The 72,089-nt window shown below is 32.9% G+C and overlaps 4 protein-coding genes and 1 long non-coding RNA gene across 8 annotated transcripts; 3 read left to right on the top strand and 2 right to left on the bottom strand.

Moving 5' to 3' along the window:
• The first annotated feature begins 13,715 nt into the window (after positions 1-13,715).
• On the top strand, positions 13,716-15,063 carry LOC148562730 (uncharacterized). The gene is made up of 2 exons (XR_015886134.1): positions 13,716-14,512; positions 14,604-15,063. It is a non-coding gene; the product is annotated as an uncharacterized LOC148562730 (long non-coding RNA).
• Positions 15,064-33,244: 18,181 nt separating this feature from the next.
• Positions 33,245-38,143, top strand: LOC107604903 (magnesium transporter, putative (DUF803)). 4 transcript variants are annotated; one of them, XM_088489660.1, is made up of 15 exons: positions 33,266-33,683; positions 33,795-33,890; positions 34,268-34,552; positions 34,892-34,979; positions 35,075-35,136; positions 35,294-35,379; positions 35,485-35,558; positions 35,960-36,062; positions 36,146-36,271; positions 36,361-36,460; positions 36,555-36,674; positions 36,877-36,967; positions 37,037-37,103; positions 37,503-37,599; positions 37,686-38,143. In XM_088489660.1, exons 3-15 carry the CDS (start codon positions 34,460-34,462, stop codon positions 37,896-37,898), a joined length of 1,320 nt encoding a protein of 439 aa, XP_088345786.1. In that variant the 5' UTR covers positions 33,266-33,683; positions 33,795-33,890; positions 34,268-34,459; the 3' UTR covers positions 37,899-38,143. The 4 variants fall into 4 exon arrangements, with proteins under 4 accessions (XP_088345785.1, XP_088345783.1, XP_088345786.1 ...); XM_088489659.1 differs by lacking the exon at positions 33,795-33,890 and having other exon boundaries at positions 33,245-33,683; XM_088489658.1 differs by having other exon boundaries at positions 33,271-33,683; positions 36,877-37,103.
• A 475-nt stretch (positions 38,144-38,618) lies between these two features.
• On the top strand, positions 38,619-40,139 carry LOC107604904 (uncharacterized). Its single transcript, XM_016306618.3, has one exon. It carries the CDS (start codon positions 38,891-38,893, stop codon positions 39,803-39,805), a length of 915 nt encoding a protein of 304 aa, XP_016162104.2. The 5' UTR covers positions 38,619-38,890; the 3' UTR covers positions 39,806-40,139.
• Positions 40,140-46,998: 6,859 nt separating this feature from the next.
• Positions 46,999-48,021, bottom strand: LOC107624652 (uncharacterized). Its single transcript, XM_016327109.3, has one exon. The coding sequence runs from the start codon at positions 47,906-47,908 to the stop codon at positions 47,243-47,245; it is 666 nt and encodes a 221-aa protein (XP_016182595.1). The 5' UTR covers positions 47,909-48,021; the 3' UTR covers positions 46,999-47,242.
• An 18,078-nt stretch (positions 48,022-66,099) lies between these two features.
• On the bottom strand, positions 66,100-67,017 carry LOC148562729 (uncharacterized). Its single transcript, XM_088490972.1, has 2 exons — positions 66,572-67,017; positions 66,100-66,514 (listed from the first exon to the last, which is right to left on the bottom strand). The coding sequence occupies exons 1-2, from the start codon at positions 67,015-67,017 to the stop codon at positions 66,100-66,102; spliced, it is 861 nt and encodes a 286-aa protein (XP_088347098.1).
• Between the last annotated feature and the right edge of the window lie 5,072 nt (positions 67,018-72,089).

The raw sequence follows: 72,089 nt of genomic DNA, 5'->3' as shown, positions 1-72,089 counted from the left end.
AAGCACAAGCCACCTTGATGAGAGCTCCCCATAAGTCCAACTTAAGAACAATAAATAAAAGTGCTAGGTGGGAGATACCCCACCATGGTAACATCATTTCACTTTTCCCTTTTGTAAATATTGGTAAATAAGCTTAATTTCATGTTTATTTTGGTTTGTTGAGTTTATTTGGTAGTCTGGTATGTTAAATAAGGTTTTATGGTATTTTGGTAGCTGTTTGGATGTTTGGTGTAACGGCCTAGCCTTTAGCCTCGAACAAACGGCGCTTTTTCGGGATCAAACGGAATTTTAATGGAATTTTTAGGAATTTCAGTGCATTTAAGCACCTCCACTGCACAGGTGTTGTGTCATCAAGCTGTTGAGTCAGCAGCTTGACTACACCAGGCACCTCTCCTGATCTAAGCAGGCACGTCGCGAAAAGTTACATTTTTGAGCCACTTCGAGTCTGAATTTCAAAATTCTGATTTCCATGGTTAGTCTCTATGTGACGAGCCGGTCTTGAATTTCGAGAGAAAAATTATATTAATATAATATTCATATATTATTATTTTATTCGAAATATTATATTATTATTTCCTCTGTTGTGGTTAATGTTGATCTATGTTTAGTAATATAATAACTGAGCTAGAAATCTACCGGTAATGGATAATACCGACATTTTTAGATGAACTTAGCAATGTTAATGCTTCATCATATATCTTTTATTCTCATGATTATCATGTTACTAGTATCATTTATACTATTAACGCTCATGCTTATCCTTTAGTAGTGTAATCTGATGTATCTAGTTTTAGTAATTATCTTCAGAATGATATTTTATTATTAAACTCTGATGAGTCAACACCCTGTGACACGTGGCTCTCCTAGAGTTAGCCACCACATGTTTCCTTTCTTGCTCTCCAAGCAAATCTTTCTTAAGGAAAAAGTAAGAAACACTTGTATTCTAATACATCTAGCTTTAGTAATTATCTTTTCTTGAGATATTTTTACACCAAACTTTAGGATAATGCTTATCCTAACCCCATGGGTCCCTAAACTCATCATTATCATCACCTTTTCTTCCAAGGCATGCCAAAATTCGAAAATTTCATGAAAGGAAAATGGAAGAACTTCCATGAAAGCTTCAAGCTTCTTTCTCTGTTCTTTCTCAAACTAAAACCCCTATCAAAAATCTAATCCGACAAAAGTGTTCATCTCTTCCTCCTCTTTATTTCTATGACAATTTTCAAGGAGTAAATCAAGGTATGATGGCTGCTCCTCCTCCTTGAAGTTTCAGCCATGGTGGAGAAATCAAGCTAATGATCTTTTCTTCATGTTTTCTCTTAGGATCTCTTGTTCACTCACCATAAGCTCTAAGAAAACGTGATTTCTAGCTACTTTAAGGTGAGAATAACTTTCTTTTCATCATCATGAAGCTTCAGCCTTCATGCTTCATATGGTTCTAAAGTTGTTTTTTTTTTTTATGTTAAATCAGGCGTAAAAGTGCTTTTTGAAGCTTGTTGTTGGTTCAATTCTTGGCAGCTGCAAAGGGGTAAGGTTTGGTAAATTAATCAATGATTGGCTGTGTTCTTGAAGTGTGAAATCCAATCTTGTTGCTTAAGCTTTGATTTTGAGTGTTTGTGTGATGGTTTGATCGTGAGATCTTGTTGTTTAATGCTTGAAAATCAAGTTTATGATGGTTTTGAAGTTTCTGTTGTTGCTGCTGGAAAATGTGGCTTTTCAACCATAAAATTCATGATATTTGATGTGTATTTGATGGCTGAAATGTTGCTCTTTGGTTTGGTAAAAATCAGGTAAAAATTGGTTATCGAAAAGATTGAAAAACTAGCTGAAAATCAAGTGGAAATCTGATGAACTTTTGGAAAAAACTGTTTTTGGTTTTTGGAAGGATGTGAAAACGTTAATTTGGTAATTTTGGGGTCAAAATTCAATTATTAAAAAGTTGGGGGTTAAAAGTTAATTAATAGAAAATTGAGGGGCTAAAGTGCAAATATTAAAACTTAAGGGGTCAAAATGTAATTTTTGAAAGTTGAATAAAATATTATTATCTTAATATTAATATATTATTTATTACTAATAATATTTTATTAATAATAATAAAATATTGAAAAAAAGGCAGTTTTGAGTCCAAAATTCCTCATTTCTCTTTACTAAACACCTAAGGAAAGTTCAAGAAAAAGTATTGAGGTATGTATGGTATTGAAAAAGGATTTAGAAACTTTCATACATGTTAGAAAGAAAAGGAGTTAAAAGTTGTATGGCAGTGTGCTTGACTTTACAGAGTAAATAGAGAACTGTGGAATGAGATCACTGTGATGTTGTGATGCTTGAATTATGATTGTGGAAAGATGATAAGGATGATTGATGAGTGATGGAAAGAATGGTTATATGTGACTTATGAGCCTTCGGGCGATGCTTGTGAATATTGTGCGGGGACGCTCGTATTGTGATGTTGCTTCCCAAATAGGCTGCGGTAGAGAAGTACCAGCCCTGCAAACTGAATGCTTGGTAGAGGCCTGATTCACATACCTGCGGTATATTAAGATTTGAGCAAATACAAGTCCTGCAAGTCGAGAGTACTTGGTAAAGGGTATGCGGTACTTAATCTGGGATTAAGTTCTGGAAAGGCCTTATCTGACTTGGAGGGTCGGATTGCGTCGGGTGCGGGTTGAAACCGACAAATGAGCTCATTACCTGTAGTAGGACTAGACATGTATCATACTTATTTGTGCATATTGTACTTGGTTTGCCTATGTGAATAATTCTATTTAATTGCTAATTGCTATACTTAACGTAACTGCTCTTGATTGTGTTTGAACCTCATTACTTGTGTTTGTAACTGATTGTTTAGATTGTGGTGATTGGATGTTGATTGAATTGTTTGGGCCTAAGGCCATGGCTGGTATGTTTGAGTTCTAGTTCTGTATAAAGTATCTGACTGGTTCAGCATAGACTTAATGAACCTATGTTTGGAACAGGATGATCATTTATATTGCGTAGGTAACTTCTTTTATGTTTATGGTCTAGTAAAGTATGAAAAATCAAACTCTTACAATATAGACTTAATTGAACATATGCTTGGGACAAGTTGGTCATTCATACCATTAGGAAACTTTTAAGATTCTTATATCTGGAAAAGGAGTTTGGATTTCTGGTTAATTAACTGATTTCTATTAAAAAAGTTTTGAATATTTGATTGTTAAACCATTGATTTTCAAGGGATTTAGAAACTTGCAAACGGACATTATAAATGGACCTAACTAAAAACTCCGACCTTACTAAGAACTCCCCAGTTCTTACCCCTTACACCTCTTCAGATGGACACGAGAGTCCTGCCCTACGAGATTAATCATCTGTACATCCACGATGACCCAGTGCACAGCTGCGAGTATTACATCCGTTGTGCGGCACCTTGTGTATGTAATTATATAGTACGTGACCCTGAGATCGAGGATATCTCTTCTAGCAGTAATGAGCCAGATGAGGAACCAGCGAGCAGGCATCATCACCTGCCCAATGGTTTTCTGTGAGGGGCTTTTGGATTAGAGACGAGGAGACCTTTGAGGCGTCCACTCTAACTCCAGTACCTTAGAGTGTCTCCCTCACTTTTACTAGCATGCTCAGAGGGAATAGGCATGTCATAGAGTTAGGCTAGCCTGGGTGCCAGCTTAGGGGCTTTTGGACAGGCCAGGCCCCGGAACGTCTTATGTACATATATGTATATATTATATGAGCCACTAACTGAGAGATGCTGTATCTTATTCCTGTACTTGTTTAACTAAGCTACTCTTGTATCGTGATGTGTATTATAATGTGGTGTTTATTATATTGCCTTCTACTATTTTATGATTGCGTAAGCTTATGTTTTCTTATATATTATATGTATGCGACTCTAAACTACTCTTGTTTTAAAAAAAAATTACCCGTAAACTCGCAAGGTGTTAACAACAAACATGCTTGTATATATATATATATATATATATATATATATATATATATTAAATATTACTTAAGTTGGGGAAACAAGTTGGTAATGTTCAACTTCTAGTATGATCATGACCTAGAAGTTGGGCCATTACATTTTGAATGCTTGGTTTGGTGCAAGAAATTGGAAAATTGTGAAAAACAGAGCACCCAGCCACGCGAACGCATCACCCACGCATACGCGTGACCCCCCAAGTTTCCAACCTCCCACGCGTACGCCTCACCCACGCGTACACGTGACCCCCAAATTTCCAGGTGCACTACAAAAATCAGAGAGTTGTACGTGTAGTGTGCTGAAATTGTGCCTCTAGCACAATTCTCACCCACGCGTACGTGTCATCTTCTTCTCTCTCCCATCACGCGTGCGCGTCAACGATGCGTACGCATCGCACCCCATTTATGCCATGCATGCGTACGCGTGACCCCCTGCCCTGTTTCACCCCCTTCTTTTCTTCTCTTCTTTCCATTTCTTTTCTTCTTCCCTCTTCTCTTCTTTTCTCTCCCTTCTTCAACCATCATCCAACACTACCAATCACTATCTATCATCAACTCTTTTAATTAGTTAATTAGTTAGTTATTTAGTTAGTTTAAATTCTGTTTAATTTTCTGTTTTTTATGATAAATGTTGGATTATTAATTTTGTTTACTGTTTATTGCTGCTTATTATTAATTTGATGCTATTTTAGCATAATTGTTTTTGAAATTCATTGTTAGATCTCGTTATTGAGGCTACTTATTGTTACTTGGTTTTGAGTTCTTCATACTTAATGCTTTTGAATACTAAATGTATGACATTACCCTCGAGCATATGAAATCTTTTAAATTGCATGCTTTGGCCAGCTTGTGATATGAATTCATTATCTATGATGAGATAATTTGTGTATTATCAATGATTTTTTTTAGGTGATACTTGTTTATGATTTCCCTTTATTTACGTCACCTATTTCATGCATTGAAATTTTGGAATTGTGAAATTGGATCGTAAGCTTACCTAATTGCATATTTTTGAGCTTTTGAAGTTTTGTGGACCATGGTTTCTATGTGATTGATTTTCACTTCTATCTTCTTTTTCCTAAGTTGCATAGCACCTATGTCTTCCATTTTTATGTCACTTAGGTGTTGCAAACAAACTTCAATATGTGTCATTGTTTGATGTGTGAGCTTTATATTTCAATTGGTTCACTAAGTTTACTTACACATCAATCAATGTCCATTCATTATCCAATTCACAATTGTTTGATTAATTTCTTGAATGCTTTTATGCTTCTTTATTGCTTGTTCGTTATCTTAACTTACAAGTTTCTTTGAAGTATTTCAAGCACACTAGAATGAGTGAAGTGTATACTTCTTTTGTGTATTCGTGACATAACTTTCTATGCTAGTGTGTGTGTTCTAAACCGCGCGCAATCTTAAAACTCACACACCTATTTTTCATCAATGTCACACTAATTCACTCACTCCATTCTAGTGGTTCTTACCTCATTCCAACAATTTACGCTTCATTGCTTTTGCATTTTCTCATCTTACGGTGTTATTTTCTATTTTTCATGGATGAGTCATCATAAGCAAAAATGAAAGCGGAAGAAAGAACATGCAATAGCCAGTTGATCCACTAGCTGAAGGTGGCAATCCAGAAAGTCGCCGTACCCCCTTGCTCATCTCTGAATGGACCGAGGACGATGCAAATTTTTAAGTGTGGGGAGGTCGTCCGACCAATCAGCCATTTTTGTGTATGAATGCACTTATATGATTGAGGTCATCATTTCAAATAGCTCACTTACTCAAATAGCCTACCCTCTTATCTTCCATTGTTAGCCAACTTTGAGCCTATGCTAAACCCATTTGTTCTTAATTTTAGCACATTACTAGCCTTAAATTGAAAAATAATAAATGTTCTTAATTTAGATCTTTGATTAGCTTAGACTAGCTTAGTGAGAGTGTTTATCATTTAATTGTGGGAGAGTTGGAAACATTGGGTGAGATAAAAGTGTATTTTGTAATTTTGTTGAAAAAATCTTGGAAATTGGGTACATACTCATGCATTAAATATTTAAACCATATGTATTGGTACCTTTGTATATAATTCATCAAAAAGAAAAAGAGGAAAACAAAAGAAAAATAAAAGAAAAAAATAATGATAAAAAAATAGAAAAAAAAAGCAATAAAAAGGGGACAAAATGCCCCCAAAGTAAAGTAATAATAGCAATGCATATGAGATGTGAAGTGAAAAGAGAATGCATGAGTATGTGAAAAAGTGAAGAATGGGTAGTTAGATCGCATTAGATTTGAATAGGTTGTCATAGGTTAGGTGGAAAGCTTAAGTTAATCAAAGATTCAAATTTCAAGCTCACTTGACCATATACAATCCTACCTTGACCCTAGCCCCATTACAACCTATGGATAAGTCCTCATGATATTTGTATGTATGCATTGAATAATTGTTGATTGTTAGATGAAAAATAAATCTTGGAAATCATGATTAGGGAAGAATTGAGTGAATCAATCCTATACACTTGAGTGACTAGAGCGTACATGTTTTCACCGGTTATCATCGCCTTTCTTGCAAGTTGTTAAAATATTTTCAATAACTAAATTCAATTGTGGATTTGATTTGATTGTGATTGCTTTAGCCCTTATATTCATATATGTATTTTTTGGGAATTGATTTATTTTGACTAAGTAGTTGCATTCATTTAGATAGATTGCATGTAGGTAGGGTGCATTTAGATAGTTTGCATTGAATAAATGTTGATACCCTTTGTTTCTTTCTTGAGTTTAGTATGAGGACATGCTTGATTTAAGTGTGGGGAGGTTTGATAAACTCCAATTTTGTAGTTTATCTTGTACTTAATTTAGGAGATTTTATCAACTTATCTCATATTTATTCAATGAAATAGCATGGTTTTGTAATTCTCCCTAATTTGTGCTTAATGAATGAAAACATGATTTTTAGGCTTTAAAATAGCTAAATCTAATTCACTTTAATTCCATTCAATTCCTTGATATGTTTGTTGAGTGATTTCAGGTTCATAAGGCAAGGATTGGATGAAAGAAGTGAAGAGGAAAGCATGCAAAGTGGAGAATTCATGAAAAAATGAGCATTTGGAGGATTTATGGCCACGCGCACGCGTCACCCACGCGTACGTGTGAGGGGGAAATTTGCCAGCGACGCGCACGCGTCGACCACGCGCATGCGTGACGCTGATCACGTGACCTCATTAAAGACAACATGCTGGGGGCAATTTCTGAGCTTTCCAGGCCCAAATCCAACTTATTTCTGAGGCTATTTGATGCAGAATTCAAGATTGGACAAAGGGGGAGCAATTATATTAGCTTAGGACCATGCTTTAGGTAGTTTCTAAAGAGAGAAGCTCCCTCTTCTCTCTAGAATTAGGGTAGAATTAGGTTAATTCCTCTTAGATCTAGGGTTTAATTCTTGTTTTCATCTAGTTTTTCTTACAATTTCTTGTTCCATTGTCTTGATTTTCCTATTTCTTCTTGTTAATTTCTCATTTTGGTTACTTTATGTTCATGCACTCTTGTTAATTTTCATTCTCTTTAATACAATTTTGAGGTATTTCATGTTTAATATGCTTTCCTTAGTTGTTGTTGTTAATTTCTTGCATTGGGTAGTTGTAGATTTTATTATTCTTTGCAATTTATCATGCTTTCCTTTTGTGCCTTCCAAGTGTTCGACAAAATGCTTGATTGGATTTTAGAGTAGCTTTTTTAGCATTCTTGGCTTGAAAAGAGGAATTAGGTGCTCTTGAGTCATTAATACCCAACTTATGTTGGTGATCTAGAGTTGTTAGTTAATATTGTTTTCATTGACTCTAATCTCTTGCTAATTCAATTAGTAAGTTGATTAGGACTTTTGGATTGAGATTAACTAGTCTTATTTGACTTTCTCCCTATGTTGAAGATAACATTGTACCTTCTTCTGATGTTAGAGATGACGAAATAGGATTAGCTCTTGTTAATCATTGTATGATAATTAATGACTAGGATAGAAAGCCTATAGTCTCAATCCTTGCCATGAATGTCTCTCTTTAGTATTTGCTTCTTTAGTTGTTTCCTTTATTTTCTTGCCATTTACTTTCTTGCCTTATCATCAACCCAACCCCCATGAAATTCATAACCAATAATTGAGCACTCGATTGTGATTCCTAGGGAGAACGACCCGAGGCTAATACTCTCGGTTATCTTTATTGGGTTGGACTTGTGACAACTAAAAATTAAATTTTGATTGAGTGTTACTTGTCGGTTTGGAACTATACTTGCAATGAAGTTATTTCCTCTAAAAGAGAAGAAATTCTAAGCCGACGGGTTTGCTCTATCAATTGCCAATCGGAGCGGGTCCCTCATTTCCTCTCTGTCCGCGACCCCATCCACGAGTTGCCATTTCAGGTCCTATCCACACAAAACAAGAGATATTAAGGTGATCAATCTCAATATCTCAAGTTAAGTACTTCAATTTTCCAAAAGTATACTCACAAACTCTATGCTAAACATATCAGTCAGATATCCTAAATAGCACAGGCACAATTCAGAGTATGCATTGAAGCATAAGCAGTCCATCCCTCAGGCTCACGAGGACGAACTGCTCTGATACCATAATGTAACACCCTAATATTCAAATCCTTATGCTCGAGTCATAAGTCAATGATATTACGGTGGTATGACTCTCAGGTGGATTATAATACATAGATAAATATAGATATTGAAGGGAAGTATAAACCGAGAAGCCTGAAAGGAGTGAAAATAAAATCGCAAAGTCGTATCACTCATGTATCGAGACAAGAAGATAAAGCGTGAAGTCAAAAATGTTATACAGATAAAGCCGTAGGAAAGATTAAGATAAAACAAAATATAGATATATATGATATAAATAAATAGTCTCTAGTCGCAACCCACGAAGTTTAGGCTGGCTAGGTTATAGAATAAAAATAGTTTGACAACATTAAGTCCTATCTCTCCCAAAATTAGGGGTGGCAAAACGGGGCGAGCCCGTCGGGCCGATCCGCTAAACCCGCTAAAAAAGGCGGGTCGGGCTAGGATTTGGAGCCCGCCAAACTCGCACCGCCAAATTGGCGGGTTTTGGCGGGGCGGGGCGGACCGGTCCGCCGGGCCAAAGATTTTTATTTTTCTTTTTTTTTATTAAATAAAAGAGTGATTACCATTATAAAATTAATAATTATAGAATTTTTAAACACTTTTTTATTTTTTATTTTTATTCTTTTTTGAGTTATTAACATTATTTATTTTATTTTACAATTTCGTATATATGCTCAAATTATGTGACTTATTTTTTAAAATAAAGATGATTCTATTGACAAATATTATTTCGAACAATTTTATTGAAGTTAAAAATTAAAAAAAAATAGTAAAAAAATTATATTATAATTTGACTATTTTTTATTTGTATTTGATTTTTTAATTATTATTTTTTGTTTAATTTTAATGAATTTTATTTTTCAAAAAAAAAAAAAAGAGTCAAGCGGGCTAGCCCGCCAACCCGCCAATCCGCCATAAAGCGGGGCGGGCTAGCATTTTGAACTCATTTTAGTTAGCGGGGTGGGCCGGTCCGCCCCGTTTATCTGGCGGGTCTAGGCGGGGCGGGGCGGGCCAGCCCGCTTTGCCACCCCTATCCAAAATATACATAAGGCCTCTATAGGCAAGTTCCAAAAAGATTAATACAAAATATAAGTTTTTCAAAATAAAAGGGGAGAGATTCTAAGCAAAATGTAAAGCAGAGAACACAAAGGTCTTCGCCATCTCTCAGATGAACCACAGCTCACTGCTGAGCACCTGGACCTGCATCTGAAAAACAAGAGATATATATGGAATGAGAACTCCTGACCCATGGGTTCCCAGTACGGTAAAAGTGCCAAATAAATACAATGCGCTATAATAAAAACTCACTAAGCATCCTAAGCTTCCTTTCATCAATTACTCACCCTAGTTTCTCACTAATCCACAAATTAGGTAACTATTCTAAGGGATACCAAGTCTAGCCAATTCCCCATCTTTCCAAACCTCTTAACACTCAATTCAGAACAAACTATAACTAGTAACTCGAACTCGATACCTCAATACTAATAGTCTCATTCTCTACCTGGAGCAAGTGAAATCACTTCACTGCGTCTACCCAGGGAGTTCAAATTATCTCATTTAATAGCCATTATCATTATTCAATTATATCATCAACTCATCTCATCAAGAACAGCCCTCAGTGTCAACTGACACCAGCATGAGGGACCTCTTAGTTGTACAAACACAAGGAATGCAGACAAGTAAAACACAAGTAGATTCAAGTAAGGCAAATAGCGCATAAGCACATAGTATGGCATATTCAATTAGGCAAACCAAGTACAAACAAGCAAACCCAAACAAATCAAACATATGCAAATGATGAATGCCTGCAGGGTCAGTGCCCTATACACCTCGCAGAGTTAATACTCTGTATATCTTGCAGGGTGAGTGCCATGTACACCTCGCAGACAGAGGGAAAGTCTCGCAGGGTTGAGTACCCTACATACCTCGTAGAGTTAAGTGCTCTGTACACCTAGCAGAGTTAAGTGCTCTGTACACCTCGCAGGCTTTAAACCTGTATCCGTTTTTAAACTCATTATTCGTCTCGTAGGGTGAGTGCCATGTACACCTCGCAGTCTTTAAACCTGTATCTCTTTATTTATAACCACAATAATTAGGGGAAGTTCTCAACCCCGACTCATCTATTCATTTCAGGATATAGTGTCCGTCACACTTCTCAAACCTCATCTCATCAGAACCTCCACTTATGCCATTCTCATCAAAATTTCAACCCACACTTAGTGCGTTCATCATAAGTTCAAGCCACACTTAGTTTTCTTTCACTTCAATTCATTAACTCACTCTTTAGGTCTTGTTCTTAGCTCCTCTATGATTAATTTTACCGGCTCTATAATCTTATCAACGTTTATAAAGGTTTGAGAGGCTAAAAGAATGGTTAAAATACATAAAAATACACTTTTCAAAAATCTAAGAATCTCGCGTACGCATGCAGGTAGCTCTTGTATGCGAGATTTGGTCGCGTTCGCGAGTGGTGAAGATAGAAATGTTTGCTCTCGTTGCATACCACCATCCGCGTATGCGAGGCTTCGATTTTGGCACTCTCGCATACGTATGCCTCCTTCTGCGTGCATGAGGCCACGGGACAGAGCCCAGTGCTCGCATCGCGTGGCACCCTCGCGTACGCGAGTCTTGCAGAAAGGGTTAAAAGCAGCTAAGTGTTAAAAACCAGCTTTTGACCCCAATTTTCAAAGTTTCATAACTTTTTCTACAAAATTATTTTTTCAACCATTCTTGAACCATTGAAAAGATTGTTGAATGAACTTTCATAAAAATCTAGTTTTGAAGAATTCCCAACTTCGAGGACTGAGTTACGGACCGCCGAAGTTGGTTAAAAATAAATTTTTACCTAAAAACAGAAATCACCAATTTTTCCAAGGTTCACAAGCCAAATTCATTTTTCATCTATCAAACTGACCCCAAACCAACCAAATTCACCAATTTACACTCAACCAAGTTTCAAACCCATCTCATCTACATAATCCAACCCAAAATTCACGGCCTCCGGCCCAAAATTCATCAATTAATATATATATAAACATAAATGTATAACTCACAATCCACACAATTCACTATCCAATATTAACTCCAACAACATACAAATTATGCACTATTACACTAACATCATCCAAGCCTTCAAATACCAAAACATATCATCTACGCTTATCAAACTCATCCAAATACATGATTCAAACATAATCCTAAGGGCATTTAACCTAGGAATCCTCATCACATCACATGGTACTTAAATGAAACTTAAACCGTACCTCTTGGAAATCAAATTTAAGCTCTCACTTGGGAGTTTCCACCAAAACTCAGCTCCAAGCTCCACCAAACACTTTTACAAACAAGATTCAAGTTCCAAAAGTGTACCCAATACTCTAATACACACATTACATACATACATCAACTTAGGGCTCACTAAATATCATAAATTACAAGGATTAGAGGGTTTCTTACCTTAACCCACAAAATTGGTTGATGGAATTCACCAATATCTCATACTAGAGCACTCCTAAACAACCAAAATCACAAGATTTCCTCAAAACCCAAACCAAATTCAAAATACAGAAGGAAAAACGAAACTGGGCAGAGATGATTGAGAAACTTACCATAATACCCAGATATAATTGAAGAGGAGGAGAAGAGCGATGCGTGACTACAAACGGCTCGTCAATCGGAGCTCCGTAGAGAAAGTTATGGTGATTTGAAGTTGGTGGTGCCTAGGGTTTCATTTCTCCACTCTCTTCTCTCTTCACCACTGAACCTCTCTCTCAAAATGGGGGATAATAGTTTGTTTTGTGCTGAAATGAATTCTTATATAGTGTGGGCTTGGGTCTACTTGGGTCCGGTTTACTCGATTTAACCCGTTTACCTAATTTTGGGCCAAAATCTCTAATATTAGCGTTTTAAATCATATTTTAAATATTTCTATCTTTCCAAATTATAAATTCTCAATTCTTGACATTATTCACTTCAATTTAATTTTCTCAGCTGCAGTACCAAACAGATCTCAGTCGGTACTGCCGATCAAATTTTCACTGCGCATTTTTATGCAAAAAACTATGTTTTCTGACTCATAAAAATTCACTGAATCCAAATTTCATATTTAAATTATCAAATTTCTATTGCTAAATTTTCTAACCATATTCGCTCATATTTAATTTTTATTTAATTAACTACGATTTGACCAGGTTTTTACATGAGCAACCATTCACATTGCATGTGATTTGTTGCTTTCTCTCTAAATTGTTCTATATATACCAGCTTTTTGTGTAAATTTACTATCATTTTCAGCTTTCTTATCCAACACTACACTCACTGTGACTATTGGCTTAAGATACTTCACTGTTCACGACAACTCCACATTAAAGAGGATTGGGAAGGGTGATTTGTGTTAGACTCCGTATTTTTGAAAATTAAATATTAAGTTATTTATAATTTATTATATTTGTTGATGATTTATTTAAAGAGAATTATTTTTTCTAAAAGTAATTAAATTAACTTTTTATAATACTTTGAGTTTAAAATTCAGTAGGATTTATAAAATTTTCTAAAATAATTGAGTATTTTTGTATTAGGGATTTAAAGTTTTAATAATTAAAAATAATGAAAGTTTTATACAATTTAAATTGAATAATTGAAAATTTTGATTAATTTTATAAAGTAAAAGAAAATTTATTTATTTATCTCTAATTTTAAATTAGAATGTAAAAAAAGGACCTCCATATTGTAGTTATATTGAGATATATTTCCAACTTGAAATTTATTGATATTGAATGCTGTTCTTCCCCTGCTGTTGGACTTTTAGTTCCATAGGCCAGTTACTATTTTCGTTGCCTTTTCTGAATCCTCCTAAGCACTTGCATTAGCCAGTCATGGACATTTAAAGCCAAGATGGTGTAAGTGATTAATAAAGCTTTGTCTCCCGCAGTTGGAAACAATCTCTAATACTTAATTAAAAAATAATTTGTAAGTTGAAAAATAAATAATATTCTTAAAGTTAATTATATTAGATTAAATTTTATTTTTAATTAATACTCTACCTAAATCCTAATTCCCAAATCAAAGCCCTAAATTCCCAGAAGACAACCCTAATCCCACCGCCATCCCCTTTCCAGATACACACGCACACAACTCACAAACACACACAATACACGGCAACACATCCACACCAGAGGAAAGCCCGAGAGAGAGCGAGAGCACCGGTGAGGAACCTGCGCTGCCACCGCACCGCGCCATGCCCTGGAGCTTGCCGTCGAACCACGTGTCGCTGCCATCCTTGCCGCCGTGTCGCACCCAGAGGGAGAAGAGGAGCCGCTGCTAATGATGCCAAAAATGTGAGCTAGAGAACAGAAGGGAGTCGTTGCTGCCGCCGTTGAGCCAAGTTCCGCTGCCATCCATGGAGCTGCGAGGATGCGTCACCGTCACTGAGGAGAAAAGGTCACATGGAGGAGGGAGAGCCACTGGAGCTTCGTTGCTGCCGCCGTTATTTCACCGTGGCCGTGGTGAGGAGCTTAGATGGCAGAAAGATAGAACACACGCAAGGAGAGGGAGGAGTTGTCAGAGGCCACCGTTGCCGCTGTCTGGGTTGCGGTGGTCAAAGTTGTCGCTGATAGAGTTCATCGGAGCTACCGCGGCTCTGTTGTTGGTTCCTTTTTATTACAGTAATTGTATTTTGTTTCGGAATCCTTGAAAATTAGTATTTTGTTATGTTTGTTTGGTTAGAGATTCTTAGATTTTGGTAACATAGGATCGCATTTCGGTCAGTGCATGTTTTGATTAAAGTTTTTGCTGTTGCTGCAAAAGTAGGACAGAGCTGTGGTTGCGGCTATCACTGCTGCGGGTGGGGAGAAAATTAGGTTTCGACTATTTGAGGTAGGGCGCTAATCCCTCGATTCATTCTCCCGCATTCTTTGTGAATTGTGTTTTGTGGGATGTAGGGAAGGCGGTAGGGCGCTAATCCCTTGATTCATTCCCCCACATTCTTTGTGATTTATGTTTTGTAGAATGTGAAGAAGGAGGTAGGGCATTAATTTTCCGATTTATTCTCCCCTAGTATTTGCCTCCAGGAGAAGGTGGTAGGGCACTAATCTCCCGATCTTATACCTCTTGGAGATGCACAGTCGAGAGACAGAATCCGAGTTAGCTACCGGATATGTCAAATTCTAGCAGTATAACCGACATGTGAGCTCATGGCCAGTAGGACAGGCATGCATCATGTTATATATTGTTTGCTTTTTTGGGTGTCTTTAGGTGTTTTGATTTGCCTATCTAATGAATTCTGTTTAACTGGTAACTGTGATACTTGCTGTAACTGTTCTTTAAATGTGTTTGCCTTGTATTTGTTTGTGCTTGTGATTGATTTCTACTGTGAAGTATTGATGGTGGATTGATAATAACGGTGAAATGTGTAGAATGTTATTTTGTGTGAAATTTTATAAGAAAAATATAAGTTTTTTATTTGGATAATGAACTAACATTCACTGCGACCGAAAATAGTTTTATTTAAAATATTTTCTTATAACAATTCTTAAAAGCCCTCTACTGAGAACCAGCAAGGACGATGTTCTCACCCTCTACAGACTTCTCTTTTCAGGACGGACGAGGAAGCTGAGGAAATTTTTGCTAAGTCTTTAGTTGTACTATTTTTTTTAATTGTGTATAAGTCATAGTTTTTCCCTCGCCCTTGTCATTATAACTGTGTAAGAGGGATATGAGTTATATGATTGGTATGTATATAATATGTATAAGTTACGTGTATAAGAAATTTTATATATATGTATATGCATATTTGTTTTCAAATAAAAAGAACTTTCGATTTCTCAAAGATATAGCGATATGATTTCGCATTAAAGGCTCATATCTTATTATTAAATATATAGAAGTTGTCGTAATATTCTCGCTATCAGAATGGCGCATCCAGAAGCATGACAATTTGATAGTGAGAGTATTACAATTTGTATCAAGGACTATACATCCTAAAAGCATCATCCCCAACATATTGCTCAAAGCTAGTAAAATCACCAAGTCTTTCAAGTTCTAATTATGATATTTTTTCAATAAATTTGTACAGTTCACAACTGTGAAACACTCTCTTAGGTCATGTTTCATCTAAAATTCTGCATCATTTAGATAATATTATCTATTTATAAAATAAAGCTGATTGCAGTGTTTGTGAGATATGCCCACTTACAAAGTTTCGAAAACTTCCTTTTGATTCCTACAATAATTTGTCTTCAAATTTCTTTGACCTTGTTCATTATGATGTATGAGGACCTTACCAAGTTCCAACTTATAATGGAAAAAGATTTTTCTTGACCGTTGTTGATGATGCCACAAGATTTTATTGGATTTATCTACTAACTAATAAATCAGAGGCTACAACTTGTTTAAAGAATTTCTATTCCTTAATAGAAATTTAGTTTAGCATCAAGATTAATTATTTCAGGTTGGACATTGCAAAAGAACTTGCACTTGTAGATTTCTTGTAACAAAAGGGAGTTCTCCACTAATTCTCATGTCCATACAGACTACAACAAAATGCCGTGGTAGAAATGAAAACACTAACACCTTCTTAATATGGCTCGAGCTCTCTACTTTCAAGCTAAACTGCCCATCTCTTTTTGGGGAGAGTGCATCACCACTACTGCTTTCCTTATCAATAGAACTCCGAGTCCCTTACTAAACCTGAAGTCTCCATTCGAACTATTATTCAACAAATCTTCCAACTATCATAGTTTGAGAAACTTTGGCTGTTTAGCCTATGCAGCAACTAATTCAAGTTCCAGAACCAAGTTTTGCTTCCGAACAGTCCCATCAATCTTCCTTGGATATCCCCTTGGATACAAGGGGTTACAAACTATACAACCTCGATATCAAACAATTTTTTGTCTATAGAGATATGATTTTTCAAGAACATGTCATGCCCTTCAGTAATTTCCTACACCTCCAGCCTCACATTGATCTGTATGTAGATTTTGTTCTACCTGCTCCAGCACAAAACCATACACCCTCCAGCATAAGACCCTACACCCAAAGATTCCTTTACAATTCCAGCGCCTACCTAAACTTCTATAGCACCAGATACTACTTCCAACATTCCTTAAATCCTACCACTGCCCCAAAATCCTCTAGAAACTATTACCCTCTAGCATACCTCACTGACTATTTATGCCTTACCAACACACCTTACCCTCTTTCCAATTTCGTTACTAACCATAGGCTTAGTTCAAATTATCACCACTTTCTTACCTAAGATAATGCCATATTCGAACCACAATTTTATCATCAAGCATTGCACTTCCCTAAATGGAGACAAGCCATGCAAGATGAACTAGATGCACTTGAGGCCAACAATACATGGGAAATGCTACGTCTACCCAAAGGTAAATGTGAAATTGGTTGTAGATGGATTTATAAGGCTAAAATTAAAGCTGATAGGTCTCTTGAGAGATACAAGGCATGGTTGGTTACAAAAGGATACACCCAACAAGCTGGGTTAGATTTCAGAGATACTTTCAATCCCGTGGCAAAAAATAACAACAGTGAGAGTCCTACTTACCGTTGCAACTGTAAAGAATTGGATCCTACTTCCGTTGGACATTAATAATGCCTTCCTCAATGGCGATTGATTGAGGAACTATATATGGACTTGCCTCTCAGCCATCCACAGTGAAATCAAGGTTTGGTTTGCAAGCTAAGTAGATCCCTCTATGGTTTAAGACAGGCTTCGAGGCAATGGTTTACAAAATTTTGTACAACCTTGACTGATCATAACTTCAAGCAATGTAAACAAGACTACTCTCTTTTTTCTATTGGAAGTGGTGATTCAACTACATTCTTAATCATATATGTTGATGATATCATCATAGCTGGGCCAACACAAGCATCAGTGAATGCAGTGAAGGATAGTCTTCAAGCTATCTTCAACTTAAAGATCTTGGATGAACTTAAATTTTTCTTAGGCTTGGAGTTGGCAAGATCGAAGCAAGGTATCTCTTTAACTCAAAGAAAATTTGAGGAGGAGTCTTATGGTGGGGAAACACAAGCACAAGAGTCTGAATCGCCTAACCTTGTACAAGCTGCTGTTCCTACACCAACGGGAGACAAAGGAAAGAGAAGAGCTATAGTAGCTACACAAATTGGAAGTTACTTTAGAGAAAGGACTACTCCAGGATCTCAACCGACTTTGAAAAGTATTTTGGCTAGTAAAGAAAATTGTGCAGAAGGATAAGTTGGGACTTGCCAAATGGATCGTTGATGCATGCATTCCTTTCAATGCAATTCAAACACCTTACTTTCAACCTGCATTGGATGGTATTGCTACAATTGGATCTGGTTTCAAGAGACCGTCATATGATGAAATGAGAATTTATTTGCTAGTCGATCTTAAGAGAGAGTGTCAGTTGCTTGTTGAAAAGTATAGGAGCTCATGAAAAAGTACCGGTTGTATGCTGATGGCAGATGGGTGGACTGATCAAAGGCAACGAATATTAATTAACTTTCTAGTTTATTGTCATACTGGTATGTCATTTGTTAAGTCTGTTGATGCTTCTGATGCGATAAAAACTGCCGATGCCTTGTTTAATTTGTTTGCTGATGTTATTGAGTGGGTTGGGCCTAGTAACATTGTGCATGTGGTCACTGATAATGCTGCTAATTATGTATTTGTTGGAAAACTCATTCATGAAAAATATCCAAACATTTTTTGGTCTCCTTGTGCTGTCCATTGTATCAATCTTATTTTGAAAGATATTGCAAGTATTCTTTACATAGCTGACCTTGCTTTCCGTGCTTCAAAAGTGACTGTGTTTGTTTACAACTATATGATTTTCTTGTCTTGGTTTAGAAAAAGAAAAAGTTAATTGGAAAGAAATTGTTCAACCAGGAGTCACACGTTTTGCCACTGTTTTCATTATTTTGAAAAGTATATATGATTAGAAGAAAGATTTGCAAGCATTGATGGTGGATAAATATTTCATTTCTCATAAATTAACTAAAAGTGCTAATGGAAAGATTGTTAGTTCAATTGTCTTGGATAGTAAATTTTGGCAAGATTGTGTTACCACTAAGAAAATTATTGGTCCTCTTATTAAGTTGTTGAGGATTGTTGATACTGATGAGAAATCCTCTTTGGGATACGTGTATGAAGGCATTGACGTTAGGATTTTTGCCAGTAAAGAATTTCATAAAAACAGTCGCGTTGTAGATATAGTCTCTAAACCGACAGAAATCCCTTCGTACAAACGTTTTGGTTGTCACAAGTAACAAACCCCTTAAAATTGATAACCGAGTATTTAAACCTCGAGTCGTCTTCTCAAGGAATTGCAGGGAAGTATGTTCTTATTATTGGTTATGAAGATTGTAAATTGGGGTTTAGGAAGTAAGGTGGGAATATTTTATATGACAAATAAAATAAAATAATAATAATAAAATAAACTCTTGGCAAGGTATGAAGAACTGGAAATTCTGTCCTTGTTATTCTTATCAGTGTGATGAGAATTGGATTTTAATCCCACTTAGTTAAGTCAAGTGGACTAATTAGCTTGATTCTCAAGTCCTAGTCAACTCCTGTGGAGAGACTAGTGTTAGAGCAATCCTAGCTAAAGCAAAATCTGCCAATTTCAATCACTTGCTGAGTTTGATAACTCAAGTACTACCAATCACTTGATCAAAGCCAAAAGGGAGAAAAATATCTAAATTAAATTAAAAGCATTAATATAAATAAAGCAAAGCAATCTTAAATCTGAAATACCTCAAATAATATTAAATAAAATATGCAGATCTTAACATGAAAAGTTCATAAGCCAATTGGACAACATATCTAATACAAGCATTGAAGCATCTGAAAGTAAAAAGAGGAATATAAAGTAAAAAGAATATTAAACCTGGGATTGAGTCACTCCTAAAACTAAGAGAAATCCTAAATCCTAATCCTAAGAGAGAGGAGAGAACCTCTCTCTCTAAAAACTACATCTACTCCTAAAATTATGAATTATTAGAGCCTCCTTTGAATGGATGCAGTCCCCCACTTTATAGCCTCTAATCTGTATTTTCTGGGCCGCAAACTGGGTCAGAAACAGTCCAAATTTCGCTGGTTTCGGATTTTGCTACGCTGGTTTTTCGTCACTGCGACGCGGTCGCATGGATCACGCGATCGCATCACCTAGCGTTAGGGAAAATATAGCATATTATATATCAAATCGAAGTCCCGGACGTTAGCTTTCCAACGCAATTGGAACCGTATCGTTTGGACCTCTGTAGCTAAAGTTATAGCTGTTTGAGTGCGAAGAGGTCAGGCTGGACAGCTTAGCAACTTCTTCATCTTCTTGTATTCCTTCCACTTTTGCATGCTTTCTTCTCATCCTCCAAGCCATTCCTGCCTTATAATATCTGAAAACACTTAACACACATATCAAGGCATCTAATGGTAATAAGAGAGGATTAATAATAAGCAAATATAAGATCAAAGAAGCATGTTTTCAATCAAAGCACATAATTAGGAAGGCAAATGTAAAATCATGCAAATAGTATGAATAAGTGAGTAAAGAGTAGATAAAAACCACTCAATTGAGCACAAGATAAACCATAAAATAGTGGTTTATCAATCTCCCCACACTTAAACAATAGCATGTCCTCATGCTAAGCTCAAGAGAAGCTATAAAAATGAAGAGGAATGGTAGGATGTATGAAATGCAACCTATGAATGCAACTAAATGCAAAATATTTCTACCTACTTGGTTAAAAATAAACAAATCTTTCAAGAACAAATATGAACTGGATTTCACTAATTCAAATCATGAAAATGAAGTACAAATAGACTTGTAGAAGAAAATAGCTCATGAAAGCCGAGAACAAGGAATTGGGCATCGAACCCTCATTGGTAGTGTATACACTCTAATCACTCAAGTGTTTAAGGTTCGATTCTCTCAATTCTCTACTATCCTTGCTTTCTAAGGCTTGCTCTTCATCTAACAATCAACACAAATTTAATGCACCGATACACATATCAAGAGGTCTTTTAAGGGTTGTAATGGGGTTAGGGTCAAGGTAGGATTGTATTTGGCCAAGTGGACTAAAATCTGAATCCTTAATTAACTTAAACTTTTCCCACCTAACTTAAACAATCCATGTAATCATAATACAACATCTAACAATTCATTAACCATGTTTCCCACATATTCATGCATTCTAATTTCAAGTACAACTCATATGCATTGCTTTCACTACTTACTTTGGGGCATTTTGTCCCCTTTTATTAATTGCTTTTTTTCTTTTCTTTTTCTCTCTCTTTTTCTTCTTCTTTTTTTTTTCTTTTATTTTTTTCTCAATGCATATGATTAATTTATTGAATGCATGAACATGTCCTATTTCTTTCACATTTCCATAAAGATATATAACACCCAATTCTTAAACCAAACATTTTCAAACCCACTTTTTCCACACTTAATTCATGAGCACTCTCACTAGTCTAAGCTAACCAAGGATTCAAATTAAGGACATTATTATTTTCCGCTTAGAGTTAGTGATGAGCTAAAATAAAGAATAAAGGGGTAAAATAGGCTCAAAATTGGTTTGTAAGGGATAATGAAAGGTAAGGCCATATGGGTATGTAAGCTCAGTGAAACAAAGGCCTCAATCATGTAAGTGTATGCATACATCAAATAATGGAAATATAGAATTAAGCAAGACAAAGATCACAATTTTAGAGAGAAAGATACACACTAAAACAGAATTTTGGTTGATAAAATGCAACCAATTCAAATAGGCTCAAAAATCTCACAGGTTTTGTGTGTTCGAGTTCTAAATCATGTTCCAGTATAATATCTCTTCAAACAAGTGTAACATTAAATTTTATTCAAATTAGTGAAATTCTCTAAAAATTTTCTTGAAAAAGAAAATATTACTTCCACCAAGTGGTAAAATATGCAAAAATCAAACAAACATGCAAATGCAACAACTAATCTACAAAGAAAATTTAAACATTGGTGTTTGAGACAAGAAAGTACTAACCCATGGAGATCGGTATCGACCTCTCCACACTTAAAGATTGCACCGTCCTCGGTGCATGCTAAGATGTGCAAGTGGATGGGGGTTGTGGTTTCTCAGCTGGGCTCTTTTTTTGTTCCTTTCCTTGCCGGCAGTTTGAGAGTAGCTTTCTCCTTTCCTTCCTTGGTGGCCATCCTGAAGAAGGGAAGAGAAAGTAAATTAAATTCAAATAGATATATAGCAAGGAAGAGAATGGAAGAGTGGTGATGGATGCACATTAGGATGTAATTGACATTAACACATGCTCTCGAGTATATGTGAAAAGCTAGCAATGAAAAATAGCCAGTGCATCGAAAGATAAGTGGATGCAGGGTGTTTTTGGCATGCCAGAAAAGGGCATGAGTAGCATAGACCAAGTATTACTTGTAATAAATTACCATATTTGTATTGACAATTATATTCAATTAAAATAGTAAAGGGAGTTTATGAAAAGCAAGCATTAAATAGTATAAAGTATAATAGAGAAGTGCATAATGCCATATGGGCTTTTTCACAAACACATAGCATGTATGGTAAATAAGCTATTTGAAAGTATTAAATTGAACATGCAAGCATCCTTTAAAAAAATAATATATAATTGTCAAATAATTATGCAATAATCCACAATGACCCAAATAAAATTCCAACACTAGTGAAAATAATGCAATGAATGAAATATGCAAATAAATGAAGTAAAATAAAATGAAAGATAAGAAGAATGAGAAGGGAAAGAAAGAGAGGAGAAGTAAGTAAGAAATAAGGAGGGAAAAGAGAAAATAGGATTTGGGGAAGAGAAAGACAAGATATTTTGGCATATGAGGTTAAGGTGTGCGACGCTGGCGACGCGGTCGCGTGGGTGACGCGGCCGCGTGGTGCGCAATAAGGTCAGTCGACGCGGACGCGTGGGGCACGCGATCGCGTGACTTGATTTGTGCTAGTGGCGCGAGTGCAGCCTCGCGGTCGCACAACTCTCTGTTCAAAACTTAGTATTGCCAAAATCCTGGGTGACGCGGTCGCGTGGTTGACGCGATCGCGTGAGTGGCCATCATGGGGATATGACGCGGATGCGTGGGCATGCGTTCGCGTGGTGAGGCTTGGGCTTCCATCACAATTCCAGCCCAACTCCAGCTCAACTTTCGGCCATGTACCCGGTTGTCGTCGATTTTCAGGTGACGCGGTCACGTGGGTGACGCGGTCGCGTGGGAGGCCATTATTCTCAGGTGACGCGGTCGCGTGGGGTGATTTGTGCCATTGGCACGCCTCCAGCGCTGCTCCTGCGAAACTCTCTGTTTATATTAATATTGTCTTCTATCTCCTTGCGACGCGGACACGCTCGCTTTTTTTTTTTTATATCTGAAAAATGAAGAATGCAGTGTTAATATGAATGTGATACAAAACTCCAGGTTCAATAAAATAAAACTCAAAAACAAATAAAACTAAATAAAAATGAAAAAAGGAACGATTATACCATGGTGGGTTGTCTCCCACCTAGCACTTTTAGTTAAAGTCCTTAAGTTGGACATTTGGTGAGCTCCCTGTTATGGTGGCTTATGCTTGTATTCATCCAGGAATTCCCACCAGTGTTTGTACTTCCAGTAACCTCCGGGGTCCCAAACTAGGCGCAGAAAGCCTTCAAGTAAGTTAAAGCAAGTGACCAGGCCCGAAGAGTGGTGATTGATAGAATGGATTCCGGGGTCCCAGACCTTGCATTTGCACCCGTCTTTTAGTTGAGCAATATTGTTCCATCCGGGTGGCAAGCAGTCTGAATTCTCACGTAAGCGGCCAAACAACTTCCTAGACCCATTCAGTTGAGCTCTATACCAACCTTTACTCTTAAACTTAAAGCTTCCAACCATGATGAACCTTGCAGGACGATTCTTACCACTGGTCATCTTTCTCTTACTCTTAATGCCATAAAGAGCTCTAAGTTGACCATCCGTCTCCAGTAGCCCATATTCAAGTGGGATTAGAAAGCTAAGGGATATGAAATTTACCCACTTGAATATTGTGAAGGATGATGGCAACTTAGGGGGAGGTGTTTTTAATGAAATTGCAAGCTCCACTCCCTTGTGCTCTTCTCTGATAATTACCACCTCTTTGCAAGCTTCTTCAATTTTAACCTCTTCCTTTTGGTAGCTTTCTTCCAATTCAATCTTCTCTTCATTGCTTTCCAAGGGCATGGGAGGTTGTGCTTCTTCTTCTTGAATCTCCATCTCTTGATCAACCTCTTCCAAGTCTTCAACTGTGATATGCCTTGGAGGTTGTACACCCTCCTTATCATCAATTTCAAACGTCTTGGAAGGGGGTTCTATGACTGGACTTTCCCATGGAGGTTCTGCATCTCCTAAGTCTTCAACCAACTCTTCTTCTTGAACAATGACAACTTCTTCTACTTGTTCTAGTACGAATTCATTCTCTGTCTTGTCCACTGGGGTTTCTAGTATCTCCTTCATGCTACGCTCTTCACTAGACTGTCCACATGGGCTGTGGCTGATCCTTGTGTATTTAAGTGCCCTGAAACCCATTGAATTACTACTTGCTCCAGTTGTTGAATGGTTGTTTGAAATTTATTTACTGTTTTCCTTAGGCGAACCTCTGCTTCTCGGGTTGCCGGACTTGGACATGATACAAAAGAAAGTGGTGGTGGTTGGGAGTGATTGGATTGGAATTGGGGTGGTTCTATATATGGTTCATATGGCTCATAAGGTGGTTGGTATGGTGGTTGAGGGTTAGGGTCATATGGAGGTGAATGGCGGAAAGGGGCTTGTGAGTTTGGTGGTCCAAAGTTATGTTGAGGAAAGGGTTCATAGGCATATGGTGGTGGTTGTTGATAGTCCATTGGAGGTGGTTGTTGCCATGAGGGTTGATCAAATCCTTGTGGCTCCTCCCATCTTTGATTGTTCCAACCTTGATGCCTGTTCTCATTGTAATTTCTTCTTCCTGCAACATTATTGTAACCAGACTCATAGCCAAAGGGGTAAGAGTTCATAGTAAATAGAAATTAAAAATAAAACAAATTGAAATTAAAAGGTTATTTAAATTTTTAATTTGAAAATTAAATTTTTAAAATTTTTAAAATTAAATTTTAAAATTTGATTTTTTTGAAATAAGATAAGATAAGATAAAAATTTTAAAAATGAAAATCTGAAATTTTTTTTTTCGAAAAAAAATTAATTAAAAATATTTTTGAATTTAATGAAGAAAGAGAAAAACAATAAAATGACACCAAATTTTAAATTTTTAGATCAAAACGAAGTAAACAACTAAGAATAGCTTGAAGGTCAAGATGAACGCGAAGAACAACTTGAAGATCAAGATGAACACTAAGAACAAATTTTTGAAAAAATTTTTAATAACTAAATAAAAACCAATAACCTCTTAATTTATGAAAAAGCAAAAATAAAAACAAAAATAAAATAAATAAACAAGCAAAAATAAAAAAAATTACAATAACCAATAATAAGGCACACGTTTGCAATTCCCCGGCAACGGCGCCATTTTGACGTTAGGATTTTTGCCAGTAAAGAATTTCATAAAAACAGTCGCGTTGTAGATATAGTCTCTAAACCGACAGAAATCCCTTCGTACAAACGTTTTGGTTGTCACAAGTAACAAACCCCTTAAAATTGATAACCGAGTATTTAAACCTCGGGTCGTCTTCTCAAGGAATTGCAGGGAAGTATGTTCTTATTATTGGTTATGAAGATTGTAAATTGGGGTTTAGGAAGTAAGGTGGGAATATGTTATATGACAAATAAAATAAAATAATAATAATAAAATAAACTCTTGGCAAGGTATGAAGAACTAGAAATCCTGTCCTTGTTATCCTTATCAGTGTGATGAGAATTGGATTTTAATCCCACTTAGTTAAGTCAAGTGGACTAATTAGCTTGATTCTCAAGTCCTAGTCAACTCCTGTGGAGAGTATAGTGTTAGAGCAATCCTAGCTAAAGCAAAATCTGCCAATTTCAATCACTTGCTGAGTTTGATAACTCAAGTACTACCAATCACTTGACCAAAGCCAAAAGGGAGAAAAATATCTAAATTAAATTAAAAGCATTAATATAAATAAAGCAAAGCAATCTTAAATCTGAAATACCTCAAATAATATTAAATAAAATATACAGATCTTAACATGAAAAGTTCATAACCCAATTGGACAACATATCTAATACAAGCATTGAAGCATCTGAAAGTAAAAAGAGGAATATAAAGTAAAAGGAATATTAAACCTGGGATTGAGTCACTCCTAAAACTAAGAGAAATCCTAAATCCTAATCCTAAGAGAGAGGAGAGAACCTCTCTCTCTAAAAAACTACATCTACTCCTAAAATTATGAATTATTAGAGCCTCCTTTGAATGGATGCAGTCCCCCACTTTATAGCCTCTAATCTGTATTTTCTGGGCCGCAAACTGGGTCAGAAACAGTCTAAATTTTGCTGGTTTCGGATTTTGCCACGCTGGTTTTTCGTCACTGCGACGCGGCCGCATGGATCACGCGGTCGCGTCGCCTAGCGTCAGGGAAAATATAGCATATTATATATCAAATCGAAGCCTCGAATATTAGCTTTCCAACGCAACTGGAACCGCGTCGTTTGGATCTCTGTAGCTAAAGTTATAGCCGTTTGAGTGCGAAGAGGTCAGGCTGGACAGCTTAGCAACTTCTTCATCTTCTTGTATTCCTTCCACTTTTGCATGCTTTCTTCCCATCCTCCAAGCCATTCCTACCTTATAATATCTGAAAACACTTAACACACATATCAAGGCATCTAATGGTAATAAGAGAGGATTAATAATAAGCAAATATAAGATCAAAGAAGCATGTTTTCAATCAAAGCACATAATTAGGAAGGCAAATGTAAAATCATGCAAATAGTATGAATAAGTGGGTAAAGAGTAGATAAAAACTACTCAATTGAGCACAAGATAAACCATAAAATAGTGGTTTATCAGGCATGCAAAGAGCAAAAAATGCTATCAAGACAATGTTTAGAAATAAAAAAGCTGTATATACGCCATACACAAGTATCTTGAAAATGCGGTGGGATAAGCATTTGAAGCGCGATCTCCATGCCGCGGCGTACATTTTAAATCTAGCATTTTTCTATAGTGAGTGTTTTGTTGAGAAGGCAAATATCTTGAGATCTTTACTCGATTTGATTAATGTTGAAACACTTTATGATGACTCAGTTGCCGCAATACAAGAGATACAACTGTATCAAGATTCTAAAAAAAATTTTGGGAGGGAAAGTGCTAAGAGAGCGGCATCAAGACTCGAACCTGGTAAGTTAATTTATATCCAAGTTCAGTTTAGTTTGAAAGTTTAATATGTTGAGTGATAAACACAAACACGTATTTGATTTTTATATTTATGTAGGTGAATGGTGGAGGCTATATGGTGGGAGTGCTCCTAATTTATAAAAAATGGCAGTCTGTCTTCTTCATCAAACTTCTTCTTTATCTGGATGTGAGAGGAACTGGAGCCTTTTTGAACAAATTCATTCAAAGAGGAAGAACTGGTTAGAACATCAAAGACTAAGTGAAATTATTTATGTGACCTATAACCTACGCCTTCAATCTAGGTTGCATCGAAAGAAGAGAAATTATTATCCAATTGACATTCAAAGCATTAACACAGTAGATTTTTTGGTAATAGCAGACGAGGATGATCCTGAATTTACTAATGAAGATGTTGAAGGCATTGAAAGTTTAATATACACTGATAATGCTATGCTTTCGTATCCTAATGGTGAGTGACATAGCAAACTTTATTTCATTCCATAAAGATATATGTCATTAATATTGACTTCTTATTGAGTTTTTTTTCTTATTTTATTAGATAGAGGAGACATAGAAGTTGAAATGGATATGCCTAATGTGGTAATTGAATCCACAAATACTTCTTTTGGTGGTACTTCTGAAGATGGTGACTTTGGATTACCTGTTTATGATGGAGACATCGAAACACTTAATGATGATTATGACTTATGCTGAGTAATGTCTTTGTTTAGTTGAAATATTGTTTCTTCAATGTTATTTCTTTTGATTATAAAATATTTTGTATTTGTCATTTATGTGCGTTGTGATTTTTTTTAGTTATAAACTTTGATATTTAAAATTGTTTATAAACTTTTAATGATAAATTATTTATATCTCATTTTATGAAATTGTTAAATTTTGAATTTTATTAATTTTAAAATTATTAAATTTAAATATTTAAAATTATATATTAAATTTTTATAATTTTATTCTATATTTAATTAAATCGGTTTAATTATAATTTAACTCCGATTGAACTATTAAACCATTGAACTAATCACTCAAGTGATTCGATAACCAATCCGGTAATAGGAATGAAATTATTTGTTACGTTGTTACTGCTATATATTTACTCATTGTCTTATTAGTTATTACTAAGAATTAGATATTTATTTAAAAAGTTAATAATATATAATTTAATTTTTATATATTTTTAGTATAATTTTGTATAAGTACTCAATTATGTATTGCTATAACAACAAATGAGTATTTTTAATTTATTATTTAAAAAATCATTTAAACACATTCATTTAATAGGATAAAGATAAATATTATTTTGGTCTCTAAAATTTATTGTCAAAATCAAATTCGTCCCCTCACTGTTTCATTTGATATTAAAATCGTCTTTTTGACCATTTTACTCTTATCTTATTAACCTTATTCTCTCATTTATTTGATCTCAAATCCGATATTCTTTTTCTCTACCATCACACACACACACAACCCCCTATCTTTTCTGATCAATAGAATTTCTTTGACGGTGGCCACATCTCATACACTCACTATCTTTTCTGTTCAATGGAGTTTCTTCGACGGTGGCCGCATCTCTTTACGTCGGTGACATTCACCCAAACGTCTTTGACGAATAGCTCTTGGAGTCCAAGAGCCTCGTCTCTGTTCACGTTTGTAAGGACTCTTTGTAACAGCCCAGACCACCTGCTAGCACGATATTGTCCGCTTTGGCACACAAGGCCTCACGGTTTTGCCTTTGACGATAGGGATGATAGCCGAAGCCCCCCACACTCACTTGTCAAAACGCGTCATGCTAGGGAGAGGTATGCACACCCTTATAAGGCATGCTTCGTTCCCCTCTCCAACCGATGTGGGCCTTACAATCCACCCCCCTAAGGGAGTCCAGCGCCTTCGCTAGCACATCGATCCGAGCTCTGGCTCTGATACCATCTGTAACAGCCCAGACCACCCGCTAGCACGATATTGTCCGCTTTGGCATACAAGGCCTCACGATTTTGTCTTTGACGATAGGGATGATAGCCGAAGCCCCCTACACTCACTTGTCAAAACGTGTCATGCTAGGGAGAGGTATCCACACCCTTATAAGGCATGCTTCGTTCCCCTCCCCAACCAATGTGGGCCTTACAACAAACACCATGGAAAAAATGGCGATGAGGTTACAACTTCATCATGTAGAGCTTCCTTCTCCTTGGGAGGAGTTTAATAGTAATCTTAAATGGGACTGTCCCTCTATTTAAGTAGTTCATTTGTTTTTCTTGTTTTTTTTTCTTTTGTTTAGTTTATTTAAGTCACCAAAAAGGGATAAGTACTGTTTTGATTCCTAAAGTTTATGGTCAAAATCAAATTCATTTCTGACCTTATTTTTATTTTAAAATCATCCTCAACATTTCATTTGATATTAAAATCATCCTTTTGACTTTTTTATAGACAAAAATACCCTTATATTTTTTCTTACTCTAACCCCACATTCACCACCACCACCACCCTTATTCCCACCAACTATCAACTATTCTTCTTCCCACATCTATCTATTTCAATCCATCAACAACAACACAACACAACATAACATTCAAATTTAAAAATTCATCGTCAACAACATATTCAAATTCAAAAAAATACCAACAACATTATTCATTGCAATCTAATCCTTCAAACTCAACAATAATATCACAGTTATTCATATTTTTTTTATGAAAATAAGATAAAAAAATAAAATAGAAAGAGACAAGAGAGGTGTAGTGAACTCAGTGAGAGAGGAGAAAAAGAAGGAAAAACAAGGAGGAGAGAGGGAGAGTTGGTAGTGATGGTGAGGGAATCCACTGCTGCTGTCACTGGCTGAGTCGCCGAAAAAAAAGATTGAAAAGAGAGAAGAAAGCAGAGAGAGAGAGAGAGAGAGAGAGAGAGAGAGAGAGAGAGAGAGAGAGAGAGAGAGAGAGAGAGAGAGAGAGAGATCGCGGCCTCTACTACCACCAAAACCGCAGCTGCTGCTCTTGAAAAAGTGCCACCGAAAAAAGGTAGAAAAAGGATATTTGGAACCACCACCTTTGTTGCTTCTACTCCTTATCTTTATTTGCTGCGTTGAAACTAACATAGCCATAACCGAGGAACTTGTCAGTGGAAGAGTCTCTACAAATGTGAACAGAGACCAGGCTTTTAGACTCCGAGAGCTGCCACCGAAAAAGATAGAAAAAGGAGATCTAGAACCACCACCATTGTTACTTCTACTCCTTATCTTTATTTGCTGCATCGAAACTAACATAGCCATAACCAAAGAACTTGCCGGGGAGGAGTGTAACAGCCCAGACTACCGGGCCCAACTCTCAACTTGGAGTGGGTAGGCCAACAATCCATTGTAAGGCCCACATCGGTTGGAGAGGGGAACGAAGCATGCCTTATAAGGGTGTGGATACCTCTCCCTAGCATGACGCGTTTTGACGAGTGAGTGTGGGGGGCTTCGGCTAGCATCCCTATCGTCAAAGGCAAAACCGTGAGGCCTTGTGTGCCAAAGCGGACAATATCGTGCTAGCGGGTGGTCTGGGCTGTTACAGATGGTATCAGAGCCAGAACCTGGATCGATGTGCTAGCGAGGGCACTGGACTCCCTTAGGGGGTGGATTGTAAGGCCCACATCGGTTGGGGAGGGGAACGAAGCATGCCTTATAAGGGTGTGGATACCTCTCCCTAGCATGACGCGTTTTGACAAGTGAGTGTGAGGGCTTCGGCTATCATCCCTATCGTCAAAGGCAAAATCGTGAGGCCTTGTGTGCCAAAGCGGACAATATCGTGCTAGCGGGTGGTCTGGGCTGTTACATCTGCCACCGTGTTTGCATCTCTCATAATCAAACGAAAGTCAACACGCCAATTTCAATGCATGATATCCCTTATTTTGAGCACCAACGGATCAATAAACCCAAAACCATCTTAGTGATTAGTAACAAGATTAAACACTTCCACATAATTTGTCTCACAAATAACATCTCGTTGACCCACATCCCAAACTAAGAGATATCCTCTCCAAATAGCAAACAATTCTCCTTGAAGAATACTTTTACTCTTAATCATTCCCAAACACCCAATTTGCCAACTCCCATTACAATCTCTAATAACACAAGCAAAACCAACACTATCACCCGAACTAGGATAACTAACATCACAATTAATCTTAAAAGTACCAATGGATGAGGGATTCCAAAAACCATTTAGAATAGAGGGAAGGGACATACGTTGTAATTCAAAAATATTCCTAAACTCCATTTCTGAAGCTAATATCAGACAAATAATTTTTTCCAGAGGCCAAGTCTCATGAGGATTAAAGATGTCATTATTCTTTACTCGTCATATCCACCAAAGTCCTGAAAAGAACTTAAACGGATGCTCTCTGCTATGATACAAGAACTAGTTCTTCAAATCTAAAGGATGCCAAAAAATATCCAACCTATATCATACAAGCTAAGTTTTTGGACAATTCCAAATACAATGTAAAACCGATTCCGGGCTAGAAAGACATCTTGGGCACCTATCCGATGACAACATCCCTCTTCTGAAGCAAAAACTTGCAGTAGGAAGAGCCTTCTTAAGATACAGCAAAGCCAAAAATTTGTTCTTTTCCGGAACAAATTGGCGCCAAAGCCAATCCTGTACCTCCCAACCAAACAGCTGCTTACACAACCACAAGTAACTATTGCGTGAGTTATAGACTTTGACAGCAGACCCAAATCAATACCAACTCACTTTCGGACCTGCTTGCACATCCGGATTGTAAGAAAGAATATTACCTTTCAAATTTTAAGATAAAGGAGAATAAAGAGTATCCAAATGCCACCTACCAACCGACCAGATATCCTGTATCTGGATGTTCGAATAAGAAATGTGAACATAATCCATTTCATTAGATAACTGCTCTTTTCTCCTCCAGTTAGAAAACTAAAAATTCTGGTTCAAATCCTCCGTACATCAAACAAACTATTCCTTCAACACTTCTGAAGCCTTGCAAAAACTCCTCCAAACGAGAGAGCTCTTGTTCTTAGGACAACCAAAACAATGATTATTAAATAATGATTATTTGATTAAAAATATTAGAGAATTATTATTTTAAATTATTTTATTTATATTAAATTTTAATTTTTTAATCTTAAATTATAAATTATAACTTTAGATCTTAAATCTTAAAAAAGGGCTTTAAATTAATTTGGGTTAATTTAATAGTTAGTTCACTAGTTTGATTAAACAAGTGTTTGAGAGTTTGAATTCCGTCTTCTGTATGCCATAATTCACTGCGTGACTAGAAGATACTGTTGTGAAAAACCAAAATTAAAAATATTAAGTTTGTGTTTATTTTTAGAGACTGGGATTGAGATTAGAGACTGAGATTCAATATTCTGTTTGGTGGCTTAGAACTAAAATTTCAATCCCAAGGCATAAAATTTCAGTCCCTTTAGTAACCCTAGAAAGTGGGGACATAGGAGATCGAAATTTTATAGCATGTCTTTAAAAATATCCTTATTCAACTTTTTAAATTCCAAATCTATCCCGTCTCTATATTTATCTTAGACTAAACATAATACTATGACATAACTCAATACAGTATATTTTATATTAAACACAATATAGAAACGATCGCTGTCTCTTATTCTTTATTTCCTAGTCTCAATTTCAGTTTTTAAGTTCTAAACGCAGCCCAATTAACTAAAAGTTGGATTTTATAGGATAAAAAGAATAAATTATAAAAAATGCACTTGAATAATTTTGTCGCTGACAAAAATATACTCGAATTTTGTTATTGACAAAAATAGCATCAAATAATATAAAAATGCGATAAAAATGTCCAAAAAGAATATTATTTTTTTGTAAATAACAAATCACTTTTGTATTTTATAAATTATTTATGTATTTGATCCAAAATTTTATAGTAATATTTAAATAATTATTTAAAAAATACATACACAAAATTGACTAAAAATTTAATTTTTATATTTTTTATTTTTTAAAGGTATTATTAATTGTTGATAAAAAAATTACAAAAAATATATATTTAACAAAAAAATATTAAATTTTAAGAATAAAAATATTTTATTTTTTTAATGAAATTTATAAAAATTTATATTAAAATTTAATTTTTAAAATATTTTTTAAAAATATATATTTAATGTTTAATATTTTTATTTTATTTTAAATTATTTAAAAATATTTTATCAATAACAAAATTTGAAGGACAAAATTATTTGGTTGTATTTTTAGTGATTTGCAATGCCTGATAAAAATTAAAGTCATGTTAAGGTAAATGGGAGGATTAAGAGGTGAAATATCTTTTCCATAATAAATTAATAATCAATCAAATGGGGATTCTTTCTACCGAGAGAGTGCAAAGAGCAAGCAGAAGACGCCGGTAACAGCGGTGGCTCTCTCTTCTCTATCAAAGGGTCTCTTTCATTTCACCCTTCTTCTCCCCTTTTACTTTTCCGCACCCCCATTTTCCCTTTTGACCTTTGACCCAACCCAACCCAACCCAGCCCTCCACATTCCGCAACTCCTTTCTTCCTTCCTTCTTCAATATCAATTTCCCTTCGTTTTCAACCACCAATACACAAAAATAAATTTCAAAATAAAAAGAAAACCAAAACTGCCATTCTTTTATTTCTCTTGTTATTATTGTTATTACTATAATTTTCAAACAATACATTTTTTTTTGTTATTTCGCTTCCCTTTGAATTCTCCTCATTCTGTTGAACCGATCCCATCCATTCCTGCGTTTGTTTCTTCCTTTAGAAGGTAAATCAACTAGCTTGCTAATCTCTTACGATTCTTTTTTTGTATTTCTTTAATTTCTATCTTTTTTTTTTGTCTTCTGTCTCTTCTTCAATTTTCTTGTTAATTTAGCAGATCTGGATTCCTCAGCGAAGCATGTTTCGTAGGACTTAGGATTTAGGAGCTCTTTCTTTCTTTTTCGTGGTTTGATTCCTTCCTCCTTTTTTGGGGGTACGTAGTTGGGTTATTCATTTGACACATTGTGATAGTTTATGGATCTGGAATATTGAGAGATGTTAAAGGGAAGCATAATTGCATTGTTTCTCTACGAATTTGTGCCCATTAATGAATGTGTTTACTCAGATTCATGCACAATTTTGGTATATCGCATGTCATGGTTTTTGTGGTTTCAGCTTTTAATATGGAATTAGTAGCTAGAAACTGCTTTTTCATTTTTGGCGATTTCATTAGCTTCACTAATTTAATAATTTTGCTCATAGATTTAGCCCTGTAACTTCATTATATCAAATAAATTTCTTACTTATTGATTATCTGCACTTAACACTATAAAAACATGATTTAATTAATTCCTTGCATTTTTGGTTCAGGTGACATAAGACTGTGTTGTCTACACCAAGTTAGGTTCTGAAACTGACCTACTTGGTGCAACTAGTCACGGTAAAGACTCTTTCCCTTCTCCAATTTGTGCGGAGAATTCGAGGAACCTGCATCTGCTAGACAGCATTCCTCAATTTCTGCTGCATGTGGGCTCTCCTTCAAGTTGCTACATCTTTTTATACATGGGGAAGTGGATTGTTGGTGCTTTCATCAACCTTTTTGGTAGCCTTGCTATAAACTTTGGCACCAATCTTCTTAAATTAGGGCATAACGAGGTAAGTGATATGTTCTTGGGTGTGTTTCATTCTTTTGTTTAATGAGTTGGGAAATTTCATTTTGCAAATGTATGATGTTAAGAGATTTTAGCAGTCGTAATAAGTAAACCTCTTGACTATTAAGTTGGAGTGTTAAAACTGAGGTTATATTTCCATTCTAATTGCCTTTGTTTTTCCTTTTCATTATATATGGCATTTTTTATCACCTATATTAGCCTACTTACTAGATAATATTTTAATATGTAAACATGCTCAGAGAAATATGTTAATACTTAATACTATTTTTATTATATCAAATTACTTTGGAAGGATGAAGTGGTTGGGCTGTATGTTTTGCAGAGAGAAAAACATTCAGTAATTGGAGGTGACGGGACAAGTGGAAAGCTGCCTCTTAAGCCTATTATACACTTTCAGATTTGGAGAGTTGGTATAGACTTGTACATTTGTATATAGATTTTTCACCTTCTACCTCAGGTGGCTGATTTCTTGTTTTTGATTGCATTCATATTTCTTGCTATGCAGGTATCTTACTTTTCATTCTTGGAAATTGCTTGAACTTCATTTCCTTTGGATATGCTGCTCAGGTACATTACCTATGATTTTACTGGGATTCATGGCCAAGCATTTGAAGTAATTTTATCATAGCTTGCAGTATTTTCATACTGTTATGCTTGGCTAGTATAAATTTTGATGGATGCATTTCCTTTCCTTTAATTGCATATTCTTCTCTTTTGTGTGCAGTCACTTCTTGCTGCCCTTGGATCTGTTCAGTTTGTATCTAACATTGCATTTGCCTATTTTGTCTTGAACAAATTGGTAACTGTCAGGTATGCGGTATGCTAATTGTTAATTGAGAATACTGTTTCCGTTTTTGGCCTATCATCATCCTTGTTTAGTCTCTTCCAATTACTCAATCTTCGACTTCTGAACAGGGTATTGGTTGCCACTGCCTTCATTGTTCTTGGCAATGTTTTTCTAGTTGCTTTTGGTAATCACCAATCACCTGGTATGTATTTATTCCCTAGTGCAACTAAATCTGTGCAATGGTGTCTTTGAAAAAGTAATAAAAATTATGCTGCTGACAGATAGTGCTCTAGTAAAAATTAATTTCTGCAATTGGATAATGGATACTTGAGTTGGCTGTAGCAACATACCTCATTCAGGATATGGATTTATCTAAATACACCTAACTTATGGGTTATGGCATCTTAAATGTTAAACGTAGGAAGTGGCATGTGTCTTAACTGAAATATCCATTCAAAATATCAGTGTTCTTCGTGCTTGTTGATCTATAAGATTTAATATATGCCAAAATCTCCAATTATATGTTATGATATAATAAGTATTTGTTTAACCAAGATCTTACAATGTTGTAAGCTGATACATTGTAAACTACTTTCATTTCAGTTTATACACCAGAGGAGTTAGCAGATAAATATACCAATGGTGCATTCCTGCTGTACCTTCTAGTTTTGGTCTTAGTTATTGCTTTGCATCACTTCATTTACAGGTGATAAATGATATTTCATTGTTATTACTTGTTAGGTTAAACAATCAATTGGCTTGTTTCTGAGTATCGTGTGAAATATGTAGGAGAGGAGAACTGCTTTCCGTATCAGGACATAACCTTAGACCTTATTGGCACATGCTTCTACCTTTCTCCTATGCGATAGTTTCAGGTGCTGTAGGTTCATGTTCAGTGCTGTTTGCAAAATCTCTGTGAGTTAGCAATTCAACATTTTATTGTGCTCTATGAATGGGTAGCCGCTTTTCCTTTTGTCTAACATTGATGCTTAATTTTGTGGCAGGTCGAACCTCCTTCGACTTGCCATGTCTGGTGGTTATCAGTTACACAGCTGGTTCACATATTCAATGCTTCTTTTATTCCTCAGTACAGCTGGGTTTTGGGTAAGGGCTAATAATTGCATGCAATGACATTGAGAGACCTGTGATAGCTATTTATAAACATGAGTGCTGACTTACTCTATTTTTGTGTGTGCAGATGACCAGGTTGAACGAAGGACTGTCCTTGTTTGATGCAATCCTTATTGTTCCCATGTTTCAGATAGCTTGGACTTTCTTCTCCATCTGTACAGGAATTATTTACTTTCAAGAGTACCAGGTACTTTACCTCTGTCTTATACAGATGATTTGGCGTGGGGCTAATGGATGCTGACCATCCTCATCAAAATTCTGTTTTAAGTAACATTATTGAATTAAATTTGGGAAGATAAATAAGGTCATATAATATGGAAGCTCTGGATAGCGAATTTGAACTTTGGATAGCGAATTTGTCTCATGCAAAGTTTATTCTCTGAAAACAGGTATTTGATGCATTAAGGACGACGATGTTTATACTAGGAATGACTTGTGTATTCGTCGGCATTTCTTTGTTGGCACCTGATGATTCAAAAGGTAATTATAATGTTTCGATAGTTATACAATGGTTCAAAATATGCAGAATTAAACTCCTTTTCTTTTTAGGTGCTGAGGCCAAAGATAGTTCTTTGGATTCGATGGCAACCTCTGGAATTGCAACGGAATCAAACAGGTATAAATAAGCCCTCATGAACTCTTGTTGATGGGATAAGGGAGGAAAGGGGGGTAGGGCTAGTATGGTACCACGATTGACTAATGATGTAAACCATTTACTATATATCTTCTTCCCTAACTTTAAGGATCTTTGGGAAGACCACTGTGAGTGAAGTTCTAGTTGATTCCCTTCCAGAAACCTAACTCACATACCACCCCCTTAGGCTCTAGAACATTCCCAACTAAATGAGATCTCTGGCATGGAATATTGACCTGGTTAAGACAGCTTTTAGTGCATTTTCTTTTAATCATCCAAGAAGTTGTTGGCACAATGTGTATCATTCCTGTATTTTCTTTCCCTTGATTTGGCCATCGTCTATATTGAGTTGCGAAATTTGATATTATTTATTTGTTACAGGTTGGTAGCGACTCAGGAAGAAGCACAAAACACAGAATCAAGATCATTTGTAAAAGGAACGCTGATGAAGATTTCAAGCATGCTAGTCAAAGCCAAGGTATTGGTAATTGCATTAGCATTCACCTTTTATAAACTTGATCAGTTTTGATATGGAACACAATCTGAGCTTGTCTTTCCATGCAGAATACTTGTGCAATGTCTCTTGGGTTTGGGGAGGATACAATTCAGGCATCTTCAGTTCTTGTGATGCCAATGATGTCATCGAGAATGACCGGATTCAGAGGTGGTGGGATCGAGCGAGCGAGGTTTTTGTCGATGAGAAGTTGGAGCAAGGTCCCCAAAGAGGAAGGCGAGGAATTGCTTGGAACTAGCCACGCTCTCCCGGAGAGTCCTTGATAGTGGTAGTTATAGGATAACCCATGGCCCCGATATTTGTTTCTTATAGTTTGTCTTCGCCACGTTTTGTAATATTTGGAGGCGCTTAGATCTAAAGCCATTAGAATTCAATTATTTGCTCTACCGAGCATTCATGTAAAATCACCCAAGAAAAAAAATGCACCCAAAACAAGATTGTTTCAACTTGTATATTGTATATTGCTGCTTGTATAATGAAAAGAAAATAAAATCAGAGTGAGATCGAACTGTGATTAGTTGGCAGTTTTACTTTCCACAGTATACCCAATTCAAAATGTACGAACACCACACCTTCCGATCAATTCGTTGATGGTATTAAAGGGGATAACATGATACGAAAGAGATTTGAATTACTTTTGGAAAGAAGCAATAGGAATACATGAATTGAATAGTAATAATTGAATTGATTTTTAAGTTAACTAATTAAGCAAGTAATTATATAATTGTTAAATAATAATTAGTTTAGAAGAAAAACTAAATTGAGATTATAACATCTTTTTAATAGCTATAATAAAAAGTTCAGTTTTTGGAAGATAAACAAGGAGTGAAAGGTAGAGGAAGATTTAGAAGGTGGTCAAAGGAGACCTACAAGTTTAATAGCATCGTTTAATTCATGTAGCCAATCCCATCTAGAAAGACAAGACTTTGTTGTTGTTGTTTAGGATATTAACTTATTAAGGAGCACCATCCAAAAGAGTCTTAACTCTCAAGCATGGACAAAAGAGACAGGTTAGTTAAAAGGGAACTGAGTAGAAGAATGGTAGTTTGTTCGAGGAAGGTGCTTCTCTCTGGAAATATCTCCGCGTACTACATTCAACAATTCAAGTTACACCTTCCATTCAAACCCAAAAAATTCCCATTCCAGCCCAAACCAAGAAAAATTATATAAAACAAAGGAACAACCCACATTCCCAACGCTAATAACAATCTCCAACAAAAAAAAAAAAAAAAAAAAAAAAAAAGAAGAAAGAAACATGCATCGAAAGGAAGCTGTTCCAACCATGGAGCTGAAACTAATCTCTTGCAACGATCTAAAGGCATTCAACTTCTTCCAGAAACTCACCCTATACGCCGTCGTTTGGATCGAGAGCGACGACCCCAACAGGACCCTCAAAGAAAGCCAGAGTCAACAGCAGCGGACTAGAACCGACAGAGAAGCCGATGGCGACGGAGCTAACCCGGAGTGGCACCACGACGCCATCTTCGACCTGGCGTGGATCACGCCCTCGCTTCTAGAAGGTTCCGAGGGCCTCTTCTTCCGCTTCGAGTTCCGCCACGACGGTACTCTCCTCGGCGACAAGCTCATCGGCGAATGCCGCGTCCCCGTGGCTGATCTCGTCCGCGACGCCGCCAAATCTGACGCGGCGCGCTCTGTTAGCTACCAGGTTCGGTCCGGCGAGGGAAAACCTAACGGGATCTTCAATTTTTCGTATCGATTGAAAGGGACTGGGGATAGGTATGAGTCGTCACAGATTTTGGAAGGGAGAATTTCTGGTTACCCTGTGTTGGATCCACAGGATTTTAATCCCAACCATTCGTTGGTGCAGTATCCTCCGATGACGACAACGACGACGGCGATTGGGAGCGCGTGTTGCTATCCGACGGTGGGTTCGGGAGGGGCCTATTCTCCGTCTGCGGCGGTGGGGTCCCCGGTTTCGCCCTTTGGAAAGTTTGATAATTGTCATCCGCCGTTTTTTCCGCCACAGGTTCCATCGTACGGGGGGTGCGCTTGTAACTATCCGCCACCTCCGCCTCCGCCGTATCCGTATCCGTATCCGTATCCGCCTACGGTAGCGCACGGAGGATCCTATTACCCGCCCGTTGAGCATGTGGTCCATCATCCTCATCCGTGGGCTTCCTCAGGCCTGAGTTTCGAAAACAGGTGGTAAGGAAAATGGGCCGGAATAATAGTGGGCCGAAGTGTGTGTATAGTTTTTGTATCCAAATTTTTGGCGATACTATGATTTGATGATATTTTGGAAGTTAGATTTTATATTTTTGGTTTTTTAGGGGTAAAAAAGATAGATTAACCAAAATAAAAGATATTCATGTAGACTCTGGGCTGTTTATATTTGTTATATAACCTTGGTTGGTTGGTCAGAATTCTAAGGTTAATTTATGCTTTCTAATTTCTACAAAAAATGCTATTTAAAATGTTATTTGTACATTAATTTCAGTAGCCGTATAAAAATACGGTAAAATAGTGCATATGGATACGGTAAATAATGCGACGTGCTTGAAAAACAGAACCCATCTAGTTTCTTCATCCCGTCATTGCTCTCATCTTTTTCGATCGCTTGATTTCTTCCCTTCACGGTGCAGCGGTTCTCTCTCCTCCCATTCGATCGCGCCATTGCACCTCACTCCCCGCTTTTTTTTGTTTTTTTTTTTCACATAACGCTTCACTCTGTTCTTGGATCGCGCCATTGCTCCTTACTCTTCACTTTCTTCTCTTTTCTGCATAGCGCCCGACTCTGCTCTTCTTAGAGATGTTTATCAATGAGTTATTTTAAATATATTATGTTGATTTATTTTGGTTCTTCTTATCTTAGGGTTTTGATTCCATTTTTATTGGTCAAATTAGAAAAGTTGCTGTTTATTGAAGTAAAGTTAGAATTCAATTGAATCCACAAGTTTGAAGTAAAGTTAGAATTTAATTGAATCCACAAGTTCGAATGACGAGGTTTGTGCTGTGTTATTTAATTTTAAGGGTTCGTTTGGAAAGTTTCAAAAGTTATGATGCACAGACATTGACATTGACACGGGACATGTCGACATACGAATTTTAAAATCTTATAAGATACGAGGACACGCATACATATAAAATATAAAGTATTTTTTTAGATAAATCATAATGGTATTTTGATATTTTATTGATACTAAAATATAAATTAATTTTTTAATTATTTTTAATATTTTATTTTAATTATATCAAGTATTTAAAATATTTTTTGTTTTAATAAATAATATATATACTATATCTAAATTTATTTCAAAAATATATGTTAAGAATAATATTAGAAACGCTGATACGTGATGGTATTTAGGTGTATCCAAGCGTGTCCGGTGAAGAATTTGTTATTTTTTATTAAGACACGGTTTGGACACACCAGACACGCGTGTCGAACGAGTGTCGGTGAGTGTCGTGTCCAAAATGTGTCCAACACGCGGACACGGCAACTCAGCGAAGTGTTCGTGCTTCATAGTTCAAAAGTAACTTTTTTGAACTTTTGATTTATGAAAAGTAATAGTATTAATGTTTGGTGCAATTTTCAAAATCAAATTACAACTTTCTAAGAAACTATTTAGGAGCTTATAGAGAAGTTAAAAAAAATGATTTCTCTCATAATACTACTACTTTTTTATCGCATTTCTATAAAATAAACACTTTTAGAACTAAAAATTCAAACACAAAGTAACTTATTTATAAGTTACTTTTAATATAGTCATTTATTGTTTAAGCTATTTTTTCAAAAAGAGCTTAATTAAGTTGTTTACCCAAATTGGACCTAAGTGTTTTTGATTTGTTTTTTTTATTTGTTAATTATGAGATTTTTTATTTTTTATCCTTAACTCTTGTCGGTAATCAAACACCTTTCAACTTGTTTTTAAGTGTTTAATTAACCATGTTTTAAGTTGTTGTAATCATAGGAATGACATTTTCTCATATGGACAAAACTTTTTATTCCAATTATGCAAAGAGGGTTGACTTTTCATAGAATATAAAAACTGTTAAGTGAAATTAAAATAGACAGATTACATATCAAATCTTGGTATCTTCTAAAGCTGGTTATCGAAGAAAAAAAATTGATCACAAATCTAACTTCCGAACAAAATTGTAAAGTTAGGATAATTGTAAAGAGGGATAAGAAGTTGGAATATGTGTTAACTTCTGTGAATATTCAGTATAACCATGTTGTTAGTCATAGCATGGCAAAGACGTTGAAAGAGATCAAGAAACTAAACTTGCATGCCAAACGGATAGCTGAGATCAATGATGAAAGTGGTGTTACAATGAGAAACACCTATCAGAGTTTAGTAACTGTTGCTGGTGGCCATGACAAATTGACTTTTATTGAAAAAGATCTTCGAAATTATATAGCAAAAAGTGTAAGTCATACAAGAAGAGGGGAATGTGCAATTATTAATGCATTATTTTCATAGGAAACAGCAGCAAAAGCGCAACTTTTATGAAGTTAAATTGGATGAACAACATCGCATAGAGCATGCTTTTTAGGCCGATGCTAGAAGTGGTGCTGCTTATAAGCACTTTGGTGACGTCGTGAGCTTTGATAAGACGTACCAAACAAATATGTACTCTTGTTTTTTCATGTGTTTGATGTATAAGGAGAGGTAGAATAGAATGCATTTGCTGCTACTTTGCATGATATCTTGAGTTTGATTGTTTTATTTACTCAGTTTAATTATACTGTGCATAATTTTTGCAGCATGTTTGATTATAGTATGATATAGATTCTTGAGTTTGATTGTTACTTTGACGACTATAATTGGATTCTTAATTTTATTATAGATATGATATATCTTTTGCCTCATTTGTTGAGGGTTAATCACCATGGCCAATCAGTGTTACTTGGTTACACTCTTTTTTCATGCGAAGAAGAGAGCTCTTTTATTTGGTTATTTGATTGTTGGATACAATATATGAGTGACAAACCACCTATTGGCATATTGATGGATCAATGAAAAGCTATGCAAAATGCGATTGAAAAATCCTTGCCGATGACTCAACATCGATAGTGTATTTTGCATATCTTGAAGAAAATTCCAGATTAGAAGCTTAGTGTTAAAATGAGACATATTGTATAAGAGTCTAGGTATAATAAGGTATTTGAGAGTTTTTGGATTGATTTTCTCAATAAATTCAATTTGCATGATAATAATTGGTTAGCAGGTCTTTTATGAGTTTGATTATCTTATATATGTTGTTTGATTATTTTTCTTTTATTATTCAATATGCCTTACAAGTTTGATTATGCACATTTCATGTTTTCATATTTGTATGAAAAATGTTACAAGTGGGTCTCTGTTTTTTTCAACAATAATTTTTGGGCAAGTATGAGTAGCACTCAAAGGAGTGAAAGTATGCATGTATTTATGAAGGGTTATCTAACCTCAAAGAACAATTTGCAACAATTTATAATGCAATATGACAATTATCTTGCAAATAAAGGCCTAAAAAATATGAATTAGATGTTGCTACCTTTAATACCATTATCCCTTATGCTACTGCCTCTCTCCTATTGAGAAACAATTCCAAAAGGAATATATTCAATGACATGTTTAGTGAGCTTCAAAAGGAGTTTAGGATAAAAACTAATTGCATTACAACAAAAGAGCATGAGAAGGGGTATATTGTCACTTACAAGGATAGAAAAGATTGAACGTGATGATAAGATGTTTGATTCTATGTATGAGGTGTTGTTTGATTCCTCAACTTTAGATGTTTGTTTCCAATACCATCTTTTTTAGTCAAAGAAAATGTTATGCTGCCATAATTTTTTTGTCCTTGGTCTTGAAAGAGTGAAAAAATTGTCAGATAAGTACATTCATGATTGGTGGAAGAAAATTTTAAAGCACAAGCACAGTAGCATAAAGTCTAGCATAAACTTCATGCTAATGTGCTCACTCTCTTCTATAACATTGTAACTGACAATATATCCTTTCTCATGCAGTTATTTCTGCAATATTATAAAGTTGATTGCACATCTCATCATATCGTTTTTTTACTGGCTCTAAATGACTTGGATCATGGCTAGACTTTTCTGACAATTTCTTCACTCTTTCAAGACCAAGGCCAAAAAGACTATGTCGGCATAACATTCTCTTTGACTAAAAAAATATGGCATTGACAATAAACTCCTGAAGTTGAGGAATCAAACAACACCTCATACATAAAATCAAACACTTTATCATCATGCTCACTCTCTTCTATAATCTTGTAAGTAATAATATATCCATCCTAATGCTCTTTTATTGTAATGCAATTAGCCTTTGTCCTAAACTCCTTTTGAAGCTCACTAAACATACCATGAGTATATTTCTTTTGAAATTGTTTCTCAATAAGAGAGATAGTAGCATAAGGGATAATGGTATTAAATGTAGAAACATCTAATTCATATTCTTTTTGGACTTTATTTATAAGACAATTGTCATATTGCATTACAAATTGTTGTAAATTATTCTTTGAGATTAGGTAGCCCTTTATAAATGTATGCATGTTTTTACTCATTTGAGTGCTACTCATGCATATCCAAAAATTGTTGCTGAGAAAAACAGGGACTCACTTGTAACGTTTTTTGTATAAACTTGAAAACATGAAATGTGCATAATCAAATTTGTAAGGTATATTGATTAATAAAAGATAAATAATCAAACAATAGATACAAGATAATCAAACTCATAAAATACCTGCTAGCCAATTATTATCATGCAAATTGAATATATTGAGATAATCAATCCAAAAGCTCTCAAATGCCTCATTAGACCTAGACTCCTACACAATGTCTCATCTCAGCAGTAATCTCTTTAGATTGCTTGTATGCTCCTAATTTTTCTGAAATTTTCTTCAAAATATGCCAAATACACTATCGTGTCATTGGCAAGGATTTTTCAATCGCATTTCGCATAGCTTTACATTGATCTGGCAATATGTCAATAGGTGGCTTGTCACTCATACATCGCATCCGACAATCAAATAACCAAATAAAGGAGCTCTCTTCTTCGCATGAAAAAAGAGGATAACCAAGTAGTGCTGATTGACCATGGTGATTAACCCTAACAAATGAGGCAAAAGATATATCATATCTATGATAAAATTGAGAATCCAATTATAGTCGTCGAAGTAACAATCAAACTCAGAAATCTGTATCATACTATAATCAAACATGATGCTAAAATCATGCACAATATAATCAAATTGAGTAAATAAAACCATCAAATTCAATATATCATGCAAAATAGGCATTCTATTTTATCTATTCCTATACATAAAAAACATGCAAAAATAAGAGTACATATAAATAACTTGAAACATATAATTGTGCTGTCGTACCTATTTGTTTGGTATGTCGTATCAAAGCTCACAACGTTGCCAAAGTACTCATAAGCAGCACAACTTCTAGCTTCCTATGAAAATACTGCATTAATGATTGTACATCCCTCTCCTCTTGCATGACTTGACACTTTTTGCTATATGATTTTGAAGATTTTTTTGGTAAAAGTCAATTTGTCATGGCCACCAGCAGCACTTGCTAAAGTCTGATAGGTGTTTCTCATTTTAACACTAGCTTCATCATTGATCTTAGCTATCTGTTTGGCATGCAAACTTAGTTTCTTGTTTTTTTTTTCAAAGTCTTTACCATGTTAGGACTAACAATATAGTTATACTGAATATTTACAGAGATTAACACATATTCCAGCTTCTTATCCCTCTTCACAATTATCCTAGCTTTACAATTTTATCTTTTTTAGTGGATCAATTTTTTATCTTCGATAACTAGCTCTAGAACATACCAAGGTTTGATAATCTGTCTATTTTGATCCCACTTAGTAGCTCTTATATTCTATAAAAAGCCAACTCTCTTTGCATAATTGATATAAAAAGTTTTATAATCTTCCATAGAAGAAAATGACATTCCTATGATTGGAACAACCTAAAACATGGTTAATCAAATACTTAAAAACAAGTTGAAAGCTGTTTGATTATTGACAACAGTTTCAGGATAAAAAAAAAACTCATAATTAACAAATCAGAAAAATAACAAATAAAAAACATTTAAAATCAAATCCGGAATCAAAATTTAACAACATATGAACTTAACACAACACAAACCTCATCATTTGAGCTTGTGGATTTAACTGGAACAACTTTCTTAATCTGACCAATAAAAATAGATTCAAAACTCTAAGATAAGAAGAACCAAAATAAATCAATGCAATGCATTTAAAATAACTCACTGGGAAGAGAAAAGTAAACGGCACTGAGAAGAGAAGAGCGGAACACTGCGCGAAGAAGAGAAGAAAGTGAAGAGTGAGGAGCAATGACACGATCAAAGAGCAGAGTGAAGCGTTGTGCGCAAAAGAGAAGAAAGTGAGGAGTGAGGTGCAGTGGCACAATCGAAGAAGAGGAGAGTGAACCGCTACGCTTAGAAGAGATGAAATCACGCGGACAAAGAAGAAAAGATTAGTGGCACGATGAAGAAACTGGGTGGGTTCTGTTACTGTATTTTTATACGATGACTGAAATTGGTTTACAAATAGCATTTTTGTATGAAAATATTTATTTATGTATCTAGTAGGACTTAAGTTTTAATCAATAAAATTATATTAGAAAAAAGATGGATGTGCTTTCTCACACCACTTTATCAGCACTACTAAGGATAAAATAACTATGCCAAACATTTCTCTTTTCTATATCACCTAACGAATATTAGGGAGACATTCAGAATTAAAAGTTCTTCCTTCATTCGACTAGTTCAATCAACAAGTGAGCATATGGGTGTACAGAATAAAGTAACATTAATTACAGCTTCAATTCCACCCCGTGAACAAACTAATATGATCTTCAATTCTTTAGTATAATGTAATTAATTGATATGTTGATGAGCGTTCAAACGTGAATTCAAACAGCAATGCAATATATAAAACTGCTATGAAATATCAAGCTAGCTAGGTAGCTTTCAGCCTTTCACTTCCTTTTTAGCATATTCTACATGTTCATACAGATCATCAATTGAGTAACTATTTGAACTTTGAATAACATTATATATCATATGAATAAGAGTTAATTAAGACTTATATTATGGTTGTAAACTTTGTAAACATGTAAAATTGCCAATGGCATTTGACAAATAATGTAGGTGCTGGCTGGTGCCTGGTGGGTGGGGTCTCAAAAGACAAAACATTGAATTATTATATGTACTAAATAAGAAAAGAAGGCATAAACATAAGAAAAGTTAAATCTAAAGGTCCACCACCATCACAAGTCACAACCACAATGATGTAAAGCCCATAGCTGATTTTAGCAGAAAGGGAAATTAAAGGTTCTATAGTACAACGTTCGTTTCTGAATATCCTTTATTATTACACAAATATCGTACCATATGTATATAGAAATTTGAAGTATATAAAGATTGAATTTTATATTACAAAAAGCAAAAACAGAACAAAATATTCAATGATAAAGAACATCACAATTCATAACAAATAAAACAAAAATTCATAATAATTTAGACAAACATATATTCCCAGTAACCAATTTCTCATCAGCAAGATCTAGCTATAATTGATGATCAACATTGTTCTGTTTACACATTATTATCTTGGTAATGCAGTAACTGCATGCGGCTTTGAGATCTTAACTGTTCATAGAACCTTCTAATGAAATCCTCAGCTTCATCGTCGATAACTCCACCACTACCATTTCCAATTTCTTCATTCTCATCATAGTCCAAAGCAGAGTAATTGGATATCCTCACAGTAGAGATCAACGGCGACGATGACAGAAGAGGGCTTTTCCTCTCGCCCGGTGCGAAATCAGAACCGTTGATATTATCTAACCTAAAATTGAATGCGTATTCTGGAGTCTTAGGGATCAAAACCACAGCATTAATATTATGATTACTATTACCTTCTTCAAAATCATGATCCTCAAGAACATTAGGGGCATGGATACATAGAAAATTGAAATGGTGCTTGTTGCGCTTTGGCACGGGGTTTGGACTATTGTTACATGAGAATTCATAGTGATCATGCGTGACAACACGCGCCATCATGTTCTTATGATGATGATGGTGATGGAATGACATGAAATTTGCGAGAGATTTTCTGAGGAGTTTCCCTTTCTTCATCATCAGATTCATGTCCATCATCATCTTCCTCTTCGAAACGAATCCCTTCCTTATCATGAAGAACGTGATCCTCAACACGTTCCATAACCTTTTGGTTACAACAGAAGAAGAATGTACTTCCATTGTTTGAAACAAAGGAAAAAAAGGGTTCTTGAGAATGGTATTCGAGGGTTTTCTTTGTTTCTGCGAGGACTAGATTAGTTTAGACCTCGCAGCAAGAAAAGAAAACCCCGTGTGTGAGTGAGAGAGAATGAAAGGTGAATGAATAGAAGAGGTTTATATAGTGGTTGGTGTTATTAATTTTGTTTATAGTTTATTATGAATGATGATGATTAAGTGCTGCAAAAGGCATATGATTCATGCAAGTAAGTCAATTAGGTGGTGTTGCTTTCAAAATGGACCAAACAGACGCTCCTCCTCTGCATTCCATTACTATCCGTTTCAACTTTCAAATACATGAATTCATATCGTTTTAAATAATTAATGAGCTTTTAAGGGGAAAATAAACTAACTTAATTGTTAAGTACATCTATTGTAAATTTTTTTAAAAAATATTAAGTAATCAATATTTTCTTTTATATTTGAGTTAGTATACTAATTAATTTTTCAATTTTTTTTACTAAAATTATTGATATCTTAGTTTTTTTAAATTGTAAATTGTTTTACATTATATATTGTGGTGGAAGATAGGAAGTCTTACAGGGTGTTTGAAAATCCCTTGAAAAATAGAAAGTTCGATTTGAAATTTCATTTAATTGAGATTTCACTTAAAATTTAAAATATTTAAAATATTTTTATAATTTAATTATTTTTTTAACTTTTGTTTACTTATTTTTTTTTCAATGCCTTTCATATTTTAATATTGACTCTCTTTTCTTTCACCACTTTCATTCTCTTATTTTTTTTTTCCTTCAACTCACTTATAATATAATATATAATTTTTTTTTGAAAGACCTACTATATAGATCTAAAAAAATATCTACACATATACATTTTATGTGTTTAACTTAGATTAATAATACCAAATATTTGTCTATATGTCTGCATATTTTAAATGAAATTGTGTCAATCATGACAACCAACAAAAATTGGCATAATTTTATTCTATTCTAATAACATGAATTAGTAGTTATACTTTATCTTTAATAACTAGCTTTTTTTTTTAATTTACTTGCTATGCCATTTACTATTCAACAAGTTGTTTTTTATTAGTTTATGTTTATGTTTTGTTGTTAGTTTGTCATTGGAATTAACATGAAAAATTATTTATTTTTTAATTAATAATAATGTTTAAAATTTAATATTTTTAAATTAATCTAATTTTAAGGTGAATAAATTTTAGTTGAAAAATATTTAGTTAAAAAATACAATTTTTTTAATTATTTCATATAATTTAATAAATAAATATATTTATTATTTAAATATAGTATTATATTAATAAAAGATAAAGTTGTCTATTATAAAAATTTAATTCATTTGATAAATATTTCAAATATTAAAATTTAATTTAATTTTACAATTTGACTGATTCATTTCAAATACCAAATTCAATTCAATTCTATACTACTAAAAGTTTTTAAACAGGTCATAAGTCCCTAGTGGGTAACAAGTGATGTAGTCCCTTCTAATTTCTATAAGAAAGATTCAAGTTCCTCTGCCTTTACATTGTTTATGTGATGTAAATATTTTTTGTAGAGTAATGTTACATTACTAGTATATATTAATATGTTTGGCTAATAATAATCTGTACTCATATTTATAAAAATTTTGTACATAATAAATATATAGTTTTTTATATATAAATTAATTTTATACACATAAATTAGTAAAATTTATTTATTAAAGACAATTTAGTATTTGTGTTAGTCAAATGATGACAAAAAATATTAAAATTTATTGGTCTCCAAAAGTTTTTTTTATTATATTGATATCTAATTAGATACTAATATTAAAATAAAAATTGTTTTTAACACATGATGTATATTGCAATTTAAACTCGAATTAAAATGCAAAATGCACATTTATTTAATTTTGTCTTATGTAATCTAAAACAACAAATACTTTTACATCATTAGATAGAATATAAAACTTATTTTATATGAATGATCAGAATAACACTGTTTGATAATACAAAATGGTATAGACTCAACATATATAAAAAATTAAATAAGAGTTAATACACATATCACATCTCTAATTAATTAAATGTTTCAATGTGTATGTTGAACTATCGTGGTTGATGTGTTCTATCTAATTTCATGTACAGCTAGGACACAACCGTGTTGGAAGAATTATTAATACAAGAAAATGCAGTGGCTCAAACATGGCATGTCCAAAACATTGAACAGAAAATATACATATAAGCTAAGGGACCCCTTTGGCTATGTCCTTTTTCAAAGACCGGAAAATTCATTATATTATTATTATTATTAGTCATTGGAACAAAAGAAGGAAGCTTCATTTCAATACATATATAATTATTAGCCTTAAAAAAGAACTCCATTATATAGGAGGCTTGTGTTTAGGGGTAGTGCCACCTCTCAGCCTAGTTGAATTTAGTATACACAATGTTCCCCTACAACCCTTCCTTTTGGATTAGCAATGGAAGGTTCATAATTAGATTAAGAACCTTGATGGCTTGTACTAGCAGACTCTAGGATAACATAATTTGTTTTTGTCCCTCAATAATAATGTACTCTTATATTAAAAATTATACGTATTCAAATAAGTGCCGCACGTTTAGTGCATCTATCACAGATCCAAATTCACAAAAGGTACACCAATTTGTTTGGTGAGTCACTTTTTTTTTCCCTTGTAATTAGTTTCACGGTAATGAGTTAATAATGTTAAGTAATTATTTAGATAAAGACGTTTAAAATGTCTTTTTTTAAAGATATTTTTTAATAATTAAAATTTAATATATATAATTAATTAAATCGTATTATTTTTGTTAAAATTAGATCAGATAAATTAATTTGGCCAAAAAATTAATGAATTAAATTTTGAATCAGTCTAAATTAATATTTTTTTTTATAAAAAATGATTATAATATTCTTATTATAAAAAATGACAAAATATTTTTATTATATATATATATATATATATATTAATTTTGAGAACTCTAAATCATAACCCTTCTCTTTTTTATGTGCTGTCATAAGATTAAGATTCAATATATATATATATATATATATATTTTAATTATTTTTTATAATAAAGTATTGTAGTTAATTTTTATAAAAAAATATTAATTTAGATCGGTTTAAAATTTGGTTCATCGATTTTTTTGTTAAATCGGTTTATCCAATCTAATTATAACATAAATAATATAGTTTAATTGATTACATATATTAAATTTTAATTGTTAAAAATATTTTAAAAAAAAATAATTTAAACGTTTTTATCTAAGTAACTCCCTAACGTTAAACTATCGTACATATATTATGGTGATAGTGATAGCAAGTAAGATGAAATTTAATTTAGTTAACTTTTAGTTTTTATCCGCTAATTAATTCCATTTTTAAATTGTAAAATAATCAATTAGATCTTTTAAATTTTAGAACGAATTAAATTGGTTCGTCTAACTAATTTCACTTTGACATTATTAATAGAATACTAACATAGATTCATCTGATACGATTTCAAATTTCTAATTTTATGATATGCTATACTTAAAGGTCCAAGATGTATGAATGTTGACTAACTTTTTTTCCCTAATAGATTGGACCATTTTTAATTTCATGGATTATAATACTACAAATCTACACACTACATTCCATCATAAATAATAAAAATAATTTAAAATATAATTATTTTAAAATGACATTAAAAAAACAAACTATTGCTTGATAATATTCCATCATAAACAGCACACATTCTATATAATTTTCATTATTTTGGTTACACACAATTCTCATAATAACAACAACAAAAAAAAGGGAAAATAAGTGCTAATATTAAGATAGGGGTTTGTTTACCCTCAACCCAGTTGTGTCTAAAAAAAAATTCTATGAATATAAAACAACAGTTATTAAATTAATTATTAGAATAATTACATTTATTATAACAGAATAATCAATTTTTTTTATAAATATTAAATATGCATTCTTATAAAATAACTTATTGATAGTTGATTTTTAATCTTCTTATAACGTGGTTGATTTTTAAATATATTCAGATGTATCTTTTTGTAATTAAAAATCCCATTTATTAATAATAGATGCCTAAAATTTTGAAGAGGTTGGTTTTTATATGTATGCCCTCTCTCAAACTTTTCAATCATTGTTTAAATGGGGTTAGTTGGAAGGGATGATATTATCAATATTTGAATAAAGTATTTCAATACAGAGATTTTATATATCCTCAAATTTTAAACACTAATCCCTATATATATAGTACTAACATGTTTATTAATTTATTTTAACGAATTTAATTTTGATATACTATTAGTCTAAAGTCATAACTCCGCCTATGTTATATTTGTAGTACATAGTCGGTTCTAAACCCGGATAAAGGAGAAAGGTTGTGTTAGGTCTTCGACAACCAACATAAAAACTTAGTCGAATCTTCATGACATGAATTAAAAACATTATTGCGCTAAAACTAGGTCGTTGTCCGGAAGCAACGCGCTGTATGGCTCAAGTACAGTGTCAAATGAGCAAGAGCCGCTGCAGTGGTACCCGGATGTAATATTAAATGAGTAAGGATTCCCACATTTTTGTGAACGGACGAAGGTAAATAAGCTAGTTCATAAAGTAAAAGGTAAAGGTTGGAGTAACAGAAAGTTGAGATTTGGGACATGGAATATAGGCACTCTAACAGAAAAATCCATGGAGGTGGTGGACACCATGACAAGGAGGAAGATTAACATTATGTACCTACAAGAAACAAAATGGGTTGGTGCGAAGGCTAGGGAGTTGGATACTTCTGGATTCAAACTTTGGTATACAGAAAAAAGTGAAGAATAGAAATGGGGTTGGTATTATTGTGGATAAGCAGTGGAAGAAGGATATAGTGGATGTCAGGAGGGTGGGAGATTGGATCATCTCTATCAAACTTGTGGTGGAGGGAGGTGCTTTTTATCTGATTAGCGCCTATGCACTGCAAGTGGATTCGGACGAACAACACAAGATAAGGTTTCGGGAGGATCTTGAGAGTTTGGTCAAGACATACCTTCGGAATATAAGATTTTCTTAGGAGGAGATTTAAATGGCCATGTTGGAAGAGAAGTGACTGGGTATGGAAGTATTGACGGAGGTCATGGTTTCATGGTGATCAATGCCGAGGGTAAAACTATTTTGGACTTTTCCTCAACCTTTGACCTTCTCATCGCAAATACATGTTTTAAAAAGAGAGACGACATCTTATAACCTACAAGAGTGGCATGACAAGCTTTCAAATCGACTTCTTCTTGTTGAGGAGAGTCGATTGAAAATTTTGCATTAGTTGTAAAAATATTACGGGAGAGAGTTTAACAACACAACATAGGATGCTCGTCATAGATTTTTGTATTGAGAAAAAGTTGAGGAAAGGACATCATACGAAGAACCCAGGGACGATGTGGTGGTGGATGAAAGGTGAGGAACAAAAAAGCTTCCTAAGACGGGTAGGAGAAGAGGCAAAGTGGGATGGGAATGGAAGCGCAAAAGAGATATGGAGGGAGATGGAAGAAGTTATTAGAAGAACAGTAAAAGAAAGTTTTGGTGAATCTAAAGGGATAAGACCAAGAGACAATGAGTCCTGGTGGTGAAATGCGACTGTACAAGAAAAGATAAAAACAAAAAGGGAGTGCTTTAAATAGTAGTCTTTATACCGCAATGCAGATAATTGGAAAAAAATATAAGACGGCTAAGAAAGAGACAAAGGTGGTTGTAAGCTAAGTAAAGTAAGAACAGGAGCATATGAGGGTCTCTACCAGTCTTTGGACGCGAAAGAAGGAGAAAAAGGTATATATAGAATCGCAAAGAGCCGTGAAAGAAGAACGAGAGATTTGGATCAAGTTAAGTGCATAAAGGATAAGGATGGAGATGTGTTGGCTCAAGAAGATAAGATTAATGAAAGGTGGAAGAGCTACTTCTACAAGTTATTTAATGAAGGACATAAGACTCTTCCGAGTCTTGGTCGGTTATGCACTAGGGAAGAAGATTAAAACTTTGACTACTATCGAAGGATTCGCGACTTCGAGTTAAAAGAGGCTCTAAAACAGATAAAAAATGACAGGGCAGTAGGACCTGATAATATCCCGATTGATGTTTGGAAGGGTCTTGGAGAAAAAGGCATCAATTGGTTAACCAAGCTTTTAATGAAATTTTAAGGTAAAAAAAAGATGTCTGATAAGTGGAGAAAGAGCACATTGGTACCTATCTACAAGAATAAGTGAGATATACAAAGTTGCGGAAACTATGGAGAGATCAAGCTCATGAGTTATACCATAAAGTTATGGGAAAGGGTGATAGAACGGAGGTTGAGAAAAGAGACACAAGTAACAGAGAACCAAGTTGAATTTATGCCAAACAGATCCACCACCGAAGCGATATACCTGTTAAGAAAGATGATGGAGAGGTATCGTAGTAATAAAAGGGATCTACATATGATGTTTATTGATTTGGAAAAAGCGTATGATAGGGTGTCAAGGGAGGTATTATGGAAGGTTTTAGAAAAGAAGAGAGTAAGGATCGCATATATTTGTGCAATTAAAGACATGTATGATGGGGCCACAACTAGTGTGAAGACTCAAGGTGGTGTAATAAAGGAATTTTCTATTGGTTTAGGATTACACTAGGGATTATCCTTAAGTCTATATCTTTTCACATTAGTCTTGGAATTACTCACAGAGTACATCCAAGAGCCTGTGCCATGGTGCATACTTTTTGCCGATGATATCGTCTTTATGGGAGAGTCAATGGAAGACCTAAATAAGAAGTTGGACTTATGGAGAGAAGCTCTAGAAGTGTATGGTCTCCGCATAAGTCGTAGTAAGACGGAATATATGGAATGTAAGTTCGGTTTGAGAAGGGAAAACTCTAATATAGAGGTGAATATTGGAGAAAACATCCTACGAAAAATTAAAAGTTTTAAGTATCTTGGGTGTATCATGCAAGATAATAGAGAGATTGAACATGATGTAAATCATAGGATCCAAGCAGGTTGGTCAAAATGGCGGAGTGCATCTGGTTTTGACAAAAAAAGTGCCTTTAAAACTTAAAGGTAAATTCTATTGCATTGCTATAAGACCGGCTATGTTTTATGGTACGGAGTGTTGGGCGGCCAAAGAGGAGCACGAACATAAGGTAAGTGTGGCAGAGATGAAAATGTTGAGATGGATGAGTGGTCATACGCGATTGGATAAAATAAGGAACGAAGATATACGGGAGAGAGTTGGAGTAGCACCCATTGTGGAAAAGATTTTGGTTTGGACATGTGAGAAGAAGACTGACAGAACACTCAATCGGGAGGGTGGATGAAATGGAAGATGGACAAGGGGTGAAAGACAGAGGAAGATCTAAGAAGACCATCCATGAGGTAGTCAAATGAGATTTACATGTAAATGGTCTCTTTGTAGACATGATACATGACAGAGTTTAATGGTGTAGTTTGATTCATATAGCCGATCCCACCTAGTGGGACAAGATTTTGTTGTTGTTGTATTAGTCTAAAGTCATTTTATACATGTATCAGCTGATTACATAACGCTTTACATTAACTATGTGAATAATCATTTAAAAGAATCAATATAATTGAATAATTGTGTAAAACGTTTTATATTGTAAATACAATAAAATTAAGCTCTAAACTAAATACTTGTAATAATAATAAATATAAATTAGTCAATATAATAAATTCTTACATTCTAATTAAAGAATATTCCATTTAAATAATAGAAATAGTAAAATATATTTTTTATAAATTATATATAATAATAAATAATATTTTAAAAAAATATTATATTATTTTTTTTTATTTTTTAAGAATAAAGTATATTTTTTGTCCTTAATATTTGTAATTTTTTAAAATATCCACAACATTTTATTTTATTTAATTTTATCTCTAACATTTTTAATTCATTTAATTTTGTCTTTAACGTTTTTAATTTGTGTCAAAATTATTTTTAAAAATTTTTAATTTTGTCCCTAGCATTTTATTAATTTTGATACAAATAAAAATATTAGAGATAAAATTAAATATAATTAAGTATTAAAAATATTTAAAAAAATTGCAACCGTTACGGATAAAATGTATACTTTATATTTGTTAGTTTTGATGGATGTGGTATATTATTATAGGTAATTGTCCTAAAAAAATTGTTCAATAATGAGTTGTAAAATCGTATTAGAAAACTTTGAAAACACTTGAGGGGACCTCATTGAATGTTTGGTAGCTGATTTGATCACCAAAACTAAGGACACAAATGCTTATTCTAAGGTACTTCCGTATAAAGAAAGGTTACGTTCCAGCTGTATGTTAGCAATGGAGCAAACCACAAGTGCCTCTATACATTATTCATAAGTCATAATATATAAGATTTACAGAATATGCAATATATATATATTATTTTTAAATTACTTTTAACTTAAAAGTGATTGATAAAAAAATGTAAAAAGATAAAAAATTATTTTTTGATCATAAAAAAATGTGTACAAAGAATGTGTATAAAAAATTAATACAAACAATATTATCTTCCTAATTTTATTGAGTAATACATAATTATTATACATAAATATGTGGCTTGCACCACTATTATCTTAAAGTAAATTTTATTGCATAACAATTAAACCAGTTACATTATATGTAATAGATTATTGAACGGTAAAAAGATAAAAAGTGAATATGAACATAAATTAAATACGGTAGAGATATTAAAATAAATGAGTAATTACACACATATAAATAAAATAATTAAAGAACAAAAATATAAAAGAGAAAGTCAAATTAACACTTATTGTTAAAAAAAATGATAGAAAATCATCTCAAATGATTTAAATATGTAAAAAAAAAATTGAAAAAAATATTCAATTAAGAGAGTGAATAACATAAAAGATAGACAAAAGGTAGAGAAAAATTTAAGAAAATTATATATAAAGTAATAAGAAAAGATTTACCTCTAAACAGTTTTAATGTAGACATAATACGTAATAAAATTTTAAAAAATTTAATGACATCATCTAAAATTACACATTTTTAAATTATATTTAGATAATAATTTATTTTATGCTATCTCTATATTCTTTACTAAGCTATAATACTAAATACTTTTATTTTCTAATTGACCTCACATTTAAATAGGTATTTCTTACCATTTCATTTAAATTTGAGATTTTATATTCGACTTTCGTTTCTTTCTCTAATTAAAATCTTTATTCATTGATAACAAAGAAAAACTAAATATTCTATTAGACATAATATTGATCTTTAGAGGAGGTCAACATTATATGAACACATACATATATAAGAATTTGATTTGAGTTTTATACCAAATCTCAAATAATGCCAGCATAATTTGTTTTATAAATTAAAAGGTTTTATCAATCAGTGTTTTAAGAATATATTTTAATTTAATAATATTTAAATAAAAAATTATGGAAAACACAGACATTTAATATATCCCCCATTTTTTTAGAAAAATAAGATCCCTTTTAAGTTCAAAGCATCTTCATATAATCATATGTGCGTGATTGAATTGTTTGTTCAAGTTGCATTTGCTTCTACACTTAATTCCATCCGATAAATTGTGTAAAAAGCGAGCGATTTAAATATTGGTTGCTTTATTTATTCGGCTCCAATCCTCTCTTAGCTTTTTTTCAATTCATTTTCGAATCCTTAATTTCAGGTTCTACTTATTGATAGCAACCACATGGGAACAGTAGTTTCCATGAAAGAAAATGTCTACCTTACAGCTCAAGCAGCTTTTTTTCTTTTTTCTTTTCTTTTCTTTTTAAAAAAACTAGTGTATGTTCCGTGGACTCCACAGAATAATTAATAAAAACATATGAAGTTTTTTATTAAAAAAATTAAACAAAAAATATATATAATAATTATTATAAATATTTTACAAAATTATAATTAAAATCAAAATTTAATATTTTTAACATAAAAAATATTAAAAATAATTAATATTTATCTTAACTAATTTGAATTAGTTGAATGATTATTTCACTTGTTCATTTAAATAAGTATTAGGATTTTGAATTTCGCTTTGTGTAGGTAACAATTCATTAGTTAGTGACAGACTTTTAATAAATGGAGCTTTAATCCATGGAGGATTAGTTCTTAGCCTGTCGAGTTGGAAAATACAGTAAAAAAAATATTTGTTTTAAAAGCAGAACACTTTTCATTGATAGCAATACTTAGGGAGGTTTATTTTTGTTAAAATTTAACTGTGACAGCTTTATTTATTTATATCATATTCATTTATGAAATCAAAATAATATGATCAACGTTGTTATCGGTTAAAATTTCATATTTTATGACATGATTTTCAAGTTTCCAAACTTATAGACTTATATCATTACAAAAGCTATCAGATTGATTAATATTCCTTGGTAATATTACCACAATACCATCGTTGAGTACTAATTTGTGTGAAAAAATAACTTTTGTTATTCAATTTAATATATAATTTATTTTATTAAAAAATAAATTATTATTTCTATATTCATAAATATATTTTTCTCTATTTTTATACTATTTTATTTGGTAATAATTGCCATTAAAAATAAAATGAATGACTACCCTATCTTATTATAATATAATGTATCAAGTAATTTTTTATTTTAAAATTAATTATGATTAGTGAGACAAAATTTAAAATAATTTATTATATATAATAATTCTTGGTATATATAGTGTTATGTATATATTAGGATGATCTATTTGAATTATGTGAATAATAATTATTATTATTCACCTTTTCATTAAAACTAAAAGAGAGAAAAAATAAAGATAATTAGAATTTTTTTAGTTTGATTAAAAAATTTTTTGTAAGTATATATATCTAACTTATCTATATACTAAATGTAATAATATTTAATAATATAATATTTATTATAATAATGACTCAAAACATTAATTCAAGTGAGCAAGATCAACTTAAGTCCATTGTTATTAGGATTCTAAATTCAAATTAGGTTCATTATCTTAGAACCTAATGCAGATAAAGTCCACGTGTCTCATGCATCTCAAATAGACTCAAATTAAATTTTTGTTGTTAGTTAGAGATGGTAATAAATATTTATGTGAGTGCGTCGGACTTCCTTTTCCATTTCTCACCCCCATTTAAAAAAAAAACTAGAAGGAGACCCGCGCGATGCGCGGGACGGTAAATTAATGATAGTATATAATAAATATTAAAAAATTGTTATGTTTTGTAGAATTAAATTAAATGTGTAAACTAAAGTTAAATTTAAAAGGTATTTTATTTAAAATAATTTATAGTACAAAAGATTTGGATATTAGAGTTGTATGTACAAAATGACATTTTTATTTGGTGGTTTGATTTTTGCATTTGTTTTAGTTGATGAACTTGGTCTTTTTATGTGGTGCTCATCCTCTTTTTTTTTTATTGGTTGTTGTTAGAGTTGTTACTTTTTTCTTTCTGTGTAAGTTCTTGTGAAGGCATGTACTTTATGAATTATTGAGTTATATGTACTTTCTATTGCGTTGTTTGTTCCATCTTTGTAAGTATGTACTTCTTTCGAAGATGTGTCTTAAATTTGTATAGTTTTCTTTCGCCTTAATTTCTTGATGGGTATATGATCTTCGTCTGATGATATTAGTGTTGGCGAAGTTGGTTCCTATAATCAATGAATAATTTAAATTAGAAATAACAATGATGTCTAAAATAACTAAAAGCAGTGATTTTTTTTAGTATTACCTGTTTTATTGTTGTAATGAGTGTTGAAATTTAGTGTTTTTGGTTGGAACAAATGTCTTGGTAACAAATGGATGTTAAAATTTAGTGTTTTTGGTTGGAACAAATGTCTTGGTAACAGTGTATTGTTGAGAACTTTCTTTAAGATTAAAATCATTTACATTGACTTCAAATATAAGTGAGGTTGTACAAATTTTTCAATTGGGGTGGTGCTTCAATGTCATTATTTTTCTGAGCCATTAGATTTGAAGCAGTTGTACCTAACAATTTTTTTGCTTCGCCATCAAATAGTACAAAAGTTGTTATACCACTTTGATCTGAAACTTTTAATTGAATTTTGAACCTAAAATAAGTATTGGGTTAGTAACTAATAATTTGATAGATGGGATTATGAAAAGTATATAGAGTTACCTTAATGTTGGATATTGTGGTGTTTGATCACATATGCCACAAATGTAGTTATCTCCTTTTTCAAATATTTTTTTCGTACACTTTTCACATTCAACATGTTATCTCCATTGAGTAAGTTTGAGATGTTGTGTAGTTCGAAAATAAATTTATTGTGCTAAATTTGATGTAATTTGAAGGAATAGTGATAAGAGACTTATATAAGTAATTCAAATAGTATGGAATTTGAATATTTGTAACGTAAAATTTATTATGATTAATAATATTATTATGACATTTGTAATATGGATTTTTATTATATTGAATGAGTTATTTATAGAAATTAATAAAAAAAAAGTATAGGTAACCAACAACATTTTTTAATAATGTGTAAACAATGTGAATTAATAGGGTTAAAAGAGTAAATTAATCTTAAATTTAATTAGTAGCATTAAATTAGGATGTAGTGTATTTTTATTTGATTGGTGGTTGTTCATATTATTCAAGATGATCATTGTTTACCTAGCACTTCCCAATCCGTATACACTACAGCAAAGAAAAACAAATATCGTACTTTTGTAAAACCAATTTTTTGAACTAACTATCATCACTGTTGATTTTATCAACATTGTTTATAAACAATCTGATTAACTATGGTGTTCTACATAATTAGAACACTTTTAAGTTTTTCATCTTTCTTTTTAAACATAACATTATTAGTCTCGACACCAAAAGGTAAAATAGAACATGTACAATCAATATTCATTGTACATACTCAAAGCAATTAGTTGGAGACTCTTGTAAAATAGTACTCAATTAATCTTCTTAAAACACCTAAAGAATTTTATCATAATATTATGGTGTCATTTAAAATATGACAAGACTTTACAAAAATCAGAATATGACAAAGAAAAAATTTTTCTAGAGGAAGGATGAAAATAGCCAAGCTCTGAAAAAGAATCCACAACCTTGTATCTTTCAAGAAAATTGATGTTGTGTCCACCATATTTTCGTTTGTAACTGACATCCTGTATATTCTGCAATGATTTGCACTAATGTTGTTTGAATCGCACATCATCCACCAATCGGCTAATGCAGTGTTCATTGGCAGTTAGTAAAATATTAATTCCAATCAACTATTCAATCAAATCGAATCAAAATAAAGAGGAATAATCAATATACAGAAAAAGAACAATTAAATGAAGAAAATGTGCCAATACCATTGGTCACAGCTGCGGTTCAAATTATAATTAGATGGAGGGTTTATGTCTTTTAAATAGATTCTTATTTTTGGATTTCTGTTATTTTTTTCTAACAGACGTCTATTTAATTAGATTTGGTCAAATTTTTTCAAGATACGGTTATAAAATTTAAAATTCAACTAAAGATATCATTATAGACTTGATTTTAATTAATTTAAATCAAATTTCATCTTAATAGATTAGATATGATATGATATGATTGGATTTAAATCAATCAGAACATAATTAAGTCGTAGTTGCTTCCCTTAAATAAAGTTCCACTCCTCTTTCCCTTCTTGAATATTTTCATTCTTGGCTTTCAAACAAGTAAGTCATCGTTGATCTTGATCACAATGGCTACAATGTCTAATGATGTTATTAGAGATATTGTCTTGGTTACCTGCAAAAGCAATCCACAAACTCAAATCTTCTTCAAAACTCTTTTTAGAGCTTCCACAAACTCCATACTTTATAGCAAAACAAGCAGTAAACTCATTGAAGAAAGATCGTCCTTCATGCTTCTTTATTCAAAGAGATAATAATCTGAATCACAACGACCACGTCGAGTTGCATCCTTTGTCGGGAGAGAAACTTTCCTCCGGTGTCCCTGAAAACATGCTAGGATTTATCGCGCGCTCGCGGCTCAAGATTCTAAGCTCAAGCAACGGTTTACTTCTTTGTCTTCATCGAACAGAATTGTTTATCATCAATCCAACAACTTGTTACCTTTTACACATTCCCCTCCCCAACTACTTGCAGCAGGGAGGGAATCTTCATAGTGTCTCCATGACACTGGAATGTGACTCTGATGATTACAGGTTGATTCTTTTTGACAATGAAGATTGGGGTTCACATTTTGATTGCCATGTTTATTGTCATAAACAAGGTGCTTAGAGTTTAAGGAAGAACCGTTTCTTTGCTGGATCTAGGAATTTAAAATTTGACATGCTTGTGATTTGCAATAGCATCATTCACTTCATTTCGGATTGCTACAGTTATCTTACTGAAGATAGCACTTATTTTAGGCCTTATATCATGTCTTATGAAATCACGAACGGCGATGATGAAGATAAAATCGTTGAAACCAAATTTTTAAGGGTTCCTAAAGAAGCAAGAAGGGGTTGTCATGATGACAGTTGCCATGTGAATATTTTAAAATGGGGAGAAGTTGCTGGCTATCAAGCTATTTGCCTAGTTAGATTGAGAAAGCGTGTGTTTATGGTTTGGATTCTAACAAACTATGAATCGAGTTCGTGGAGAAGGATCATGAAGGTGAGAGTGAAAGGAATGAGTTTAGTGGAATAGAATCCTGTGATCAAAGGCTTTACCGTTTTAAATGGTGATCTTGTTTTTGCTACGAAGAAGAAGGTCTATACATATGGTTTAACTAGTGAGAAATATATGGTGCTCTCGAAAATTTGTGACCATGGGTGTGACTCTAGATTTGTTCGTTTTGTTTCTTATTCAGATACTCTTCGTCCATGTGGAATTGGTGCCAAAAGTTTGCGTCCTTATCTTCAATTAAGGAAACATGACAAGCCGAAAAAGTTAGAATTAGACACATTAAATTACTTAATTTGGTCTACATAATTAGAGGATGAACAAGACTCTGAATTTTATTTAATATCAAATATATTTAGATTCTGAAATTTTTTTTTGCCATGGTTGAATTTAATCCCATTGTACGATTAACAATTTTAATTTTTATAATAATAATAATAATAATAATTTTCTCTTATTATTATGGGGAGTTCAAGATGATCTTTATCATATGGAGAACTCAAGATGATCTTTATCATCCCAAGTAGGAAATGAAGGAGCACAGTTCTTTGTATAAGCAAGGAGAATAATGTGAAAGAATTTTAAGATTGACCGCAAAATTGCAAATGCTCTTAATGTGGTTCAGGCTCCATGAGAATTTTTTTCTTGAATCATTGTTCGAGCATTTTAGTCAATTAAATAGATTTTGATATAGGTGCAGTAACAGTGCAGTTAAAGGTCAACTTGTGAATATATGCCATAGTTTACAAATAGTTCACAAGTTGACATTTAACTGCCCTGTTACTGCACCTGTATCAAAATCTATTTAATTAACTAAAATGCTCGAACAATGATTCAAGAAATAAAAATTCTCATGGAGCCTGAACCACATCAAGAGAATTTGCAATTTTGCAGTCAACCTTAAAGTTCTTCCACATTATTCTCCTTGCTTATACAAATAGTTAATCAGATTGTTTATAAACAATGTTGATATAATCAACAGTGATGATAGGTAGTTCAAAAGATTGGTTTTACAAAAGTACGATATTTGTTTTTCTTTGCTGTAGTGTATATGGATTGGGGAGTGCTAGGTAAACAATGACCATCTTGAATAACATGAACAACCACCAATCAAATAAAAATACACTACATCATAATTTAATGCTACTAATTAAATTTAAGATTAATTTACTCTTTTAACCCTATTAATTCACATTGTTCACACATTGTTAAAAAATGTTGTTGGTTACCTATACTTTTTTTTAATTAATTTCTATAAATAACTCATTCAATGTAATAAACATCCATATTACAAATGTCATAATAATATTATTAATCATAATAAATTTTACGTTACAAATATTCAAATTCCATACTATTTGAATTACTTATATAAGTCTCTTATCACTATTCCTTCAAATTAAATCAAATTTAGCATAATAAATTTATTTTTGAACTACACAACATCTCAAACTTACTCAATAGAGATAACTATGTTGAATGTGAAAAGTGTACGAAAAAAAACATATGAAAAAGGAGATAACTACATTTGTGGCACATGTAATCAAACACCACAATATCCAACAGTAAGGTAACTCTATATACTTTTCATAATCCCATCTATCAAATTATTAGTTACTAACCCAATATTTATTTTAGGTTCAAAATTCAATTAAAAGTTTCAGATCAAAGTGGTACAACAACTTTTGTACTATTTGATGACGAAGTAAGAAAATTGTTGGGTACAACTGCTTCAAATCTAATGGCCCAGAAAAATAATGACATTGAAGCACCACCCCAATTGAAAAATTTGTACAACCTCACTTATATTTGAAGTCAATGTAAATGATTTTAATCTTAAAGAAAGTTCTTAACAATACACTGTTACCAAAACATTTGTTCCAACCAAAAACACTAAATTTCAACACCCATTTGTTACAAAGACATTTGTTCCAACCAAAAATACTAAATTTCAACACTCATTACAATAATAAAACAGGTAATACTAAAAAAAATCACTTATTTTTAGTTATTTTAGACATCATTTTTATTTCTAATTTAATTTATTCATTGATTATAGGAACCAACTTCGCCAACACTAATATCATCAGACGAAGATCACATACCCATCAAGAGATTAAGGAGAAAGAAAATTATACAAATTTAAGATACATCTTTGGAAGAAGAACATACTTGCAAAGATGGAACAAATAACACAAAAGAAAGTACATATAACTCAATAATTCATAAAGTACATACCTTCACAAGAACTTATACAGAAAGAAAAAAGTAACAACTCTGACAACAACCAATAAAAAAAAAGAGGACGAGCGCCACATAAGAAGACCAAGTTCATCAACTAAAATAAATGCAAAAATTAAACTACCAAATAAAAATGTTATTTTGTACATACAACTCTAATATCCAAATATTTTGTACTACAAATTATTTTAAATAAAATACCTTTTAAATTTAACTTTAGTTTACACATTTAATTTAATTCTACAAAACATAATAATTTTTAATATTTATTATATACTATCACTAATTTACCGCCCCGCGCATCGCGCGGGTCTCCTTCTAGTTAAAAAAAAAGCTAACAACTTAATGCAAACCCCAATCCGAATCCATCTCATCAACCTAGTCCAAGTGAAGTTTTGGACCTAGAAAAAGAAGCAAGGCAGGCAGGAGAGAGATAAAGGCACCTTACTGAGCTAAAGACTATCGTATGAGAATTGAGGGTGGAAACACAACAGAATTGAATATGGTGAAATACGTAAGCAATTTTATATCCTGCACCTACTTCATACTTGTCTGAGCTGCTAAGTGTCCATTGAATATGGTCTGATCAATCTGCTGGTTTAATTGTCAGGATTCTTGAGCAGATTTCAATTGGAAACAGAGATTTTAGAAGAGGTTGGTTCCATTCACGATTCTCTGTCATCAAATTTTTAACCCAAAAAAACATTTTGACTGAAAGGGTTATAATCTAGATGGAAGCCAAAGATCAAAGTATATTTGTATGCTACTGCCAGTGCCCACATTGGTACGTGGATAAATTTAAAAAAATAAATAAATAATATTTTTTAAAAGATCTTTCAAAAATGTAAAATTAATTTAAGATTCAAATAGGATTAAAAGAGTAAATTAATCTTAAATTTAATTAGTAGCATTAAATTAGGATATAGTGTATTTTTATTTGATTGGTGGTTGTTCATGTTGTTCAAGATGGTCATTGTTTACCTAGCACTCCCCATTAATAAATTAATTATTGGAGTTATAAATTTGTTGTATTATTTACAATGGTAAGGTATAATAAAATAGGAATATGAATTTAATGTCTTTGTAAGTTACAAATTTGGTTAGACACTATTAATTTCTAATTATTGTCTTTGGTAATTATTGTATTGTTTTTTTGTATATTTTTTTTGCTGATTTGGAAATAATAGATGATTTGGCAAAAATTTAGTGGTTGATTCTAAAATTTTGCCAAGTAAGCGATGTTGCTGACATGGCGTTAGTAAAAGAAGAGAAATAGCTTAAAAATAATGTGGGTAAACTTATGTATCTACTCTCACCTTCATGATCCTTTTCCGCGAACTCGATTCATAGTTTGTTAGAATCCAAACCGTAAACACACGCTTTCTCAATCTAGCTAAGCAAATAGTTTGATAGCCAGTAACTTCTCCCCATTTGAAAATATTCATATGGCAACTGTCATCATGAGAACCCCTTCTTGCTTCTTTAGGAACCCTTAAAAACTTGGTTTCAACGCTTTCATCTTCATCATCGCCGTTCCTGATTTCATAAGACATGATATAAGGCCTAAAATAAGTGCTATCTTCAGTAAGATAACTGTAGCAATGCGAGATGAAGTGAATGGCGCCATTGTAAATCACAGGCATGTCAAATTTCAAATTCCTAGATCCAGCAAAGAAACGGTTCTTCCTTAAGCTCCAAGCACCTTGTTTATGACTATAAACATGGCAATCAAAATGTGAACTTCAATCTTCATTGTCAAAAAGAATCAACCTGTAATCATCAGAGTCGCATTCCAGTGTCATGGAGACACTATGGAGATTCCCTCGCTGTTGCAAGTGGTTGGGGAGGGAAATGTATAAAAGGTAACAAGTTGCTGGATTGATGATAAACAATTCTGTTCGATGAAGACAAAGAAGTAAACCGTTGCTTGAGCTTAGAATCTTGAGCCGCGAGCGCGCGATGAATCCTAGCATGTTTTCAGGGACGTCGGAGGAAAGTTCCTCTCCCGGCAAAGGATGCAACTCGACGTGGTCGTTGTGATTCAGATTGTTATCTCTTTGAATGAAGAAGCATGAATGACGATCTTTCTTCAATGAGTTTTCTGCTTGTTTTGCTACAAAGTATGGAGTTTGTGGAAGCTCTGAAAAGAGTTTTGAAGAAGATTTGAGTTTGTGGATTGCTTTTGCAGGTAACCAAGACAATATCTCTAATAACATCATTAGACATTGTAGCCATTGTGATCAAGATCAACGATGACTTACTTGTTTGAAAGCCAAGAATGAAAATATTCAAGAAGGGAAAGAGGAGTGGAACTTTATTTAAGGGAAGCAACTACGACTTAATTATGTTCTGATTGATTTAAATCCAATCATATCATATCATATCTAATCTATTAAGATGAAATTTGATTTAAATTAATTAGAATCAAGTCTAGAATGATATCTTTAGTTGAATTTTAAATTTTATAACCGTATCTTGAAAAAATTTGACCAAGTCTAATTAAATAGACGTTTGTTAGAAAAAAATAACAGAAATCCAAAAATAAAAATCTATTTAAAAGACATAAACCCTCCATCTAATTATAATTTGAACCGCAGCTGTGACCAATGGTATTGGCACCTTTTCTTCATTTAATTGTTCTTTTTCTGTATATTGATTACTCCTCTTTATTTTGATTCGATTTGATTGAATGGTTGATTGAAATTAATATTTTACTAACTGCCAATGAGCACTGCTTTGGCCGATTGGTGGATGATGTGTGATTCAAAAAATATTAGTGCAAATCATTGCAGAATATACAGGATGTCGGTTACAAACGAAAATATAGTGGACACAACATCAATTTTCTTGAAAGATAGAAGGTTGTGGATTCTTTTTCAGAGCTTAGCTATTTCCATCCTTCCTCTGGAAAAATTTCCCCTTGTCATATTCTGATTTTTGTAAAGTCTTGTCATATTCTAACTGACACCATAATATTATGATAAAATTCTTTAGGTGTTTTAAGAAGATTAATTGAGTACTATTTTACAAGAGTCTCCAACTAATTGCTTTGAGTATGTACGATGAATATTGATTGTACATGTTCTATTTTACCTCTTGGTGTCGAGACTAATAATGTTATGTTTAAAAAGGAAGATGAAAAACTTAAAAGTGTTCTAATTATGTAGAACACCATAGTTCATCAGATTGTTTATAAACAATGTTAATATAATCAACAGTGATGATAGGTAGTTCAAAAGATTGGTTTTACAAAAGCACGATATTTGTTTTTCTTTGCTATAGTGTATACGGATTGGGGAGTGCTAGGTAAAGAATGACCATCTTGAACAACATGAACAACCACCAATCAAATAAAAATACACTACATCCTAATTTAATGCTACTAATTAAATTTAAGATTAATTTACTCTTTTAACCCTATTAATTCACATTGTTCACACATTGTTAAAAAATATTGTTGGTTACCTATACTTATTTTTATTAATTTCTATAAATAACTCATTCAATGTAATAAGCATTCATATTACAAATGTCATAATAATATTATTAATCATAATAAATTTTACGTTACAAATATTCAAATTCCATACTATTTGAATTACTTATATAAGTCTCTTATCACTATTCCTTCAAATTACATCAAATTTAGTACAATAAATTTATTTTTGAACTACACAACATCTCAAACTTACTCGATGGAGATAACTCTGTTGAATGTGAAAAGTGTACAAAAAAGCATATGAAAAATGAGATAACTACATTTGTGGCACATGTAATCAAACACCACAATATCCAACAATAAGGTAACTCTATATACTTTTCATAATCCCATCTATCAAATTATTAGTTACTAACCCAATACTTATTTTAGGTTCAAAATTCAATTAAAAGTTTCAAATCAAAGTGGTACAACAACTTTTGTACTATTTGATGGCAAAGCAAAAAAATTGTTGGGTACAACTGCTTTAAATCTAATGGCCCAGAAAAATAATGACATTGAAGCACCACCCCAATTGAAAAATTTGTACAACCTCACTTATATTTGAAGTCAATGTAAATGATTTTGATCTTAAAGAAAGTTCTCAACAATACACTGTTACCAAGACATTTGTTCTAACTAAAAACACTAAATTTCAACACCCATTTGTTACCAAGACATTTGTTCCAACCAAAAATACTAAATTTCAACAGTCATTACAACAATAAAACAGGTAATACTAAAAAAAATCACTTATTTTTAGTTATTTTAGACATTATTTTTATTTCTAATTTAAATTATTCATTGATTATAGGAACTAACTTCGCCAACACTAATATCATCAGACGAACATCCCATACCCATCAAGAGATTAAGGAGAGAGAAAACTATACAAATTTAAGACACATCTTCGGAAGAAGAACATACTTGCAAAGATGGAACAAACAACACAATAGAAAGTACATATAACTCAATAATTCATAAAGTACATGCCTTCACAAGAACTTACACAGAAAGAAAAAAGTAACAACTCTAACCACAACCAATAAAAAAAAAGAGGACGAGCAACACATAAAAAGATCAAGTTCATCAACTAAAACAAATGCAAAAATCAAACCAACAAATAAAAATGTCATTTTGTACATACTACTCTAATATCCAAATCTTTTGTACTACAAATTATTTTAAATAAAATACCTTTTAAATTTAACTTTAGTTTACACATTTAATTTAATTCTACAAAACATAACAATTTTTAATATTTATTATATACTATCATTAATTTACCGCCCCGCGCATCGCGCGGTTCTCCTTCTAGTTAAAGAAAAAGCTAACAACTTAATGCAAACCCCAATCCGAATCCATCTCATCAACCTGGTCCAAGTGAAGTTTCGGACCCAGAAAAAGAAGCAAGACAGGCAGGAGAGAAAGAAAGGCACCTTACTGAGCTAAAGACTATCGTTTGAGAATTGAGAGTGGAAACACAATAGAATTAAATATGGTGATCAATCGGCTGGTTTAATTGTCTGAGCTTACTTCATACTTGTCTGAGCTGCTAAGTGTCCATTGAATATGGTGATCAATCGACTGGTTTAATTGTCAGGATTCTTGAGCAGATTTCAATTGGAAATAGAAATTCTAGAAGAGGTTGGTTTCATTCACGATTCTCTGTCATCAAACTTTTAACCCAAAAAATATTTTGACTGAGAGGGTTATAATCTAGATGGAAGCCAAAGATCAAAGTATATTTGTATGCTGTTGCCAGTGCCCACATTGGTACGTGGATAAATTTAAAAAAATAAATAAATAATATTTTTTAAAAGATCTTTTAAAAATGTAAAATTAATTTAAGATTCAAATAGTGTTAAAAGAGTAAATTAATCTTAAATTTAATTAGTAGCATTAAATTAGAATATAGTGTATTTTTATTTGATTGGTGGTTGTTCTTGTTCAAAATGGTCATTGTTTACTAGTACTCCCCATTAATAAATTAATTATTGGAGTTATAAATTTGTTGTATTGTTTACAACGGTAAGATATAATAAATATAGGAATATGAATTTAATGTCTTTGTAAGTTACAAATTTGGTTAGACACTATTAATTTCTAATTATTGTCGTTGGTAATTATTGTATTGTTTTTTTGTATGTTTTATTTTTTTTGCTGATTTGGAAATAATAGATGATTTGACAAAAATTGAGTGGTTGATTCTAAAATTTTGCCAAGTAAGTGATGTTGCTAACATGGCGTTAGTAAAAAAAGAAAAATAGTTTAAAAATAATGTGGGTAAACTCATGTATCTACTTTTATATATTAAGAATAGATGTCTCCGTCCCACTTCCATCTTCATCGCAAGTCTCTATTTAATTATCCCCTTAAGAAATGTAGATTCCCATGGTTATCTATGGATATTCTTTAAAAATTAAAAAAAAATAACAAAAAAATCCTAATATAATAATCATAAAATAATCAATTCATTATAATTCAACACAATTTATAATATATTATAAAAAATAATATTTAAAAAAAATATAAAAATATCTTTCAACATAATAAAATAAATAACATAATTTTTTAGAATAAAATTGAGCGACATAGTCACAGATTTATAGGAATGTTATTGTTTGGCAAACATTGTTGTTTTCTATATATATGAAATTTGAATATGCTTTCTCTCCCTCCCCCTCTTTCTATCTTTTGTGCTTTAGGTATAATTTTTTTTAATTTTTAATTTTTTTAATCTTAATTCTACTAATTTTTTTATGATTTTATTTTATATTAATTTTTTTATATATTATGATTATTAATTCTTAAAGATGCTATTATTTTATTTAGAGACATTTTTATTTTTTATAATATTTTTATAAAATTTGATTATTAATAGGTTTTTATTTAAATAATTTTTTTTGAAAATTTTATAATAAAATTGTATTTTGATTTTTCTCTTTTATATTTTATATTCATTAATTATATTAATTTTTTTATTGTAATACATTTCTTATCTACTTTATATATTATTTTTTCTATCTTCTTTTACTTCTTTTAATTGTTTTTATTTTATTTTATTTTTATTTATTTATTTTATTTATACTGCTCATATATAGGTTTATCATAATTTATCACATGTTCTTTTTAAAATTATGTGATTTTTTAGGTTATATTTTTTCGTTGATTCTTTATTTTATTTAATGTGTTTGTTTTTTAATTTTTTAGTTTATGTTTAATATAATAATCTATAAATATATTTATAAAAATGTGATCTCATTCTGCCCAATATTCAATACAATATTTAGTCGACAAATAATAAGACTCTCATTTATTGTTATATTGATTGAGTATAAATTAAAGATTTTATTTCTACCTTTTTTTATATTTATTTGTACTGTATAATTCGTGTTTGTTGTTATTGACATCACCATACATAAATTTTACTATTTGTATAACAAATTTAGAGATAACCTTTACAAATTATAATTTATTTTTATTTTATTTGTATATTCAATTTTTAATAATAATTTTTATTTATTTATGAATAGATTATTTTTTACTTTAATGTACATACGATGAATATTAAACTTCATAATTTTGGGTTATTCAATAAGTATAATTAATAGGTTCTTATTTTTATTTTTGAGCATTAATAATGTTTTCCTGTAAATATCTTTTAATTTATTGCATAATTTATTTTCATAAAAAAAAATAAAATTTGATTTATCAAAATTTGAACTTGAGCATTTATTACGGTTAAGTTCAAATTTTAATTTATTTTATCATTGATAAAATACTTATTTTATAATAATTATTTGATTT

Source organism: Arachis ipaensis, chromosome B6 (assembly GCF_059453495.1).
Source record: "Arachis ipaensis isolate K30076 ecotype BB chromosome B6, ASM5945349v1, whole genome shotgun sequence".
Classification (NCBI taxonomy): Eukaryota; Viridiplantae; Streptophyta; class Magnoliopsida; order Fabales; family Fabaceae; genus Arachis; species Arachis ipaensis.
This window is presented reverse-complemented; position numbering and strand designations above follow the sequence as displayed.

Excerpts from the sequence above, each read along its gene's own strand:
- LOC107604903 (XM_088489657.1), top strand. The coding sequence starts at position 34,460 with ATGGGGAAGTGGATTGTTGGTGCTTTCATCAACCTTTTTGGTAGCCTT. Across the intron at positions 36,272-36,360 it reads GTGCTGTTTGCAAAATCTCT|GTCGAACCTCCTTCGACTTG; the intron begins GTGAGTTAGCAA and ends ATTTTGTGGCAG. Across the intron at positions 37,600-37,685 it reads GCATGCTAGTCAAAGCCAAG|AATACTTGTGCAATGTCTCT; the intron begins GTATTGGTAATT and ends CTTTCCATGCAG.
- LOC107604904 (XM_016306618.3), top strand. The coding sequence starts at position 38,891 with ATGCATCGAAAGGAAGCTGTTCCAACCATGGAGCTGAAACTAATCTCT.
- LOC107624652 (XM_016327109.3), bottom strand. The coding sequence starts at position 47,908 with ATGGAAGTACATTCTTCTTCTGTTGTAACCAAAAGGTTATGGAACGTG.
- LOC148562729 (XM_088490972.1), bottom strand. The coding sequence starts at position 67,017 with ATGTTATTAGAGATATTGTCTTGGTTACCTGCAAAAGCAATCCACAAA. Across the intron at positions 66,515-66,571 it reads TGCGACTCTGATGATTACAG|TCATAAACAAGGTGCTTGGA; the intron begins GTTGATTCTTTT and ends CCATGTTTATAG.